The sequence below is a fragment of the Ammospiza nelsoni genome, chromosome 17, assembly GCF_027579445.1.
Source record: "Ammospiza nelsoni isolate bAmmNel1 chromosome 17, bAmmNel1.pri, whole genome shotgun sequence".
Taxonomy (NCBI): domain Eukaryota; kingdom Metazoa; phylum Chordata; class Aves; order Passeriformes; family Passerellidae; genus Ammospiza; species Ammospiza nelsoni.
The window spans coordinates 10,693,625-10,765,713 of NC_080649.1; the positions used below are offsets into that span (position 1 = coordinate 10,693,625).

The following is a 72,089-nucleotide window of genomic DNA, read 5'->3' on the forward strand; positions in this document are numbered from 1 at the left end:
TCTCCAACTGCGAGCGACTCTACTCAGTGACAAAGCTCAAAGGACAAATAAAAGTGGGCATCAAAACCCAGCTCTGAAAAAAGTACAGCTGTGTTCAAGGAGGGAGAGCAGTCCTCTTTATGGCTGCTGAAAGCTGCAGAAATTCACAAAACCCTTCTGAACTAGGAGCTCCTTGAAAGCAGTGTGTTCAACCTGCCAACAGGGGCTCTTCCCAAAATGAAATACAGAAAAGAGCTGAGTCCAAAGCTGTTCCAGCCACAGGAGGGATGAGGCACAGCCCCACCAAGGCCCTGCACACCTGGGAGGGAATCCAGGAGCTGAGGAATGACCCAGGGATGTGTGAGAGAGAACACACTGAGCTGGTTTGAGATCTTCATTCAACAGGTGCATTAATTTCCTCACTTGTTTCTTCTCTTCTTTATTCCCTCCCCATTCTCTGAATTGAACCCAGAGGTGCCTGCCCTGGGCTGCCCATGCTCCTCCTGTCCCTGCTGGAGCTGAGAGCTCCCAGGGCAGCAGAGGGGCTCAGGGGGATTTGCTGTCCCAGGGACACGAGTGAAGGACACAGACAAAGATTCAGGAACTGTTAAAAACAATTTTTCCTTCCAGCAGAGAGAAGGAAAAATAAAAAAGGGGGTGGGAAATGCCATGCAGAATAGAGAAGATCTGAAGAGAACATCACATAATGTAAGCAGATTTTTGTGTGGGAGAAATGAGCATTGACAAAATTCACGTCTGAAGGGAATTTAATTGAAAGATTAAGTGTAAGTCAAGACTCAGAGACCCAAAAGCAAAAGATATCATGCTTTAAAAGTAGGAAGTCATGCCCTTGCTTAGAAGAGACTGTGTTGAACCACGTGCCTTCTACTGGCACAGCCTGATTAAACTGAGGCCTCATTAACTATGAATTTTTAAAGTTTGTTTTTTATAAGAAGACAAAGCACATGTCAAAGCAAGTACAAGATGGTTATAGCCAATCTCTTTTCCAGCACACAGAGATATGCTCCACTGATCACTGACACAAAAAAAAAAAAAAAAAAAAAAAATTAGACTGCACTGGGTTTTAGAGGTGAGAAATGGAAAAGATCTATTAGATCAGCTTGCCCAGCTCCCAGCTAAAGTACACGGCTTTTGCCAAGGATTGTTTACCCAAGTTTCTAGAAAAATTTCCCTTGGACTAAAGGAAGTGTTGTATAATGTTCTTGGTAATATCAATATTTTCCCTGTGCTGAAATAGCTGGATGCATTTCTGTGTGTTTAAAATGTTATTTCCCTGGTAGATAGGGGTACAAGGTTCCCCCAGCCCAAAGCTCACATAGTCCCTCTAAGAACTCAGCTGGCACTGATAGTCCCCCATCCTGTTCTCCTGGAGGAGAGGGTTGGAGGGACATTTGGAGCTTGGCAGCTCAGAGAACCTGAGCAAAGCAAATGGAACAGACTCTGGCTGGGGATGGGACCTGCAGCAGAGCTGCTCCCACCCCAGGACAGCCCCTGCCCCTCTGGGCACAGGCAGGGATCTGCTCCAGGCTCCCAGGAGCTCCAGTGGGCTGAAAACAGCCCCAGAGCCAAAGCAGGAGGAAATCAGGTGATGAAACCTCCACAGCACATCCATGGGCATTGGCAGGAGCTTTGCTGAGCACAGCAAGGCACTGCTCAGAGAGAAAAACCCTTCAATATTAATACTATGATTAAATCTTATGGAGTTTTCTCTAAAGAAGCATTGTGTTTCAGAGTCAGTAAAAGTATTGTAAATGATTGCTGGGAAATGCAGGGCACAGGGTGAACCAGGGTTTGATGCCTGAGGGAGCTTCCAGCAGCTCTGGGTGCAGCTCCGCCCAGCCCCAGCCAGGTTCCAGGGAATAGCAAAACTGAAATTCTGTTTGTTTCAGATTTCTTTTTGAATAAGGACAAGGAATGAGATGGGAGTTGTGAGGGTAAAGAGCTGAACTGTCAGCACATGACTTCTGTGATTAGATCAATGAAATGCCAGAGGATCCAGGTCTGGACATAACAAAAATATAGAAATTACAATCATGCTTCATGCTGTGAGGGCAATTAGAAAAGTAACAACATAGGTTTACAAATATTTTCTTTATCTATAATGAGAGAAAAAATGGTAACAAAACAATGTTGTCTCCCTTTGAAAAGACTGAATTGCAATGAAAATGCATTTCAGGATTTTTTTTTCAGCTTTGATGAAGTAAAGCTAGTGGTAAATTGCTACTAGTACAAGTCTTACCTTCCTTTTGATCACAGGAGACTTGTTTTTTAACAGTGAAAATCTAATATATTTGAGTGAACTAACTTAGCAGGGAATTATTGCACTGCTGATTGCATATTTTTATAAATAGGAGTTATTAGTTGTTTTCTGTCTGCTTTAACACTGCCAAATTAATTTAACAGTAGATAAATAATGATAGTAGATAAATAATGACTGTAGATAAATAATGATACATAGTTACAATACAAATGTTACTGTGCGATGACACAAATACCTGTAATCCTAGAAAGGATATTTATGTGGCTGAAATAAGTCATTTTAAGGGTGACTAACACTCCTCCTGGCCATAGATTTCCCCACCAGTCACAATATTCTTACTAATGGTTACAATTTTAAAGAACTCTCAGCAAAACATCCACAAAACCCCACAGAATTTTAACACCAAACATTTCACAGAATGTTCCCACCAAAACTCAGATCTGAGAATTTCTGCAATTGTGTGATACAGTGAATCCTTTTGGCTTATCACACCAATCATATATTCATAACCCATAAGAATAAGCCCATAAAAATGGGTTTGTGTTGCTATTTTTCCTTACAAAGGAGCTCCTCCAGGTCCATGTGCAGCAGCTGGTCCCAAGGGATGCAGCCAGCAGGCAGAGCCAGGCTGGAACATTCTGGCAGGGGAGCAGCTGCTGCCTCACTTTCCCTGCAGGATCAGCAGGCTCCAGCCTGGGAGTCCCAGGCTGCTCTGGCCATGGCTGATGCCCTCTCTCTGTTCCTTCACTGCCAGGTGTCTCCTTGCCCTGCCTGGGGCTCTACTGAACAAAAATCTGCATTTCCACAGCATCACAACAACTGGGTTGCAAAATAACCTTTTGAGATCATCAAGTCCAACCTATGACCTCACACCTCCTCATCATCACCTAAACCCTGGCACCAGTGTCCTGTCCAGGCTTTGATTAAACACATCCAGGGACAGTGACTCCACCCTTCCCTGGGCACACAGTTCCAGTGCCCAATCACCTTTTCAGTGAAGAATATTTTACTTATGTCTAACCTAATTTGTTGTGCTGCTCCAGATATGCCGCATCCTCCTGCTGGTCCCTGGGGTCAGAGGAGGGGACAAACACTTGGGGCTGTCACCAGAGCTGCAGAGAAAGGAGATTTTTGTGTCCCTGGTGCTCTGCAAAGGTGCACAAGAGGGGCTCAGACCTCACCTGGGCACGGAGTGTGCCTCCCACACCATGGCACAAATGGTGCCAGCTCCTGAGCAACACCACAGCTGCTGCTTACACTAAAGAGCTTCTCCATTCAGGATGCACCTGATTGCTGTCCCCTGGCACTGCTGCACACAGTGAGGCTCACCCTGCCATTCCCTGGGGTGCGAGGGCCCAGCAGAGAAGCTGCCAAGGTTGTTCATTATTATAGCCTTTGCTTCTTTGGCTTGGCCAGGGGGAACAGGCAAAATAAGGAATGGGAATGATGGTCTTGCCCAAAAAATGAAGATTTTAATAGCAAACTAACAAACATAGAAAGTGCACAGTTAAGGGACAAGATCTGAAGACCCAGGGGCATGGCAAACACCACAAGGTAAAGGGGTCTTCTGAGGGCAAGGGTCCAACCACAAACACAAACTTGGAGCATGACCTTACATGTGACACGTGCTGAACAAACTGAGAGCAAGAGTCAGAAACCTGACCACATATAGGATAGTTCTATGAACTTATTGACTCCCATGACCTGGCCAGGTGTCCCTTTTCCAGTGTCCTGTTTGCCACAGCCTCAGGTTGATGCTGTCTGTATATGCTACTGAGCCAAACCACCATTTATCCCAGCAGGATAGGACTCCACACTTCAGCTGCCACTCCCCTCACTGAACAGGGCCCTTAAATGCAGTGTCCCAGGATTCATAAAAGCCTTGGACCAGTGCTAGCGAAGGGTTATTGCTATCATCCTATTGCAGGGGTTCCACACTGTTGTCTCCTTATCACAACAGTTCCATACCTTCTTGGTGTTTCTCATGGTCATCCCCTCACAGCACTGACCCTTTCCTCTTCCCAAAGCAGCCACTGACTCCAGTTCCCTTCCCACCCAGCCACCCCACTCTTTTATAGCATCTGCTACTCATTGCTTACACCTGTGGCCTGGTAAAGTCAGGCCTGCTCCTGATCTTTGATAATTTGCCCAGCTGCAACTCCTTAGGGAGTTTAAGATTACTCAAGAAAGATTCCTTACTACACTATCTATCTTTATTTTCTTATATTCTATCCCCCTCCAGGTTCTCTCTGCACTGGCTCTCCTGGCCCTGAAGGGAAGGCAGTTTGGATGTTGGTTTGGCAGAGGCTGAAGGTACAGCACAGCTGCAGCCACAACTTGGTGCTGGAGCCAATGCTGGTCATGGCAGGGCCATCAGTGCTCTACAAATATGGCTCTGGGAAAGTTTTCTTCTTAATCATCTCAGTATCTACTAAAATGAGAATTTTCATGGCAATTAAGACTAATTAAAATAAATAATGAATGATAATAAGAAGCCAGCATGATCTATTTCAATGCAATGAAGTAGAAGGTTTTACTTATTACTCATTATGGCCTAGTTAAATATATTCATTTATCTGGAAATGTAAAAGCCCATATTCCAGGAGGATTGCTACCTCACAATTTTTATCTCCTTTCTTCCTCTCTTGAAAAGATAAATGCTGTTGTACTCAATCTCTTTGAAAAACGGCTGAAGAAAAAGCCAGGAATAATTAGATCTGATGGGGCTGGCTGTAAACATTTTCAGAGAAAAATAGAATCCCCTTCAGAAATCATCAAAGTAATTATTACACTACAGGAGCTCTAAGCTTGAGAATGAAGTAAGAGAAGAGTATTTGTTTTGGAGGTTATTCTATTTTGGTCAGAAATTGCTGCATAGCCTGTTTCTTATTTTCCTTTATTAATGTTCTTTGCAGCATGGTATTAATCTCCACTAAACAGTTCCTTCTCAGTTTGCTCTTTGCTGTTCAAAACAAACTGCACCTGTTTTTTCTCACAGGTCATTGTCAGATATTGTGTTGTCTTGATTACAGATGGGTTTTTGAGTGCAGGGTCTCTACCAGAGCCACAGTGACTCCCAGGGCTGCTGCTGGGGCTGAGGATGCTGCAGGGCTTGGGGTGAATGTGGGGCTGGGGCTGCAGGATGCCATCAGCAACATCTGCAGGCAGCTGTGCAGCCCCAGCACCCAGCAGTGCCTCAGTTCCTGGCTGTGGCTGCAGCTCCACACACAGGGACAGCCAGAGGAGCCATGGAATGAGCTTTTCTCCCAAGATCAAGAGATTTCAAGGTTGCTCAATTCAAAATACATTTTTTTAATGTTATGAACTCTCTTACAAAATGTGTTTACAAGGTAGTGCCAAATATTCAGCACATTTCTGATATCAAGGACTCCAGGGCAGGTTTTTCAAACAAATGACAAGTTCAGCTACCATATTCAGGAGGAGCTGCCTTCAAAACAAATTTCTCAGGACCTTAGAATACAGCCATTTAAAAGTATCTTTAAAGATCAAATGCACTTCTTCTCTCCCCTAATGGTCACATTTAGATAATATTTTGTGGGTTTTGTGATTTCATTCCCACTTGAGCTGAACAAACATGCCCAGACAGACCTGTCTGTCTGAGTCCTTGCTCTGGTATCAAAGGGTCTGTCTGCCTGAGCTTATTGCAACAAATAAAAATCAATGCATTTTAAATGGAAAATCATTTCCACCTGAATTGCTGTAGATACAGATGTGGAAACAACATTAGTCACAGCTTGGTGGATGACAGGCATTTTTGCCTTGCTGCTGCTTTGTGACTAACACTTCATGAGCAAATATCTGCTTTCATGCAAATAGAGAGCCTCAATCTCCCCAAGTACATGGAAACCATCATTGCAGAATGGAAATGACTCACATTAATGTACTGCACTTCATAACAGCCCTGTGAGATACAAAATTGTCAGATGATAAGGATGTGAGGCGCAGAGATTAAATGATTTAACTAACTCCTCTAGACTGCTTTTTGACAGAGCCAGAAAATGAGCTCCAAATTTTTCAGTCCCCATCCAATATTTTAATCTCAACATTAGTAGCAGCAATATTAGAGTAACCTCTCTCCCCAGCACAGTGATAGAGGATGCAATGGGCCATGAGGGATTGCTGCAGACACCAAATCCCCTCTCCTGGAAGGGCTTTGCTTCTTTTCCTTCAATCTGTGCACACCAAGACCAGGCACATAAATACAGAGCAGCAGTGTCAGCCCTCCAGCTCCTGGGCCAAGCGTTAAACAATTTTTAATATGTAGATGAGGCTTTGGCTTTCCTTTGAATCTGGCAGATAGACTTTCAAGAGCACAATGTCCAACAGGATTAGATGGGGCTGGCTCTGCCCTTCACCAGAGGAACTTTCCAGCTGCTCTCCCCTCCCTGCTCCCAGGAGCTCTCTGAGCCTGTCCCAGCCTCACCTTTCCCAGCTGTGCAGCAAATTTTGCGTGACACCGCTGTGTGCCTCAGACCATTTGCCTGCAATTCCCGGGGTCTGTGCCGCATTTCTGGCTGCTTCACTGATTTTTCTGAGCCTTTCCTCCCTCCCTGTTACTTGTGGGGAGGCAGAAAAGCCCCATTACCCTGGAGTTCCCTGTGGTGAGGGGCCTGGCAGCCCCTGCACAGCACAAGTTGTCACAGAGAACCCCTGACGTGTTTGTTTTCAAGCCAGTCATTTGGAAAAATAGATTAAGGCTTTTTTCAGCTGAAATAGTTCTAATTTATGTCTAGATTGGAGTAACAAGTAAACAGAAATGAACCTGCCAGGTACAACCTCTTCAAAAGAGATTCAGAAGCTGGGTTTTAATTGTTTTAGTTCTTAAGCAGCAACCTTGGCTACATAAAACTATAAATCACTGGATTTTAATGACTTATATAATAGTTTTCCACAATGCATAGAGAAAAAGGCAACAGCTAAAACAACTTCAACTGTGGAGCAGCTATTTCTTTATCCCATTTATTTCCACTCTTCAGCAAAATGAATAAAATGTTCCAGACTAGCTTGCTGATATCATATTCAAGCTAACTGAGCTTTTCCACCTTGAACTTTGTATCAGACCAAGAAATATTTGTAGAAACCTTTGGAAAAGAATGTCCTTGTTTCAGTGCATCTACTGAAACTAGCAATGTTCGACTCCAAGAGCCATGGCTCAATCTCACAGCAATTTGAACAATGTTCAAGCAGTATCAGTATTTATCAGCCAGTACAAAACCTGTTTTCTTCTAAATTATTTTAATCAGTGTCAAGATCTCGGTATTTTGCAGCATTGTTGGCTGCAACATCTTCAGAACTGCACTGGTTTGAAGGGCTTTTTTTTTCCTTTTTTCCTCCACTAAATAAGCTGATTTGCTAAACCAGCCCGTTTAAAAGGAGGGTATTGATTCAAAGTTTTTGATGGAAAGGTTTCTGGGGACAGACTAAGAAAAAGAAAAAAAAAAAGAGACTGAATAAAATGTCTGACCCTCTTGAGTTGCAAAATGGGTGCTTTAACTGAATTCTGCTCCAAAAATATGTTTGAAAGTGTGAGTGGAAAGTGGTATGGAAGTAGAAAAAGTAGAATCTACAAAAGATGTCACAAATTGAAATTGCCATTCTTCAGCCATCTCTGCTTCTGGAGGCTGCTATATGTGAACTAAAGAATGACATTATGAATCACAAAGTGCTTAGAATAAAAATATCAAAGAATTCAGATCAAATAAGTGGTAAGTGCCCTCCAGTAAGATTAAATGAAATTCTCTTTTGACAATTACAGTTCAATAGTACAGTAGACATTTTATGTGATTCTATAATAATTTGTGATTTTGCAGTAGATAGTTATCAAATAAATTTTTCTTCTCTAGATAAATTTACTTCAAAGAGATTGTTGCCAAAACACCTTTTTATTTCCTTTATAAAGAACCCCAAAAGATCCATTCATTAGACTTAATCAAATTGTTCAATGTTGAAAAGGAATCAGGAAACAATTCTATAAAATGTAGGATTAGTTATGACTAATAACCTGAACAGAAATTCAAAGTGATGAGCCACTGGTATGTCTCCCAACATGTATGAAACCTCCTGTCTGAAGTGTCACAGCACTTTCAGAATGATGCTGGTTTGGGAGCAAAACTTGCCTTTTAAAAGGCATATTTAAAGACATTTATAAAGAGCATATTTTAAATAAGAAACATTCATTAATTACTTATAGTACAATTTTCTATGCCATAGTCTGTATGGAGCAAGATTTTAAATCTAAACAGTTGAGGAACTTTGTGGTATCCCAGCTTTGTGCCTTTATTCTCAGCTAAATCTGTTTGCATTAGTGGGGTTTGGCTTATCTGGTCAAAACAATTGCATTTTATAGAGGCATCTTTTGTACAATTTCTGGAGAAAAGAAATCAACTTGCAGTAGATTAGAAAGTTTAGGTGTTCAGCACTGTCCATAGTCCAAATGCAGAAGCAGTCTGCATACCAAGGTAGGAAAATATTAATAATTTAGGGAACCCACTCCAAAGACCAAGGTGCCTGCTATTTTTACTGTCACAGGTGAGCAGACTTTGAATAAGTTGAATTCATGCTTAGAAATCTGCTTCAATACTTCAAGATCAGATGGCTGAAATAAAAATATTTTAATCAGCAGTAGGTTACAATGAGCTGTCTTTCATTAGAATAGATGAAGAGGTACAAGTAAGTCAGATCTTACACTGAAATGTCAAATGACAGCTGACATCATTCACCACAGAATTGAAAGCTGCTCATAACACAAGAACAGGAATTTAATTTCAATCTATTTCAATGTAAATTGATCTTTAAGGGCCATTACATAAAATAATCTTTAGAAATGTGGTTCTAAACATGCCCAGGAACAGCTATTGGACTCTTTGCAAATGGCATCTTTACTTGATGGAGGGAAGTTTACATAACCTGATACAAGAGCTGTTCACAGCCCTGGTAAAATCAATGCACAGGGGTGTCACTTTCAACCCAAAAGGTTTTTTAATTTTGTGTATTATGCAGGGACAACAGTGGAGGATCTGATTAAGTTACTGCTTTACCATCTGTAAATAAGGATTCATAGCTACATCCTATGCACACACATCTGCATAATCTATTGCAAAGGCATGTGGAAGCCTGACTGAAAGACAGGAACTCTTATCTCAGGAATCTTTGAAAGGAAATTTTGTTCCTTCTCTAGCATATTCTCACAGTTTTCAAATCTCCTGATTTTTTAAATGAACAGGTAGAAATTATGCATGTTTACACCATGAAATATCTTCCCTTGTTATGTCTTTAACTCAGGTTTGGCTGCATCCCAGTAACAGACCAGGCCTCCCTCCCTGCCCAGGTAATTAGCAGCAGCTTAATTTCTCAGGAGAGAAATCTGTTCTTGGTCAGCACTGGGACCCATCAGGGCATGTTCTCACTCCAGACACAGACAAGCATGTAAGCCTGGAAGACATCAGAGGAATGGCTGTCATATATTGTTCTGAAAACTTAGCAGGAAGCCCTTGTTTACCTCCCAAAATTAACAGAGAAGAGCCCCTGGTGGCTCTATCACGCTGCTGGCAAATAGAAAGAGAAAGGAGAAAATAAATCTGCCCTGCATGTGCCTGGCATTGTGCAATTCAGAGCTGAAAGCAGAGGCAGAGGCAGCAATGAACCGTCAGGTCACAAACGAGATCTAAACGAGACCCACTGCTGGCATTTGTGACTTGCAGCATACAGAAAAAGAGGACAGAAATGACACCAGTCCCTAAGACAGCTCCCAATCTGCTGGATCTGGCCAGCAAGCTGATCCTTGGATGGAGGCCACAGCTCCCTGCCAGAACTCTGAGTCCTTGGCACTGCCCCGGCTGGGGCACCCTTGGGATGGGGCTCGCTGCACAGAGGGGCAGGACAGGGCAGGCAGGTCTGTCTGTCAGTCCTGCTGCAACCCTGCAGGGCAGAGAGGTCTGTCTGTCAGTCCTGCTGCAACCCTGCACAGCAGAGAGGTCTGTCTGTCAGTCCTGCTGTAACCCAGCACAGCAGAGAGGTCTGTCTGTCAGTCCTGCTGTAACCCTGCACAGCAGAGAGGTTTGTCTGTCAGTCCTGCTGTAACCCAGCACAGCAGAGAGGTTTGTCTGTCAGTCCTGCTGTAACCCAGCACAGCAGAGAGGTTTGTCTGTCAGTCCTGCTGTAACCCAGCACAGCAGAGAGGTCTGTCTGTCAGTCCTGCTGTAACCCTGCACAGCAGAGAGGTCTGTCTGTCAGTCCTGCTGTAACCCTGCACAGCAGAGAGGTCTGTCTGTCAGTCCTGCTGTAACCCTGCACAGCACAGAGGTTTGTCTGTCAGTCCTGCTGTAACCCTGCACGGCACAGAGGTCTGTCTGTCAGTCCTGCTGTAACCCTGCACGGCACAGAGGTCTGTCTGTCAGTCCTGCTGTAACCCTGCAGGGCAGAGAGGTCTGTTTATAGGTCCTGCTGCAGCCCAGCCCTGCTCACACAGCCCAGGCTGGCAGCCCCAGCCGTGCCCAGGTGCTCTGGGAGCCCTTTGGCAGTGCCCTGGGCAGGGCTGTGGGATGGCAGCAGCCACAGCTCCTTCCCCTGGCTGCCCAGGAGGGGATGGTGCTGCTGCCATGGCCACATGAGCAAACACGCTCAGGCTTCCTCTGGGATGTCCAGGTTTTGCCAAGTTATCTCTGACAATCCCAAACATTGTTTACTGAAAGGCTTCTCTCCTCTGAGCACTCTGATTTCTCATCCTGAATTAGAGTCCAGTTAAGAGTAATTTTACCATCCATGAGTGTTTGCTTCTGCCATTAATGCCTTGTGTGGCAGTTTGTCAGATGCTTTCAAATTAGTAATTTTTAAGTCCCAATCATCTGCTTTGTTCCACTTCTCTGGCATAACTGCAATTCAGGGATCAAATAACAGGAAATCGTGAAAGGCAAGGCTTGTGATGCTTGGAGATGAATATTGTTTTAGGGATGTTGTGCATATCCACAGTCACCCAGACAATAAATGAAAGCCAGTTGCTGGATGTTTGGAGCAGAAATCAGTCATGAAGAACTGAAACACTGAAATAAAGATTTCACCAGTGCTATTTTCATTAATTTGCTTTTTTAAAGAAATTATAAAGGGAACAAAGAACAAAGCAAGAGAGGGAATATTAATTTAGAAGATTTCAGACTGTACTGAAAAAATAACAGAGTGGTGTGAAAGACTGATAAAGGCTGAGCTTGTACAGCTCCAGCACAACAAGCTGTGCAATAGAAGACACTGAAACACAGAGTAAACCAAATAACCATGCAGGAACAACACATCCAGCAGCAAAGTGATCTGCAGAACAGCAACAGAGATTATGCTTAATGAAAACAGGGGAGGATGGAAAGCAGGAGAAGGATGAGAGGCAGAATAACACATTCACCTCTTAGACTGTTTTAGTCAAATCTGAATTGCTAACAGGGAGAGGGGAGTCATTCTCTGCCTCATTCATCACCATTCCTGCCATGCTCATAGCCTGTTTTAACTGCTGTTACAATAATTGAACGAATGAGGCTGTTTCCAAAACACATTTGATGTGTTGGTGCTGGAAGTTGAACAGCAACAACCCAAACGAGCTCACTCAAAAATGGAGCTGCAGAGAGGGAGGGCAAGGGCCCAGCCCAGCCCAGCATAGCCCAACACAACCCAGTCCAACCCAGCATAACTGAACCTGGTCCAGCTCATCCCATTATCCCATCCCATCATCCCATCCCATTATCCCATCCCATCCCCATGCTGACTCCTGCTGGCCACCTCCACCTTCAGCAACAGGATTTCCTTGTTCTCCATCTCTTTTTCCCGGTTCTAAACCCCAGGAAGCATCAGGTGGGCAGATAGGATCTCTGGGGGGCTTCTTTGGCTTATTTAATTTTTTTTTCTTTTGTTTTCTCCTTCTTCCCCCCCTGCCTGCCCTGCTCTCACAAACAAGTCCATGTCACTCAGGTGGCAGCTGCAGCCCCCCAGGCTGGTTCACAAGGGAAAGGGCAGCAACCCTGTTAACCTCTGCTTCTGTCACCTCCTGTGATAAGGGTGCTGCCACAACCCAGCACAGTCTAAAACAAAGAAGCTGAAGTTTTTGGGTTTGTGTGGGAGGTTTCTTGTTTGCTTGTTGTTTTTTTCCTTAATTGAAAACACTGCATGTGAAGCCACCAGAAACTAATGGAAACCTTTGAAATCTCTGCAATATTATAGACAAGAAATGAAGTCCAGGGAATGCTCACAAGTTGTGCTGACATTACTTTGTGCACTGGTTTTCATCTGTTTACTGATGCTCTCTGTTTTGTTGATGCCCTTTCCACAGTGTGATTCTGAACAGAGGAAATCTCCAAGCACCCCAGGGAAAAACTCTGAAGACCGTAGATTTCAAAAAGCTTTTGTAAAATCCCTCTCCCACCTTACCAAATGCTTTTTACGAGTCTATTAGCTTCATTAAAGAGTCAAAAGAAAATCCATCAGCACACAGTTTTCTCTCTAGTGATTCTGAGATATTTATGGACTTGAAAGATGCACATTTAGGACACCCCAGACAGTGATAAGAATGTATAGACTTAAAACTCTCTATATTTTTTCCTTCATGAGTTAGAAAGAATTATCTAGTTTATACCTATTAACTGGTTGATATCAATTAACTAATTGATATTTATTAATTGGTCCTACAAAACACAGTAATTTATGCTCTTTTCCAAATCATATTTAGTTTTAGCCAAGTTTGTAGCAGCTACTATGGCACCTTCTGGGAGAGAAAGGTTTTTGCTGTGTCTCAGCAATGCTGCCTCAAGCTACAAGCACAGAACCAGTGAGGGCTCTCCAAGCAGCCTGTTAACTTTTGGCATTAAATCCTCCCAACTTCTAAAGATTAACTCTTCTCCAAAGGTGACTGTGCCACCAGTGAAGGGCATCTGTGATTAAACCAAGAAACACTGCTTGTCTGTGTGAGCTATGGGTAGGAGAGCAGAGCACATGGGAGATTTATGGATTTTTCTCATTTCCCATGTGCCAGTTGCCAGAAGCAAGAAAGGTTCAAGAGAAAACACCCTGGCCTTTGCCAGGCAAATGTGGGATGGGTTCTGCAAATGCTGAGCAGCTGTTTCTAGACAAGAAAGACAGGAAAGAGCTGTGCTCAGCTCTTTCACTTTTTGGATCAATGGATTGTACAGAGGAGTGATCTGCTTCACAATGTGGCTCTAGAGCAAAATCAAAATAAGTATTTGACCCAGTGTTAACTGGGGAAATTGTTAGCCCCTGTCTCAGAGAAGGCATTGAGGACACCTCCTGTTTATCAGCTCCTCCATGTTTGATCATGTGGATATTTATTTGTTGGTACAATTGTTTCCAGTTTCCACAGGGTTGGGAACATGGGGCTCTGGCTAAGCTGACAGCACTAGTGCATTTTTCCTCCTCTGAGCTCACATAATTGCAGCCTGTGACATTTGCAGTCCCTTGGCAAATAATCTGGCATGCTTCACAACTTCCTCTTTAAGAAGTGCTCAGCTATATTGAAACATAAATATATCATCTTCCATTCACATGAAGTCTGTCATCGAAGCAAATCCTGTAATGGCTGAGGGATTTTACTGGGAGCACAGATCTCTTGACATTTATGCCCTGTATGAGCAACTTCACTTACATGGATATGCAGACACCTTTTAGGCTGCATTAACAGCACAAAGAGGGACTTTGCAGGAGGGAGGAAACACAAGTTAAGTGACAGGAATCATCTTGGCAGCACAGCATCCTGCTATTGCCTAAAGTGGATTTCATGTGGTTAATCCATGGTAAGAATATTCATTTTAATGCTACTTTGAGGATTTGAATGACAGCAAAGGATCTTAATCACTTATTTGTCACTGGGAGACAAATTCCCTGCCTTGCACCTTCCCTGCCCCGAGGGGACACTGCAGCTCAGCCCAGCAGCTCCAGCAGGGCAGCCAGCGCTGCTCTCTGCACACCTGCACGGCCACACTGTCACAGACATCTTCTAGGGAAAATCCTTTCCTTAGGGTTTTTCCTCCTGAGAAGCTGAGAGGCCTCAGGAACAAAATGCAAACAATGGTTATCTGCTGCTGTGGAATGCAACAGGTGCATCTGGGATTGGCCCGTGTTCGTTGTTTCTAATTAATGGCCAATCACAGTCAGCTGATTCGGACAGAGAGTCTGAGCCACAAACCTTTGTTATCATTCCTTTTTATTCTATTCTTAGCTAGCCTTCTAAGGAAATCCTTTCTTCTATTCTTTTAGTATAGTTTTAATGTAATATATATAATAAAATAATAAATCAAGCCTTCTGAAACATGGAGTCAGATCCTCATCCCTCATCCTCAGATCCCTGTGAACATGGTCACACCAACAACCTGGTGCTCAACCACTCACCCCTGCCAACCTGTTTATTTTACCATTTCTGCCACAAATTGCTGCTTGAAGGGCTGCATCAGAGCAAATCCTCAAATGACATTAGCCTTGTGTCTATTTAAAGACTGAAATAGGAACAAACTTGTAATGTCATGCACCAGGGACAAGGGCCAAGGTCATTTTAGAGGGAGCTGCTCCAAGCATAGACATAATTCTAATCTCAATTAACTCTTATAGTGCATATCTTAATGATTAAAGTGCTGAAGTTTTATTGTAATCACTAGTATTGCAAGGAAAAAAATAATATCATTAAACTCTTTGCTGTGATAAGTTGTTACAATCTTACCAGGAGAGATTTTTAATCTACCTGCAGCAGTAATCAGAAAGAAATTCCAATTTTTAAAATGAGCTTTCACCTCACTGGAAATGAATTTCAAAGCAGCTTTGCAAGTTCCACTGTTTTCCCTTGGTCCCTAAGTAGAGAGCAATTATTGATTGAATTAATTTCTGAGGAAGACAGGTCAAGTTTCAGGTTAAACTGCATCTTGTAGGAAATGTAGTCTCATGCAAAAGAAGAGACAGAGAGGGATTAGCAGCTTACAATTCACTTTCCTAGAGGTACGTGCTCTGTGTCAGCACTTGCTCACCATAAATCTCTGTGGCTGGTGTGTAGCAAACTCCATTTAATTCCTTGTTGATTTAGAAAATATGAATAACACTCTCACTTCTCATGGAAGCACAGCTTCCTCAGGAGGCCTTTTCTGATCAAAGCTTCTCCTGTATCACAGAGGCTGCAGGGGAGGAAAGTGCCCTGGGACAGGGGCTGCCCCAAAGCACCCTCAGGCCCTGGAGCCCCTGGGCTTTGTGAAGCCCCTGAGCACAGCCTGAGGTCCTGCTCCACCCCTGTGTCCCACAGCCCCACTGCCCATCATTCCATGGAAACCAGGAGCTTCACAGGCAAAAACTTCAACCCGAACCTGTGTTTTATCATTAAGAGTATGAATGGGATCCTATGACTGCAAAGTGTTTAGGTCATGTTAGGTTTCAGTGCAGCATGTTCACTACTTGATTTCTGAAGGCAGTGGCAGGAATTAATGAGAATCCTCTGAGCATTATTGACACCATTATTGATACCATTGGCAGGTGATCTAATAATCCATGTGACATTCAGAGTTATAGCAAAAAGTGTAAAGACTTCAGTAGGGCTGTCCCTGGGCTGAAATCTGGAGGCCAAATACAAAGGCTGGGCAAATGTTCCTTCTGTAGGTGTAGGTGTGTGAGACCCACAGGTAAAACACTGTAAAAACAGCCTTTGACTTTTTATTACCTTTTTTCTTTCTCAAAGTACATTGCACCTATTCTCTAGGGCTCAGAACACATCCAAACAAGAGTGTCCATTTATACTGCTGAAGGGACAAATTCCAGTGAAAAGGGATCACTGTGCCTTTGGAGAAACTGGTTCTTTTAAACCTTTCTCAGAACTCGGGAAAATTGCATCTCTTGGTTTTCATTTCTGACCCTCAAAACAGTCTGCTCTGAAAAACAGGGATTTGGGAAGACATCCTCATTCCTGGATGTATTCTCTAAGTTTTCTTTCTTGACTAACCATAATCCAGCAATTTTAGAAGACCTTCTTTGCTTATCTTTCTGCTGTGTGTCTCCTCTCAGAAGGATATATAAAAAAAAAGTCTGAAGAAGACAAGCTGCCTCACCCACTGCCATTATCCCTCCAGAAGCCAAGATAATACCAGCATCAAGGAAAAGCACTTGGAATTCAGGTGGCTGAATGTATGTAGGAAATCAGCAGCTGTGGACAAGCAGAGGCTCCCTAAGAGAGAAACAGAGGGGGGTCCTGAGCACAGACACCCCTCCCTTTGGGCCAGGGGAAAGGATTACAACAGGGTTACCCCTCACACCTGCCAAAAACAAAGTGGGAAGGGCTGTGAGATATTTATGTACCTGAAGTCATGGTTCTTGTACTCGCTAGGCCCCAGTGTAGGGAGTTATAGGCAAATATTACCAAAATATCAAGCTGTCTACTGGAAGAGGATGTTGAGTCAGTCTCCAAGCCATATTTGGAGCTATTAAATTATGGAGTAGCACTGATGTTATCTGCTGACATTTCATTCAGCAGAAAAACTTACTTAAGGAAAGGAGTAATGCTGCAAAAGCCATCAAGGTCAGCGTGACTGGAGACCTGCAAGGGACAGTGTGGGTGCAGTGTGGGGTGCCAGCTTCCCGTGGGTCACGTGGAAGGATTTCTATCACAGAGATAGCTCTGAATTTAAATTGAGTCCATCTGACAGGGACAATAGCACCTGGGAAACCCAGCAAGGTGGGAGCTGGGAGGCCCCATCAGCCACACAAACTCCGGCAGCCACCTGCAGAGGGAAGCTGGCAGTGCATTCATCTGTGCAGATCACAGCAGCCCACACTGAGCTGCTTTTTATAACCAGCTCCAATCCAGGTCGCCCACTTCCTCCTAACAACCTGAGCTTTCTGTTTTCTCTCTTTTCTCTTCCCACTTTCCTGCTCCAGACTGAAATGTGCTGTGCTGCCACAGATCCAGTTTGGAATCAAAGCAGAGGCCGTTCCTGCCACGTGCACATCAGAGCTCCACAAAGGCAGGGAGATGAGGGAGCAAAGCTGATATGACAACAAAGAGCAACATCAAATCCAACAAGCCAGTGGGGATGGAAGCGATCAGAGGCAGACACTTTAAAATGCTCTCTGCAGGTGTGAGTTAGACGTGTTGAATGTTTTGACTCCTGAGGGCTGGCACTACAAACATTTTGAATTATAGCCACTTTAAATGCCACAGGAACCTCTCAGCCTGACTCTGAAAACCCATGAATTTAGGATGCACACAGAATGAACCTTCAGAAGCATCTCTGCTCCTTAACTTTTAGAAATTAAATCTCCTAGACAATGAAAGATTATTTTGGATCTATTGTTTTACAGAGGATGTGAAACAACTGGGCAGAGCTTCCCTAGGCCCTCTGAAGTTTAAGGCACCTCAAAGCCCAGAGTTAATATTCCAGTCCAGTTTAATGCTGTGCCATGGAGGGTCACAGCCCCAGCTGTAATCTTTCATGCTCCGCACCGTTTGTGCTGTACCACAGCCCTGAGCTGAGTCCTTGCTCTGACAGGACGGGGTTTTATCAGTGCTCTCAGACCTTTGGTGTGCTGTGTGCTTGTACAGAGCAGGTTCCCTGTACCCCACACCTCACACAGAGCTGCCCTTCATGCAAAGTGCCAGTCTAAGGAGCTCCTGTGCTCTCAGGAGAAATTGCTGTGCTGCCTACACTTGCACTACAAACCTGGTTATTGTAGCTGTTACAACCTGTACAGACAGCCAGGCTCAGTTACCCCCTAAGGAGAAAAATCATCACAAGGAAGGGTTGACTCATGCTGCCTTATAATCTAATTATAATTAATATTTTTTAAAAATAGTTATTTACTATTTTTTACTTCTAACACCATTATTTCCTTTAAATCAGCATCTCTTGTAGTATCACATACCACGGATCTCAAATGTGAAGTTGAATGTTATCTTCAGCTATAGAAACAGCAGCCTAAAAAAAACCAAGTTCCTAAATAGATCAGGAATTGTGTACGTGCTAATGGCAAAGACATCCAAGCACGTTAGACACAGCATGCTTGCAGTGATACAAGAGCTCCATTTACAGAAGTATAATTTCCTTTGATAACTTTTGCAGAATTATTTCCTACCCTAAAAGTGATAAAAACACATTTGAGACCTCCAAAATATTTATGTTGTTACCCATAAGGGAACAGATGAGCTGAATGGAAGTTTGCATGCTTTCAATTCCTAGTTGTAGCACTATTGTATTATTAAAGAGTTCTTTGAGAACTTCTTTGTGCTTTTAAAAGAAAGAATATGAAGAACCTTACTTACGATATGCAAGTTTTTATTTCAAGCATTCCAATTTTTATTCAATGAAGTTGAAAGGTAAATACTGAGTAGTGTTCCATGGTTTTCTCAATTTAATACAAGGTGAAAAACCTGACTCATTGAGGAAATGGAAAGCTCCTTACAATTAATATCCTTGACCCCTCTGTGCTGACTGTCTTGTAATAAACCTGCCACTGACCCCAAAGTGAGCAGTTCTCAGTCTCTGTGCAGAATTCTACAAGCCAATTTTCCACTTACAATACTCTGCTGCTAATTTAATTCTTATCTAAGCTCACATAGTAGGATTATATGGATTATAACTGTGAGAAAAATGTAATTTCAAACCTGTGGAAAGGGTGAGGGATAGCAGGAACAGAAGTACTCCAGGGAACTAATGTTTGGTGTTACTTCAAGAGAAGGCCTGGCACAAGAACATTTTCTTTATTCGAATGGTTTCTCCTATCCTCTATCAAAAGACTGATTTGGTTCAAATTCAAGCATTTCTCACCATCACTAGAGGTGCTGAGAGGTTACAGCTCTTAGACAAACCTTGCTGCAGCTTCCACTGCACTGCCAGGCTGGGCAGGAGTGGATAAAGACACAGATTCCTCTGGTTTCCCAAACCACAGAGAGGCATGACCACCTCTGCACACCCTGCTGCCAGCCAGCCACCCTGTGCTGTATTGTGGCAAGGTGCTAGAAGGGTTTTTGTTCCATATTTACCCAGTTATTATTCTGAACTGCCCCTAACTGCCCAGGAAGGTTTGCACTGTCCCAGCTCACTCGTGCCCCAGCAGCCCATGCCAGTGCCACATCACACATCTTGCAACATGCCACCCTATGTGCCCATGTTTTCCTAGGAAAGAGTATATTCCGGAGCATGTTTGACAACTTTGAACTTTACCTAAACAAAATTTTTAATTCACGTTTGTAGCTTGTTCTCATCAGCCTTTCCTTGTCCTCCCTGCCAGAGCTGCCTCTCCATTCCATGGATGAGCTGCCAGAGTATTTCTGCATTTTCAGACTCATCACCCCTCCCCTGGTAATTATCACACCAATATCAAACTCAGACTCCACTTTTCTACATTTCCAGCTGGCTCCTATCCAGCTCCTTGCCACCTGTCTCTGACCTCCTACAAGCCCTGCTCCCTCTCCTCCAGTGCTGTCCCTGCTGAGGCTGACAGTGACTCCTTGTAGATCTCCCCCACCACAGCACCAGTCTGACCCTGGCTATCTCCTCTTGTCACCTGATAATTCTGACCTCATGAAAAAACTGAATCTGCATGTTCCACATGTTTAATTGCTGGCTAATGGTCCATAAAATTTATTATAAATATTTTAAATCTATTATTTTTCATTATACATGTACACACACCATTGTACTCAGTTAATTCTAGAAAGGAGGACGTAGGAAGAGATGATCTGAATGAAGGAGAACACAAGATAAAGTGACATAGGATTTGTAGTGGCAATGGGAGAGGCAATGGCATCTTACTGGATGGGCAGATGAAGCTGGAAAAGGAACAGCCATTGCGAGCACACAAAGCCTCAATACACATTGAGCTTAACTTGATGAGGTTAATCTGCCAAATCCCCTGAAAGGAAAGGTCAGGAAGAGGGAGGATGGGAAATCTGAGTAAAGAGAGAACTGCAAATATGTTCCTGTGTTGTTTCTGCATGTGGACTATTTATGGAGCTACACGAAACATTGCTGAATGTAAATGCATCCTCCAACAGGATCTATTAAAAGAATTTTATTTTGAATTCTGGTTCTTAGTAAAATGGTTGGGGCATTGTGTTTCCAAGCAGACATTCAGCCTTTGGACAGGCAGGTTCTCAGAGGTGCTGGTCCTTCCCAAGCCTCCCTGGAGAGCTGTTGGGGCCGCCAGCAGCGCCCTGCACCCCAAGGAGGAGCTGTGGGATTTCACAGAGCCCCCTGAAAGCAGCCAGCCAGCTTCATGACACACCTAGTGCACTCACTGCATGGTAAGCTCTGATTCTGAAATCCTCAAACACTTACAGACCAGTAAATCATGATATTTTTCATCCAAGGGTGTGTAATCAACCTGCTGAGTGGGTCTGGCCCAAAACCAGCTGGGGTCAGCAGGACAGGCCTTCTGGCCACAGCTCAGTTGAATAACATCTACTTTAATCAAATCAGGAGCGCAAAACACCACCACCTGCTTTGCTTTGTACACCTGGAGTTTCTTTTCCCCCTGAGATCAGAAGGGTGAAAGTCTTTCATCTCAAAGGCAGGGCTAGGATCAGGACAGATGTGCAGGTGCTGCTCTGCCTGGCCATGACCCAACACATTGCAAATACATTTTAGCTATACACATGTAATTAAATAAGCATTGCAGGCATTTTCCTCCTGCAAAGGCATATTAGTGAATTGGAAAGAGGCATTAAAACGGAAATCACAAATATGTTTAACCTTTACCTTTCTGTTGATGTGTATTTTAACCATTGTTTAGTTTCTTATAAAAAGCTGTGACTTTGATGAGAGCAATGGATGCAGTTTCAGATTTTCTCTTTTTAAATTATACCACCTTGACTATACTTCAATGCTCATAATCCTACATTTCTCTCTGATATTAACACCATAATATACAAGCTGACACTGTTAGAAGTAGGAAAAGTTTGCTTGACAGAAGAAGACATGAAAAAATGCTTGGATTAACAAGCACTGTTTACTCCATCTGTTAATATTTACATTATTTGTAAATTATAATTGTGGAAGGAGGCTCACATAACCCAGGAAACACAAGAAGAAAAGCCATATTTAAAGTTTGTGAGCAAATCTGAAGCCAGTGTCTATTGCCAGAGCCCCACTGTCCCCGTGAGCCTCAGCCATGCCTGCTCTCAGCTCCCCCTCTCTGCTGTTTTCCTCCAGGAGCATTCACTGCTCTGCGAAGAAACATCTGTATTTGGGTCTTATCTGGGTTGCAGCTATGCCTGGAGGGCACTGTGCCAGGGAAGAAGTCTCCTGGTCTGAGCTCTCAAGAGGATAAACGCGATGGAGGAGGATGGCAACCAAAATGGAATCAGTAAGTGGAAGAAGCCTTTCCTGCTTTATGCTTCCTAGCAGGCCCATTCAGCACTTTCCTATTCCAGCTGCTTCTCAAGCCCATAATAAATGAAGTTTTAGTGAACTGAAAGCCTTTTATTTTGAGATGTGCTTCTCTCTTTTACACTGTGTTGTCTGGGCTTTTGGCTAAGTCCAATTTAGGTATAGCAGATAAAATATTCATCTTTTACAGCAGCGTTTCTTCCCCTTCTGACCCTTCTCTTTTCCTACAGCTGCCTGTGCCTGCCATATAAATGCTCTTATCTCTATCCTAGTGATCCAAGACTGTCCCTTCTCATAACTGGGCAGAAGATTCTTAGCTGTAATTAATTTTACTCAATATCATGCAAAAACATACACGCTATTTCACTGTTCCTCCAGAATATTTCTCACAGAGATGAGCATTCCTCCAGACTACATAAACCACCACAGCTCCAATTCCACCTCTTCTGAGGCTGAGAAAGTGCTGCTGCAGCAGCAGAGAACCAGAATTCCTGGAACTAGAAATGGAATCTACTGCCAAAGACAAGAGAGAGCCCACAACAAGCACAAAGCTCTGCGAGTGTCCCAGAAGGTGGTGAAGGGCAAAGTGCTGACATGGTGGGAGGGGCAGGACCTGTGGTGGATACAAGAAGTCCCATGGCACGCTCCTGACCACCTACAGCACTGTGCAGGATGCACAGGTGTGACCTTACACCTGCTCTGTGCTCCTGTTTCACACTGTGCTTCATGTTGAGCTAGTGCTCAGCCAGGGGATTGTGTCAGACCCCCATCAGCAGCACATGAGGGTGATCTCCAACCCTCATCTGGGTTTTTTCTTGTTACCCCAGGACAAAAGGCTGGAAAGGAGATTTCAGTGGTTTCCATGAGCTGTGCTGGACATCACTGCCTCACAGTTTGCAAAGATCACCTCCACATTCTGGGATGTTTTGGAAGCTCTGGCAGACATGGCCCAATGCTGGGGCAGATAACCTTCACATCACTCTGCAGCATGTGATTTATAACTTATCAGTATCCCTAGACAGGAAGCACAGGACAGCAAACTCTGAGATAAGCTTCTCCAGCCCATCTACTCCTCTCCTTCAATCATTGCCTGGATTTATCTCCGTGAGTTAAAGGATGGATAACTTGGTGACCTTTGCAATCTTGTCTCCTTGGCTGAGGTTGCCAATCATAAGGCATGCACCAACCAGAGCTCTAAGTCACACAAATCCAAAGAAATCAATTTCTAATTATAAATCCGAAATTTGATTGTGCCTCGATTGCAGCCGAAAGTGGCACAGAAATGCACTTCTGAAAATGTGACAGAGTACATATTCCTGGTGAGATTCTGTTCTGTGCAACAAAGGGACACCATCCTCTGTGCCATCCCATCTCACAGGGCACTGAAATACCTTTCCACTTCATGGCATCTGTCCAGTGATTTGACCATTAATGTCCAGCATAGACATGATGACAGCATTCCATGAAAGCTTCTCCATGAAATTAACATTTCTACTCATCTAGGCTCTCCTTTTATTGTCAAAGCTTTGAGAGTGACTTTGCAACCGTGTTTACAATAACACTAATAGGCCTATAATCTGAAAAGCCTGAGGTCAATTTCTCAAACCTGATAAATTGCACAATAAATGCTTATATGAAAGAACTATTTCTTTCTAATTTTAAAGCTTTCCTTAGTACTTAGTCTAAATGTATTATATACCACTTTTACTACTTTTTTATTTAAAAACAAACAAACCCCCAAAGCATAAAAGTCAGATGGTTTTGCTTCATTTGACTTGTGAGATGTAAACAAGAGCCAATTTTGCTATGGCCTTATTTAAATACTATTGCTTTGCTATTACACTCCACAATTTTCTCTTCAAATTACCACGAGCACCCCATTCTCAAAATAGTTATGCAGAATCTAATATTTACCACTACATTTACTGCAGTTGTTAATATCAAGTGGAAATTGAATATGAGGAAGTGGAATGTGCCATTTTGCTATTGATTAATATGATGAAGGCTAGAAATCCATTACTTTAACGTTCAGGATATCAAAGCAGATAAACACTGGCAATAAAATATTTGAGACTTACATGGAAAAAGATAAAAAACCTCAGTAAACAGAGAGAAAATCACATTTGAGTGAGATGTAGACCAGTGGTTTATCTTTAGTCAATACACTTAAATCAGTGCTGCATCTTCTGAGAGCCACAAACGGGAAATGTGTCCAAGCAAAGCACAGTGACTCATTGAAAAGGAGAATTGTTATAGATTATCCCATGTTTCTAAAGCTACCTGCTAAGTTTTGCTACTTCTACTATTCATCCTTCTAACAATTCAACAAGTTGTGAAAGCAGCTTAGAGGGAAGGCACTTGGAATTCAGAATACAGCACATTCCTTGGCTACAAGCAGCAGCCTCTCTTGGTTACTTCAATCCCATTAGCGAGAAAATTATCTTTTGGGAGGCCTTGTTTGGGCTGTGGGCAGGGCTGGGGTGTAGTAATCACATATCCACTGAACAGAGACAGACATAGCTCTCCCAGGATTTTCCTGGGAAGCTGGAGAAACTATGAGAAAACTCAGAGAAAAGAATGAGAAACAATTCTTACCTTTACTTGCTGCACCTGTTGTTGTGAACATGTGGAATGTGTTGTGGAGATTTGGTTACCAAAAGGTGATTTCTTCATTGGCCACTGGTGATGGTGTTTGGATTCAACTGACCAATTAGGTCAAAGCTGTATTGGACTGTCTGGAAGGGCAATAGTATAATTTCAATATAGTATAGTATAGTATATATAGTATTAGTATAGTATAGTATATAAAATAAATAAAGTGATTGATCAACCTTCTGGAATCATGGAGTCAATGCTAATTATTACTCAGTGGGGACCCATGCTATGATACCGGGGCAGGGCCGTGTAGGAATGTGTCCCCTGTTGACAGAGTGAAAAAACTATCCTTTGTCCCCTTAAAAAGGAAAGAAACCCAGAAGTTTCTCTCCTCAATTAGGTGAAACAAACATCTCACAGGCCTGGGGTACTTCACCTCAAACTTAAGGATAGCTAATTGGACAAGAGCCAAAAAGTCCTGCATGGGCAATTTACCAGAAAAAGAAACTAATTGCTTTTGTGAGGTGTTTTACCAGGAGCAAGAACCTCTCGCGCCTGGATCGGTTGTTCTCTGTAAGGAGTTTGTTATTTTTGCCTTTTATTAAAACCTTTTTGTTTCCAGCACTGCAACAGAAGCGTTAAAATAAAATCCTGCTGATTTTATGCCTATAAAGGTAGCTGAGCTATCTTGGGTGAGATATAGACCTCCAAGAGCTTATGAGAACTGGCTCCAGGAGGCTCCTATTACTGGGCAGGGCAGGGGTACCAGAGCAGGGCAATGGTGGCAGGGCCGTGGCACCGGGGCAGGACTGTGGTACCAGAGCAGAACAGGTGTACCAGAGGAGAGTGGTACCAGGGCAGGGCAGTGGTACCAGGGCAGGGCTGTATTCTGATATTCCAAGTGCCCGGCCGGATGCGCACTCTGCTCCGCTCCATGCCCATTCTCATCCCGCCGGGAGCTCCGGGGAGAGGCAGTAATGGGGAAAGCTGTCAGCACGGATTACTGCCAGCACCCTCAGCCTGATGCCATCCCCCCTGACATTGCCACGGGCAACCTGCCTCCATTTATAGCCAGCTGCACCATTACGGTGCTGCTGATAATTTGGAAGTAAAAGTTTAAATGATTGAGCGCTCCGCCTGGGAAGAGAAGGCTTTTTGGTGCGTCATTAATAATGCAGGGGTTTAGACACTTTATTGTCTTTAGAGATGTGCTGGTTTGAATAGCACAGGGAGCTTTCCACGCATCCCTTTTAGACTGACGCGTCTGTCTTGGAAAGATGGACAGCCAGTGCTCTTCCCAAACGAGGTATAGCTGTGATTCCTTGCAGAGAAAGGAAAAGATGGATGTCATCCTAAGAGGTTCACGCTGCAGACTGCTGTGCCTTATTAACTGCAGACTGCTGTGCAATTTGGACCTCAAAACATTAGGAGCTGTTTTCAGTGAAGTAATTCAAATTACTTGAAGACTATCACGTTAACAAATGCAAAGTGACTGTTTACAAAATTGGAAAAACACCCATTAACTTGCCTGAAATGGAAAAAAAAAAGGAAAGAAAGAAAGAAAAAAGTTCTTGGACTTTGGACAACTTTTGAGCAACAAAAAGCACATTCTTATTTCTGAAATATTAGGGAAATTACTTAATTTTTCATAAGTTACTCAAAGGTAGTTTTTTGTCTGCAACTCTGGCGCTCCAGCACAATGCATTTGATTGCAAACCAAACAGAATGTGCTTGACTGTAGTTCATAAAAATATTAGAGGGAAAATTCATTCTTTTTCTTGTACTGTAGTCATGGATAATATACCTAGAGGAAAATACACTTCTTTGTATAGCAAAATCATAAAACATGGTATATATAATTGAGATGAATACAAATAGACAGGAAAATTGCTCTCTCCGATAAATGCTACATTTAGCTTAAGTAGAAAATGTGCAGCTCAGTATGAAGTCTCATTAATAACCTTCTAGATTTCTGCTGGTCACAATTGAAAAGTAACTTTCACAGCATTTCAAAAAATTCTTCTACATCCCCCTCTTATTAGCCTGTAGCAATCCCTCAACATGCACATAAAAAAATCATACAATTATAGGAGAAAAGCGCAATTTGGTGAATTATGCGATATTCCTCTATGACTAACTCAAGATTTTTTCAGTTTCTCTTTGCTTCTGGTTTTTTTTTTAGGAAAAAGGTATTTAAAGATAAAAAGAGAATTCCTCAGGAAAAGGGGCAAGTACAAAAGCCAAGGACCTGAACGACAGCCTCGCTGTAGCAATAATTTAGCTGTGCACAGCAAATGCACATTCCAAGTATTAAAACAATAATGAGCAGGTTTTAAAGAGGTGGTTTTATGTCTATTCAATCTAATTATATGCTTCTCTCCTATCATCATATTCAGTAAACCAGCTAATTTCTTTCTATTTTTCACCTCAGGCTATTAAAGCTTTCATATATAATTCAGATCACTAAATCTTAGAGCAAATATTCGCTGATCATTTAATTTAAAAGGAACGGGCTTCTTTTTCCCTCTCACCAGATGAATTGCTGACATTGAATGCTGTGAGCTCTTGATGTGATGAGTATTCTCCAAGTGGGGAGAAGCTAGTACAGGTGATCTAAAGAAATGTAGAGTGCTTATTCTTATTGAAACCTGCTCAATTTCAGAGGTAATTAGTGTGTTTTTACTGCAGTCACAGGCCCTGGCAGCTTAGCCAAGGCACAGGTCCCATGAATTTACTGAATTGTGAGGAAGATCTCATGGTCTGCATGGAAAGAATTGGTGAGAGGAAGGTGGGAGGTGAGGAGCTGGAGCACACCTGCTCCAAAGCCTGGGAAGGAAGGCACTGCAGTTCACCTCTGCTGCCTACAGCTTCGTGTCTTTCACATCTGCAGTATGGATTATAGAAAGACGTGAATTACAATAGTGTGGAGCCTGTAATTGTTCTCATTAGCTCCATTAGTTTACTTCCAGCACCAGACAGAGTTTCAAAGCACAGCTTGTTCCAGGAGGAGCACGTTCATTCACCAATGGCTGACAGAAAAGCTTTGTTTTCCGCCTCGCAGAAAGCTGCTACACAATCTCTGCAATGTAAATATCTATTTTTGTTATCTCTGCTGGCATATGACTTGACATATGCATTTGGTGAAATGTTGTCCTCTTCCCATGCTTCTGGAAGCCACGTCCATCCCATCTGCTCCATTCCCAAATACTTAAATTTGCTTTGTCTTCAACATCAACAACCCAAAATAAATAACACATATCCTTTGTCTGTTGATATGGCTGTCAGCCATTTACTATTTCTTACTCCATCTGTGTCCTCCCAGCTGTTCAATCCCAGCACTTCTTTCCAACCATGGCATTCATCAGCAGCACTTAGAGCATGACACATTAACATGGAGTTTTTCCCATCATGTGCTGGGGCAGAGAGCACTGCCCATGGCTGGCAAGGATCAAGGATTAGGGGTTTACAGGACATGGATGGCACAGGCTGCATGAAAGACTGCTGATATATTTGATTCACAGCAGGTAACATTCACATTTGAAAAGCATCTTCAGTAAAAGGCAGAGGGAACTACAGGTGGGGCAGTTTAACCTCTCTTCCCTGACAAAACTGTGCAGCACATTGTCACAGAAGCCACTGCCATGTGAAGGACAAAACAATGGGGAGGAACAGCATGGATTGACCAAGAGGGACCTGCTCTTGCTCAGCTCAATGTTGTGAAGCTGCCCTAAACCAGTGCCTGTAATTTCCTTTCTCCTTAGCCAGGCTACACACGAGATGTCCCAAAGCTCCCCAGGGAGATGTCCCTTTTCAAACAGGGACAAGCAGACTGGCTGCCCCGCCTGCAGGCAGGCTGAAAACCTCTTGGACTACTGTTCCAAGCAGTAGTGGCTGTTGGTTAATGGTGAATGTTTTCCTCTCCAGGAGCCAAGCTCCTCAGGGATAACATTGCCTGATTATCATCTAAGCCTGAGAAGATGGGTGGGAGTGACCCACCCCAGAGGAGCCTTCTCTCCCAGTGCTCTTAATTTTTACAACCATCAACCTTTTCATACCACACTAGCAGATTTGTCTTGAAGTTTTAAGACCTTTCAAGAAAAAAAATACATTAAAAGGAGCAGATGGTTTGAGTGGGGTTGTAAATAAGTGTATTATCTAAATGCAATGAGTCCATTTGGGATAACAAAAAAAAGCTCAGAACAGTCACATAAAGAGGAAGTTTATTGTGCTAATAAGTTGTCATCTAGAGCAACAAAAAGAAAAAAAAAATCAAAGCATCTGTTTGATTTTAAACTAAAGTCTTTTGGGAATAACACAATGGAATGCCACTAAAAATTATATGGATTTTCAACTTTCAGTGGGAAAATAGAATTCCAAGAGCCCATAAAACAATGAAGGAATTTTAAGATTTTACAGACAATTGCACGAAGGTGAGGGGTGGTGGGATAGTTACACAGTTTCTAGTCCAATGTTTCTCCATCTGTGATCCACAAAACACCAGAAAAGCCTACACAACACAGTTGTAAAAACAAATAAAACCAGGCGTATTTCTCTCCATATGCAAAAATGCTGTGAAATGAAAGGTGGTAAAAGAAATATGTTTAAATATAAAAGTTTATGTTTCATCTGGTTGTAAATGAAAAGTATTGCAGTAATGCTGTTTGAGTTAGTTCATTCTCTTTTTTTTTCCCTCACCAGATGTTTTTTTGTGCTTGTTAAGACAAGTGTAAACCATCAAAGGAGCTGGGTCAATTAACATATTGCTTAAAAAGCAGTTTAAATGTTTTTACTGCTGTATCTTCTACTCAGAAAGATAAGAAATAAATGTGTACCCTAAAGAACTTCCTGAAGGGGAATGGGAATGCAGGCATTTTGAGAATTTTTGATAGAATTTTGAGCTTCTAGGGAAGAGAAATTTCAACTTGAAGAACTGAAATCTGACCATTACTGCTGGTACAGGCTCCATTGGTGCTTGAAAAGGCAGGAGAAATTACATTATAGTACTGAGAACCCTTGTGAAACAGCTTCAGGTGAAGGTTCTGGGTACAAACAACAGCCAGGAAACCCAGGACATCAATTTTAAAAGGAATTGAGCATTCAGAATTCTTAGCAATTCTAAATTTTTGGAAATTTGATATATAGTCTCCCCAGAACCCTAAAAGAGCTTTCATTTGTTATTTCTATACAAATGGGACCAAAAAATAGTGTGCCCAGGAGTAGTAAAACATGTGGAGGATTGAAGAATAATTGAGAAATGAGTGCCCTGCATGAGGGATAGCAAACTGGAAGGATCAGGCCATCACAAATTTTGCAATGGAAAACACATTTTCTTCACTTGTTACCAAGTCTGGAAATTTTGACAGAAAGACTTGAAAGGGACTAAAACCCATCCAAGCCAGTGATTAAAGTGACCTACTTGATATCGTTTACTCAAGGCCAAATTTTGCATGCATTATGCTCCTTAGTTAAATGATACATTTGCATGCATCTATTTTTGATGGCTCTTCTTCTGAAGGACTTGGAGGAAATTAATAACTCCAGACAAACTCACTTCAAGCATTACAAGCTTCAGGGCTGGGAAATGACTGAGAGCAGGAAACTTCTGCTTTTGACAGGAGCCTCCTAGAAGGATGCTATCATCCTTGGCTTTGAAAGAGAAAAGATTTTACAGCAAGAAATATTGGATTCAGGTTGTTTTGCTTTAGTGGCAATATTAAAATAACAGAATTCCAGTACTGAAATTTCTCACTTTTTTTTTTTTTTTGGCAAAATGGGATAATTCAAGATTTTTTTTTTTTTTTGCATTAACTTACTTTCAAAGTTTAAAATTTTGGGTTTGCATTGATACCAGCAGTGTCTTTCCATTTACCCTTTTGAGAAACAGGGTTGGTACATATATGGAAAATAACATTTTAAAACAAGATCACTTGTTTTGCCAATGAATTGCTTTTGAAAGCTGCAGGTTTTGTTCAAATCCTGATTTTGTGGAAGCTCCTAGAGAAAGCCCAGCCAGATTAAAACCATTTTTATCTCATTGCCTGCAGTTATTTACTTTGTGAATGACAGGATTCTGTTAGCATTGGCTGTTCAAAAGCCCATTAGTGAGGATGCCCAGCCTGTCCTGCACACCTTCCAGCTATCACCCCAGAAATCCATGTTTATCCACAGTCTGAGTGGATATTTCTAATGCTACTGGAGATGTGAAGACAAAAAAATCCAGAACTGAATATTTGGGATGGGAGGGAGGAGATTTTCCCATTTCAAAAATCTAGGGCTATAATTATTAATCCTTAGACTATTCTAGAAAACCAGATGAGTCGTTTTATGTTAGGCTATTACGAATAACTAATCTTCATCTTTTCAGGGAAAATCCCTCAGCTTTGGACATCACTGCTTATATAATCTCTTTAAATATATTTTTTCAGAATAAATAGGTTTTACATATCCCTACAGTGTCAATCTAAATATAATTTTGATTGACATAGATACTTCAACAAATTATACTGAGTTGAGCAGAAAACTACAATTACCCAGTTTTATTTGCTAATCACCACCCCATATTTATTGAAGTGGCTAGAAAATTGGATCACTTGATCTCTTGCCTTCATAAAAATTACTTTGAAATGCTGCCTTTGACTTCAGTTATTTTTATTGCATATCACTAGCCTGGCCACTTTGATCGTGGAAGAATGACAAGTTGTAATTATTGGTGTTTTTCTCTAAGGGCAAAACAGTGACCCTGGTAGCAGTAAATGCCTGAGCCTTCCCCTCTGGAGGCTTTTGGGGCTGTGCCTGAGGCAGCTCTGCAAGACAGAGCTCCACAATTTGGGGTCTCTGAGAGAGGTTGGGAAAAGGTTGGGATCTTCCCACACCAGGGAGCTCTACCAGGCTGCAAGGTATCATTTCATAAATCCTTTAATCCTCCAAATCTAAGAAAAAGAAATATCCCCATCAGTTTCACCCATAGATTCATACTCTAGGAATGAAGGAGAACAGAAGTAAAGCTAAAATCTGACAGTACAAGATACTTCACATTCATTTATGATCCACAGATCCAGGGATTCATGTAAAAGTTTTACTGTTTCTCACCATTTAGAAAAAAAAAAAAAAAAAAAATTACAGCAGCATATCAATAGATAATGAACATAGCTGACTTGTTTTCTCCAGAGTGAAGTGACTTAACCTCTGAGTCAGGCTTGGTCTACTTGGCTTACTGATTTCAAGGCACTTTGAGCACCTGGGCTTTGTCATGATGTGTGGAAATAGTAAATGGAAGTGTCCTTTGCTCTGAAGCTTTAAGAAGCAAATGGATAAATAAGTAAAAAACTTCACCAGGAAGACCATGGTAAGAATAAAATTATCAAAACTTAGTCACAGATATCTCCTTGCTCTGGATATTTCCAAAATTTCTGTGAAATATTTCACTTTCCAAAGCTGCAAAGCAACAAGAGCAGAAATGAGAGATTGTGTTCCAGGCACAGAGTGACCTTTTCAAAAGGGAGAGCATATGTCCTCAAATTCAAGTTGTCTAGTCTTGCTGAAATTCCACTTTTAAGTCAGCTCCCAGGATGAATTATGTCTTCTGGTAAAATAGGAAACAGAAGTCTGACAGCTGACTGCAATCTTAAATTTCATGGAAAATAGCAGAGCACACTCATGGCCTGGGGTATCTTCAGCTTACAGCAAAACCCTTTTGGTGCAGGACTAAGACTTGCCCAGAAGAAAAAAAAATATCCCAGGTCCATTTTCTTCTGAAAGAAATGGAGTGGTTTGGAAACATAAGAAAAGTCCTAATGATACTTTCAAAGCACTTTTGGCCACAAACATTACTGAAATGTAAAGCTTGCTAGAGACTTTTCTTAGAGAAAAGCTCTTTCTTTTCATCTTTTTATCCATCCATCCATCCATCCATCCATCCATCCATCCATCCATCCATCCATCCATCCGTTTGCATTCCTAAAATGACATTGTAATACCAATGTGCTGGAGAATCACTAAATAGCCACCGATTTCCTCCCATTTGGGCTCATCATTGAAGAAAACTTCAGGAGTGGGGAAAAGAAAATAGTCTCATTAAGTTACCCTGAAATCCAAATGTGACCTTTATTAAGAAGCTTTTATGTGGGCCAACATTTGTTTCTAAATCACATCCTGGGAGCTTCATCCTCACACTGGAAGCTGTCACCAGGTTACTGGAGTGTTGGGTCACTTGAGAGACACATTCTTGTAGAGCGTCAGTCCTTTCCCTGTCCTGCCTTTCAAATCTTTCTTTCAGCCTTTAGGAATGGAGTTTTCTAGTTGTCCTTATTACTTTTCCATCACGTTAATAATTTCCGTTATTTTTGCAATTTTGCAATAAAGGTAGCATGTCGGAAATTCCAGGATGGGCAGGGGAAAAATGAAAAGATTGCAAAATTAGAGACCTGGCGCTTCAGAAGGTGCACTTTTGAACCTGGGGGTTGTTCCTTAATCCTGAAAGGGAAATTAAAAGAAACAGGGGAGGGGGGTCTAAAAAAGGCTGTGGTTCTTTATTGTGCCATGAGGGATGTACTGAACCCTTTTCTTGTCTCGGGAGATCAAAATGTGGGTACTGCTGAAGGAAAACTAAAGACCAGTGTTTGGTGTGTGCTGCTGTGTGTGTTCAGTCAGTAGAGCCCATTCAATGCTAATATACAAAGTGGGAAAAACTGGGAATGGATAGCAGCTTTCCCATTGCTGGCAATTTTCTCCTAAAATATAGGCTTTAAATATAACTTTATTTAGCCAAAGTATCATTTCCAGTTTTCTCCTTTTCTGTCTTCCTGGGAAAAATATTTACAACTTTGCCACCATTTCCCACTGAGGGAAGTGCCCTCAGAGCCAGGCACCAAATCCCTGCTCCCTTTGCACGATGTCATTACTGGATGCCACTTTTTCCTTCTCTCAAAAATTGCCTTTGTACAGAGACACTGTTGGAAAACTTAAAGGCACCAGAAAGGGAGAGTGAAAGGCACTGGCAAACCTGCTGCCTATCACATTATTAATTTCCTGCCATGCCCTCAGGGATGAGGGCACAGCCCCAGCTCCCCTGAGCATCTCTGTGCTCACCCACAGGATGTGCCCCAGCAGGGCAAACCTGAGGCCACACCGAAGGAGACTCAAGTGACAAATGCAAACGAGGAGCAAACACCTTCGTTGTTTGAAAGAGAGAGATGAGAACACCGAGCACCTAACGAGATTAAGGGTGAGGACAAATAGAACATCAAGGGTAAACCTCACAGTCAAGCAAACAAATAAAATGCTGAAGGGCACTTCCATTCATGAGACAGAGGAAGGAAGAGATCTGATTTCAGGGCACAGAAACACTGTCAGCCCTCGGGAAGAATTCATTCCTACTGGCACTATTAGGAGAAAATACCTGTGCCTACCTCCTGTTCTAATCTTAAAAGATCTAATATACAACCAGTAGCGTTTTCTTTCCTGTAACTTTATTGAAGTGTTACAAACAGTAACAGGCAAATAACAGAAGTGGGCTGCTCATCTTGTGGCTTATAATCACATGGAAGTTATTGACCACATATTTTTGTGTCCTAGAATGACATAAAAGTGGCTGTTTAAATACTCACAGGTCATCAAGCACAGGCACAAAGTCAAACTTGCATGTGACAATTTAATTTTAGGCAGCTCTCTCTGATCATTTTTCTTCAAGACAGAATTAGCTAAAGTGACCTTAACTGGACTGGTGTTAATCCCTTTGTGCAGGAGAACCTACACATAAGGGAAACATAGTTTAATATTTACAGGTGCTCTGAAGAAGACAAAAATGACCTTTCTTAATTAAATGTCATGACATGAAGGGTAATATTGGGATAGAATATGCAGCTAAATAAAGTTAGGGTCCCCATGTCTCTGGTAGATTTAAGTATTCTGGGCTCAATTCTCTGACTTAACACTGGTGAAAAAACAGGATTTGCTGTTTTGAGATAAATGGAATTACCTTGTTTTGTATCAGCAAATCCTGCACAAACCCAAGCTGTCTGATCCTAGACTGGCTGGGATAAGTACATTTAAAGAATTTATAAAGTTCTGTGGGGGGAAAAAAGTATTTTCACAGACTTGTACTCAGTAGGAGGTGCAGCTCAATATTAACTTTCTCTCAGGAATGCTTCATTATCCAAGATTATAAATTCATTTGACATAATGGAAGGACAGGATAAATTATTCAGAAAAGATGTGAATAGTTTATATGCCATCAGTAAATTCTCAAGGACAGGGAGATTTGAAATATTTTGTGGCATAAGGTTAATTACCTATCTGATGTGAATTCATACATAGATATTCTCATTTTGAAATATGATTATGCTTTTAAAATACACACAAAATGTTATGGTCTGCTTATTTCTCTGTCTTAACCAAAACTTTAGTACCAGAAAGAGAATATACATTTCTCTGGTTATTTCTCCTGCTGATAAATTTCAGAGCAAGCTGTGATTTCATTTGTTTCAGCCATGCTAGAGCATTTTTAGTATTTACACTAGATTTTCTCCCTTTAAATTTGTGGGTTTGTTGCAAATGAGGGAAGATACAGCATGAAGGCACAAATCTCTAAATACAAAAGATAAACTTAGAAAATTTAGAGAACATGCTAAAAAGAACCACATTAAAACATCTTTTAAACCTTGCCAATGTAATATGGTGAACTAGCTCATTGTCTTGCTTTAGTTCTATAGTAAGGACATATGTAATAAAATGCAGATGGAAGGACTGCTAATGAATCTCACTCACTAATTCACTTAAGAAATACTTAAGAAAAGGGATAAGGGCTGTTCCAGTTCTGGTGTTAGACCAAAGATGGGTTTGAGTCCTCCTGGAGCAGCTGGAGCTGCCCTTTCTGGCACCTCCTGGAGCTTCTCACCCCAAACCCTGTGCACAGAGAGGAGCACACACAAATCCCGATGCTCAGAGCAAAGAGGAAAAGCAAAAGCCAATCAGTTCTGCCAGCTGAAGGAGGGCTCTCATCTCCACATCCCTGAGGCAGGGATGAACATTCCTGTGGCTTTTCTGGTGATTTAACCTGCCAGGAGGCTTTGGGTGTTATCCAGCAGGAAAGCAGGCACAGTTTGAGCATTAGGGGAGGCCAAGAAGGGCTAAAGATGAGACTCTCCTCTCTATAATTCAGAAATCTGAGCTGAGAACTGCTGAGACCCAGCAGCTAGAGTTCCCCCTAGCCCTGTCCAGCATAAAAATAATAAAAAAACCAAAAAAACCCACAAAAACCAAACAAATAAACAAACAAACAAAAAAAACCAACCCCAACCTATGGGACAAAATATAAAAAGAGAACAAATATCTCTAGTACTTAGAAAAGACACCATCACTGCTATTTTATAAGTAGACACACTTGAGTTTTATGGACTGCATTTATGGATTTAAGTGACTGGCTGTCCTCAGCCTCAGAGCATGCATGGAACAGCTCAAAGAAGCAGGGTCACAGAACTTGGAAATATGCCTTAACACATAGCATGCATTTCTGACACTGCTAAAAACCTGACATAAAACAAATTTAGAAAAACTATTACTGTTATATTACATGATCTCAACTAGCAAAGCTCTCATAGCCATGACATAAATCCTGAGCCAAAAATCACTTTACCCTTTAATAATTACTTTATCTACTATGACTAATGCTGATTATTTTTCTCAGTGCTTATATTTTGTTTCATTTTTACAGAATTTCTGCTCAATGCAATTGAAGACTGTCCCAAATTCGTTCAATACTCTTAATTAATATTTGTGTTTCCAAGATATTCTGGTGTAATTACAGGAACATTAATCTGTCAGCAATAATTTCAGAAAGGTTCACAGACTCTCTGCTCTCAGTGCACTTAATGAGGCCACTTTGTCAGAAGAAGCCAATGGGAGAGATGGGTTCAAATTCAGGCTCTTCTCTGATAAAATGTTCCTGCCAAGCCAGTAGAATAACAAAGGAGAATAAACAGCTTATTGAGTCAATTTTCAGTGGCAGGATGTAGGCCTAGTCCAAATTCCCCCAAATCATTAAAAAATCAATTTTCCCCAGGCTCAGAGGCTCCCAGAGCTGCTGGGGTTGCAATGCCAAGGCCAGGAGCAGACAGCCCAGCAGAGCCAGGCTGCTCCTGGGACAGGGGAAGGGCTCTTGCACTCTCAAGGCTCCATTTTTTATTGTTTCACAGGCAAAAATCTGTGGGGGAGATAATTCCCTTCTCTTGTACAAACTCCTGAAAAGATGGGTTCCATATTTAAATGCCTAATTAATATCCACCCAAACGTGGCTCAGAAGCCGGGTGTTGGGATCAAGGTCTGTCCTTCTGTGGGTAGAGTTTCATCAACACCCACCTGTATTCTGATACCTGAGGCAAGCGATGCCTGGCCCATGGGATTAGCAGGTGTCAGCTTGGTTAGGCTGATGTGAGGATCCCAGTTGTGGGTTTTTCTGGGTCTGGATTGAAGGCACTTGAGAGGGTAGTTCATGTTTGCACTCAAGTGTTTATTATTTCTTATCAGTAAAACAGTCTCACTACTGTGAGTTTGGCAGCTTTTCATTAGAAGGCACAAAATGGCCAACAATCTCTTTCAAGACTAAACTATCCAATTAAGAACTGACACCTGGATTATTTTTCCTTTTAACCCAATAACTGATCCCACAGAGCCCACAATGGGGACTTTTCTGCCCAATTACAAAATGCCACCCAAACCCATGAAGAAGAAAACCTGGACAACACCCTGTGCCCTCCCATCTTGCTTCTATCCACAACCTAAATTTCTCACCAAATGATACACCTGCACTACTCTCTATAATCTATTTCACACTTTTGTGGATTCCAGTCTATCTTGAAGTCTGGGAAACTTTCTCCATGAATGAGGGTCAAAGTCATTGCTCCCCTGGGAGTCAGGCCATCCCAGAGCAGACAGAGAAATATTCCTAGTGCTCTGGGTTTCCACAGGCTGACCCTTAATTGCTTGTTTGAACCCCTGAGTATTGTTAACTGTTTAACCCAGCTTTTTGTGGGAGCAGCTGCCATCCCAGCAGAGTGACAGTGCCCACTGAGGCACACAGCTTGCTTATGCTCTGGCAATTTGAAGCGGGATGAAGGCTAAAATCACCTCTCTTCAGGAAAACACCCTGAACACCTGAAGTGGGGGGCAAGTGGTGGCTGTTTGCCAGCTATTATCAAACCAGCATGGTATTGGCAGGCTCAGGTTCACTGTGCTGTGACCTGGATCCTCCCACCTATGCCCCCAGAACGCTGCTGTCATTGCAGCCTGTCCCTGGCAGGAACCCCTGACACCAAGTGAGCCTGGCTCTTCAGACAGGGGGGAATCCCCATGCCATGGGCTGGTCTGGCACACCAGCACTGCTCTGTTGACTTCAGCTACATGGTTTTCTAAGAACTACACCAATTTGTACCAGTTGAGGCTCTGACCTTTTAAATCTGAGATCAGTTCAGTCTGCATCAGTGAATAGGTTATCTCCTTAATTTGAATCATTGCTGCATATGAAATTACTCAGTGTAATTTGATGCTTGGCTAAAATTAATGAAAAATTCGTCTCGCTAAGGCCTTGCACAAAGTTGAACCTTGCAATATTAATCTTAGCAAATTAGGGCATAAGAAAATGTGCTTTGTTAGCAAATGACAATTTGTGTCACAAAACGTGTGCTGAAAGAATTAAGGCTCGCTGCTTAAATTGGATGCTGAATTAATGAATTGGTGTTAGGGAACTCTCACCTTGGGGCTGTGCATGTAAACTTGTGGGGTGCTGTCTCACTGTGATCAAATGCAAGGAGCAGCACAGAGCCACAGCCTCTGCAGCTCCCACAGGACGTTGGACCCCACTGATGCCTTGGGGTGCCTGCCTAGAACAGAGGCTAGCCAAGGATAAGAGAATAAAAGTGGGTATTTATTAAAGGCCTTCAACAGATGCACCTTGGGCAGTCAGAAACCTCTGAGAGGGGCTACAGCCAGGATGGACGAAGGTCATGAGTTTTTCAGACAGACCTAAGTTTGGTCTATTTACATATCAGGGGTTAATCCTCCAATTACAGCTTCAGGTAATGAAGTAATTTACCTCAAGTTTGCTTCTCCTCACAATTTGTTTAGACCTTTTGGGGCCTGAGGCAGTGGTGTCCTTGAGTTCCAGGCCTAGAGAGGATGGTTTAGAGGTTTTATCTGACCAAAATGTGAAGACAGTAACTAACACTCTGTAAGGAATTTAGAGTTATACCCTAAAGCAGCACAGGATTTGAAAGGTATAAAAGCTAAAATCCTAAGGCATCACCATGTCTGCAGGAGACAGGCTGCCTGTGAGCCCCATGTCTGCTGTGCAAGCACCGTGCAAGGGGAGCTGGAGCTCTGCAGGCTTAGTTACAGGCAGGTGTTGATGAATTCATATTTATTAAACCACAGACAAAATGTTACCTCTTGTATTACTAATACTGAATAATTTGTTCTCTTATTGCCTGTTAATTATGTGCCACTAATAAGTCACTAAATCCCTTTGATCCTAATTTGCTGCAAGCTGTGTGAGCCGAGCAGGTTTCCCCACATGCAGCAATGCAGCCAGACATGGCAGCAGGACCCACACCCCCCTTTCCCCATGGCATCTCCGTGCTGGGTGGCAGCAAAAAGAGACACTGACACATGGGGATGAGGGAAGATCACCTCCAGCAAAGTTATTTCTGTGGGAGGGAATAATTTATAGTATTTGTACAAATTGTGGCACACGTGCTCTGAGCTAGCAGACAGGCCAGGCTGGTACCCACTGCCCCTTTATCATCCTGCACCCCATTAAATATCATCTGGAACACTGCCATGACTGGAATTTTTGGCACTGCAGTGGGGTAACCGTGCTCACTGAGGGAGAAGCAGAGAAATCTCCTTCCCTCCCATTGCTCCCTGGCACAGTTGAACCAGACTGCAAATCCCTTGTCTATCCACCTCCCCAAATACAATATTTTTGATTCACAGATACAGCATGTGCAGATAAAAGCTTCCCCTGGGAGTCTGCCTGTCCCGCAGCCATTTTGCTCTCAGTGTGTTTGCTATAAATGATAAAGTGAGATCTGCATGACCTCATGCATCAAAGCCAGGACCATATTGCTTGTGCTGTAATTCATCAATACCAGATTCTTTCAAGCTTCTTCACATGTTCATTCATATTCTACCAGACAGTCTTGCATTCACATCTGCTGCCAGATGTGAAACAACCTCTGAGCCAAAGGAAGGGTCCATACAACACACTGGGAGATTTCAGCAAAGAGCCCAGCTAGAGATACATTATGACAATTTTGAAAGAAAATTATACCCATAATTTTATTGCAACTGCAGTGCCCTAAAGGTTTGTAAAATCTACTTCTAAGGGAAGAGATACTTTAATAAACCTGAAAAGTTTAGCAGAACATGGTCCCTTGAATGTTTACCAAGGTTCACTGGTTATAATTTAATGCTTGGCTGATATCACTGTTACAAACATGAAAATAAAAACAAAAGTAATTTAAGAGAGAAAACAACCAGCTCTTTTTTCTACCTGTCAGGGTCCAGAAGCATAGCAGAGGCTTTTTCAGGAGCTACTTTTAAAGAAAAGTGAGTGCCCTGCCTAAGGCTTTACCTCAGAGTGACTCACCAGGCAGGGCACTAAAATTTCCAGATGTGAATTAACCCTTTGAGATAAGGACCTTTGAATCCTCTAGTCTAGCTACTCTACAGCCTATGCCTGAAGCATGAGAAAAGCAGTTTAATTGTTGGTTCCATTGTGGGTTTCTATGTGCAAATCCCAGGGAATCTGCTGTGCTGCCTGACCTGCAGTGCTGCTCTCCATTTCTAAACCCTGCACTACAATTATTTAGCCTGGAAAGCTCAGTCCCTGCCTTCATGGAGGCTTGCTCTTCACTTTGAGCAAAGGGTAGAATCACAGAACACAATCTCAATTTAAAATTCGACTACACTGACTTTCAACAAATTTGTGAGATTTCATGGATTATCTGAGCAGGTCTCAGAAATGTGAATTTAAATAGGAATTAGTCATCTCATATTTCTGTAGGAAAACTCAGATCTATGTGAATAATATTTTAACTGTGAGTCATGGAATGCAGGAGAACCAGAAACAAGCCTTATTTGCTATTTATCTAATTGAGTGTTCAGCTTTCACCCAGCAGAACCACAAAAAGCAATCACCTTTGTGTGCACCTGCTGTGTGCAGGCACCTCCAGCCCTGTCCTGAACAAACACTTCTCATTTCTCGCTGTCCAAGTGCGTGAAGCTGGCAATTGCCTCCAGATCATAAAGCCCAGAAGGGCTCTGCAGCTGCTGAGAAACCCATTCCCCACCCCTTGGTAACCATGGCCTGTTTAAATGCAAAGGCAGGGAAGTTTTTGGTCTCTCCCTTTGCCACCACCCCAAGTATTTACAAGCTCTCCTGGCACTGCAGGCAGCAAACTGCTCCTGCCTCTCTCTCCCCTCCCTCCCTCCCTCCCTCGGTGCTCAGTCCCAGGAGGCTGCAGGGATGGCAGCAATTTGATGATGCAGTTCTCCAATAAAAGATTCAGATCCAGCCAAAAGGCCTGTAAACAAATGTCTGCAGAAGCTTTTATCTTCTGAACAAAATTCAGCTCACCCTTTCTTTCTTGGTAAGAAGAAGAGACTGAATTTAGAGAGTTTGTTATGTAAGGCTGATTATTTTCTTCACCACAGAAACACTTCACAGCTGGACCCCACATCTACCTGAGATTGAGCATACACCAGAGGAGCAAGGAGACCCTCTGCATAACCTCAAGATCCGTTTTAAAAAGATGACTTTCTGCTACAGGAATCTTGAAATGTATTTATTCTAGTCTAGATGGAGCTTTAAATCTGTATGAAACAAGTTTAAATCAGGACTCATCAGGAACTGCAATGCTTTATGAATGTGCAAAAGCCAATGAATTAAGGCACAAAATGTTCTTTATTTGTGTCCTAGTAGTGGTTCCTTCAAATAATCCTATTACAAATTTCAAGGAATGTCAACATGCAAAGCATAGACAGGCTATAAATTATTCCTTTCTAAATGTAAATCTTATAGTGCATCAATTAAAATTATTTAAATATTTAATAACAGGTTGCTACCAATAAAGACCCTGATCTTCCCTGTGTACTTCCACAGGATTATTAATCCTTTCTCCTTGAGAGAAAACCAGTAATTTATAGTGTCATTCTATTGGTCTGTTGAAAAATAAGAATGAGCATGGGTTGCTTTTTTTATGCATGAATGATCTTTTAGATGTATAAATTAATAAAAAATGGTGCCAGTGTAATGCTTGCATATTGATAGGATTAATTTTTTATTAATTTCCTCATGTAAGTTTTTGTTTTCTTCTTGCTTTTGTGCTAAGGGTAATTTCTGGAAAATGTCATAATTTTCTTTGCTGAATTGGTTAATGAATGTGCCAGAGCAGCTTGTATTACTTGCATTCAGAGAAAAACTTGCATACCGCAGAACAGATGGGTATTGTGAACTGTTATGATGGCAGTGATTTTAAATAATACATGAAGAATTTTTCTATCTCATTAAGTTTCCAGTTTCTTTAAGAAACATCTTTAAAACAAAAGCAAAATATTCTTAGTGGAAGCTGTTCTTGTTTTGTGTAACTAGATGTCTTTAGCTGTTATGAGGAGAAATGTTGGTACAGAACAAAGGCATCACAGTTTTAACTCTGATTTACAGTTTTAGAGCACATAGTTGTGCAGCAAATGGACTCAGTTCCTGGTGCTTCTTCAAAACCACCAGGGCCAAACACAAATCTAAGGAACCAATACAAAGGAAGGTGCTAAAAATACCTTTCCTTCTTCCACCCAACTTTCTAGAATACTTAAAAAACTCCCACCTCCTCAAAAGCAGCTCCCTTCATCTCTTTTTCTAGTCCTACATTACCAATCTTTTCCCCCTATGGTTTCATTTTCAAATGCATACCCCATTTTTCAACAGAAACCCTGTCTGCTTGCATGTTTTCTGAATTCTATTAAGAGAGAAATTGATAAGCACAGAAATTTCTTATAAGTTTCACTCACAGGCTGCACAAACATTATTTAGCACCATTTTGAACAGAGAAAAAGACTAGTGCTGAAGAGGAAATAAAGGCAATTATTAAAATTTTCACTTAGAATGCTTATTTGCTGTTAAAAGGATAATAAGGTAAGATAGTTTCCAAGTCAAATAGCTTTGCTAACATTCAGACCATAAATTTTCGATTTATGCCAATCAAAATAATGAAGAAGATATGCCAGTTGTCAGAATTCATTTTCTCTTTGAATAAGCTGGGCTGCAATGCAATTTAAATGAGATGAGCCAGAAAAGCAGACCAGCACATAAGGACTATGGCCCAGTATACAAAACAAGCACGTTATGAATTTGAGCAATTAGAATAAATTCATTTACCAAGATGTGAACTGGGGGAGGGGAGACTGAAAGCTGGCAGGACACACAAGAGCCATCAGGATGGTCAGGTTGGTGCACCTCTGAAAACACACCATTCCCCTGAAAATACACAATCCTTAAAACAAGGGCAAGCTCTGCCTTTCTTGCCACCTGAGCTTCCTTTGCTGTAAAATGTGATCTGAAGATAAGGGCTCAAACAAAAGATTGCTGTGTCTTGTTTGTGCTGTGAAGAGACAAGATTAAACTTTTGGCATTTTAAGGCATCTTAAAATCTGTGATATCTGCCTACAATTTAAAGACTTCTTTTGTCTTGTAAATCAAAGTGATCCAGTGTCTTGGATGCCTGTGCCCACTTTGAGAACAGCCTGAGCCCAGGCACTGACAAGAGGGTGATCGGGGGAGCCCAGTCCCTGCAGAGCCACTACAGCTCACCTGTGTCAGCCACAGCCAAGGGTTTTACCTTTGCTCCAGCCCTTTGGCTTTAATTCTGCTGTTTGTCTTTTACTTCTGCTGTTGGACTCTCTGACTGTCCCTACATCAACACCACCAAGGTGCTTCCTCCATCAGATGTCTGGGAATGCCTTCTCCTGCCTTTGAGGATCTTCAAATGCCATGCCAGAACTGAATGAAGGCAGCGATATGAAACTGCATATATGGGAAATGATACAGTGATAATTCAAAATAACAACAAAAAAAGAAGATAAAACTTCCTAATTTTAACAGGAGCACAAGATTTAACAACTCAAAGTCCTGATCCTTTTGGAGTTTCTGGAAGCCCTAGCATCACACAGCATTCTATTGGCTGCTAGGAATAAAAACTCTATCCCAAACAAAACCCCAGCAAGCTCTATATATTAAAGGCACATTAAACTTTTTTATAGGCAGCCTAAATCTCCCCATAGCTTTGAACCACCAGCTGGACAATGTGAAACTAGATATTTTCCCTGCCTAAGGATTTGTGAGATGAAAAACTCATAATCACCTCTATGGTTGTTAATTGCTGCTCAACACTGTCTAATTCCCGCAGCAAACACGGATACTTTGTGGCTTAGAGCTGAGTAATCTGATTGGATTTGTTTGCTTGTTTTAAATATGCCTACCATTACAGCCCCAGTTAAACTGCCTGAGTTTCCTGCTTCTGAAATATTTATGAGCTGACTCAGGTGACTTTGGTTTACAAGTATCAGCAATTTTGTCACAAAGTGGTTGGTTCTGCTTAGTCTTCACAGCTCCTGAGCAGATTTTAGTTGTTTCTGCTTATATGTTACTGCTTCTGTAGAGGAATGCACTTTTCTCAGCACTGATAAGAGATAAGTGAGCTGATGTTTTCTCTCGAATTCCTGGGCACTAATTCCCTCTCAAAACAATTACCCAGTACATCTTGCAAAAACTTCATCAGTCAGCTACACAGCTACATTTGAAAGGTGAGAGGCAGGACAAGATGTAGAGGTACTTTGAATCCCCCATCCTTTTTAGGTTTTTTTTTTTAGGGTCAGTTATGACAGTAAATAGGATTAGTCACAGCAGTTAGTGCAGCTGATAGTGTTTGGCTGCACATGAAGGTCTGTGGCATGCGGCCATTGCTTTTGGCAAGATGTGGATTATAGAATTGTGCATTCAACTCTTTCCTTCTCATGTTAGTGTTCTGCCAAGTCTCTCAGGGCTTATTCGTGCTCTTCAATAGCATCTGTACCTCCTACTTCCCATTACAATATCCTAAATGGAAATGCAATGAGATGTCCTCAGCGTTTCCTGCTTCAGTTAAGAGCTTGGTTGAGTTTGATTAAAGCTGTTAAGTAATTTTAATTTGAAGGGTAAAAAACTCAGGCAATGCAGAAATAGTCATAATAGAATTATATGCCTCAAATAACAATTAAAAATGATCAATGGGGAACCACCAAGACACAAAGGCTGCCAGCCACAGAGCCGGCAGAGCAAATTTAGGCACAGCCAGGCAGGAAGGGGCACCTGCAGAGAAGAATGGACTACAGTGATGTGGCTCTGGAAGAGAACAAGAGGCACCCAACAAGGCAAAGAACAGGCCCCCTCTCCTTTTCTGCCTCTGGTGCCACATGCATGAACTTTCTTCTCCAGGCATTCCATCCCAACCTTGGGCAAGCCCCTCTGACTTGAAAGTGAAGGGAACTGACACAGATGGAACAGCTCAGGGACAGACTGACTGCATCTGTGTGGGAAAAGAATGGAGAAGGAGCTGTGGGATGAACCACAAGGTGTTCAGCTCGGCTGAGGACTAGAGGCCACTGGAGGTTTCCTCATGCCAAGGAACATTTCAGCCAGTAGCATAAGAGAATTGAGAAATTCCTTAGAATACTCAAGGTGACCAGAGAGAAGACTTGTGTCTCCACACACTAGGGGAAATCATGGGTAAATTCTCTGTAGGGTGTAGCTGATCAGGTAGGGGTGCTGGTGTAACTCATGAAAGCTTTCCCAGTTTCATTAAGAGCAGCTGACTTCCATCACTCCCTTTAGTGTTAGTTTCATAACAAAAGCCCTTGACACACCTTCTATCCCATTTTATGGTATAGTTCAAATCATTTTAATATCACCTCAATGTACGGCTCTTTCATTGCTCCACAGAACAGACTATCAAACAGTCATTTACAGTTTTCTTCCTCTTTATAAGCACTAAAGTATTCTTTCTTCTCCCACTTTCATTTTTTCCTCTTATTTGAGTGTGGATAAGTCACCAAATATGAATTAATTCTTTCTGCAGGCACTGCCTAACTAATAACTGGGCTGCTCTTGGTAACTCAGACCACCTTGCTCCATTTAATTTCCAAGAGGGTGATCTTACTGTCATTGTGCTGGGTTCAACTGGGAAAGAGTTAATTTTGCTCCCAGTGGCTGTTCCAGGGCTGTGTTTTAGAATTCTGCTGAACAGAAGGTGGGTAATACAGGGATGCTTTTGTTTTTACTGAGCAGGACTCACCCAGAGCCAAAGCCTCTTCTGCTGTTTGTATGGCCATGCTGGTGAGGAGATGGGGGGTGCCTGGGAGGGGACACAGCTGGGACAGGGGACCCCAAATGACCCAAGGGATACTCCAGACCACCTGGCATTGTGCTCAGTATAGGAAGTGGAGGAGAGGAGAAAGTGAGGAATGTTTGGAGTGGTGGATTTTGTCTTCCTTCCCAAGTAACTGTTCCATGTATGGGGCACCGCTCTCCTGAGGTGCTGAACACCAGCCAGCCCATGGGAAGTGGTAATTCCTTGTTTCACTTTGCTTTTGCACATGGCTTTTATGTTCCCTATTAAACTGCCTCTATCCCAACCCAGGAGTTCTCCATCTTTTACCCTTCCCATTCTCTCCCTGGTCCCACTGGTGGGGGAGTGAGAGAGGGGCTGCCTGGGGCTGGGCTGAAACCACGGCATCTGTGAAAAAGGAACCCTGTGCAGCCTTTAAAACTTTTGTTGCAGTCTAGTCCAACCTTCTGTATTTCCTGCTCTCCTCCTCTTTTCCAATGAAAGATGAGCAGGCAACAGCCTTCAGAAGGAACTGCTCTTTCCTTCTTCCCAACAGTGCTCAGTGATTTTACTTCACACAAAGGACTAAAAGCCAACTCAGAAGTATTGCACTTCCTCTCCCTCCCCACCACCTTCCCCAAGAGTAATTTTAGTGGAGCTTTGATTGATGTCAGATGAAATTAACTGGAAACATTTAATGTGTTTAACATGTAAAGGCTTAGGGCTCTGTTCACTCAGAGTTAGAGACTTTCTGTGCTTCATAAACTCAGAGGACACTGAAGCCTAAATTTCAGCTCTGCAGCCAGATGACTTATTAAACAGCACCTTGACTCCTGCCATCATTGCTACTTTTCACTCCATTATTAATAGAAGGAGGACTTGAACTGATGGCAGCAAGAATGGAATCAAGAGTCCTGTGGCAGAGATGCTGTTAATTTTAGTATTGTGTCCATCATTAAGCATCAGATTAAATCAAGCTATATATCCCTCAGCAGCTGTTGAAAATCCTCATTTAACCAAATGAAAAGGAATATTGTGCTTCAAATGGAAGGATGAATGAGGTTCCTGCTAACAAATAGCTTTGAGAAGGGCTCTGAATAGACAGGGAGGTGTCATGAGGCTCAAGAGTGCAGTCTCAGGTTTCTTAAAACTAGAAAAGTCTTTGGTCATTTAAAAAATTGAAAGTTGAATAATTTTTTCTCCCTTCTCATACTTGCGGCATACATGGGAAAGAGACATTCATTTCTAAGTCAACAAGTTATATCAAGTTAGAAAGAAAATTTTTAATATGTACTTCCTGTTGGACCATGTATCAAAGGCAGATTAACCCTCCAAGGGATAAATATGGGCGGCTCTGCGACTCCTGAGGGATGCCTCAGCCAAGCACAGCTGAGCAAAGGGAAGGTCTCTGTGAGTGTGCAGGGCAGTCTTTGAGGGTGCACAGGCTCTTGAGAACACATAGAATCCAAATCCTCCAGAGGATTTACTTGCACCTGCTTTACTGCTGGTATTCAGTATTACTTTATTGACTTGTAAGCAAGTCTATCAGCAGCAAAATTTTTTCCTAAGTGATAAAGGGGCTTTGAAACGTCTGTCCATACAAATAGCAGACATTACCCTTTCTACTCTCTATTCTTTCCATTTCTAAACACATTTGCTTGTGCCACGCATTGCTCTGTGATTATTTACCAACTTATCTTTAGCACACACTCAACATGCCAAGCTCAGAGTGGCTGGGCTTTTAAAGTCATGCTTCAATGAGACAACTGGACTCCATCACTTAGATATGGCTTACAAAGCTTGCCAGTAATTCTTCAAAATCCAGCTGCAGCCATGGCTCCAGCAGCTCATTTGCTGCAGCCCTGGCACTAAAGGAGCAGTTACCACAGAGCAATGGCTCCTCTGTTACTCTAATGCAGATTATTGGCTTCCTGATCAATTCCCCCCCTCATAGGATCATGATAAGAGCTCCACAAGATAGTATTATTACATACTTTAAATAGCAAGCTCACATCCTCCATTCAACCAGAAGATTTTTCATTTTCATAGCTCCTTTTACACCTCATTTTCTTCCAAAATGCAACAAGAGTTGAGTTTCAGTTGCCTTGCACTGGAGTCAAGCAGCAAGCGGCGGCAAGGCTGAAATTAGCCAGACTTTTGCTGCTCATGAAGGATTAAACCACTTGATGAAACTCTGCAGATATATTTATCTCAAAGTGTCAGAGAGGAGGTAAGAATTCAATTTGCTGAAGCAGAGAACCAGCTGAGATGAAGTCAAAGGCCCGACAAGCACTTTAGTCTGCTCCATGTGAAATGAAAGGAGCCCATAAACTACAGGAAGAGCATGTATATAAACAGAGATCTCAAATCATATCAATTTCTCAAAAGTGAAGCCTTCCACTAACTTGCTTTAAATCTTCCAGAAAATTAAGAGCAGCAGGAACCCATGTATTGTACTGACACTTTAAACAATACCATTCATTTTAGTTTCATCCTTCTGCAGTGGTTTCAAGTATGCGTATCAGATATAGTTTCTGCTGAAAAAATATATATATTGTATATACAGGGAGATAGGGATATAAACATATATAGACTTATTAAGAGGGAAAGTATATAGTTCTTTCTCAAACACCTGTAAGATATCTCAGATGCGGATGAATAACCTTGAGAGGTTAATCAATCAGCAACCATTTTCTAGGCTGTGCGTGAAGCCAAGGTAAATGGACACAGTTGTGTTGTCTGAAACAATTTATTTTTCCTGCATCTTCACTGCAAACAACCAGTTAGAAGGTATCAAGAAAGACCCATGTAATGCAAATCCAAGGTCATACCCACTGAGCAATGGGCTGGCAATTCCAGAGGGTCACAGGGTCATGTTGCTGCTATTTGTTTCATAACAGGACAAAGAGCAAAAGTTCCTTTGCTGTCTGTCATGTCCCTCAGATCAACCACACTGTGCAGCCACTGATGCTACTACAGTGCACCAGGAGGAAATCAAACAGCCTGCACAGATCATCATTGATGTCTGTTTGAAGGGACTTACAAAGAAAACATCAGTGCTGCCACATTTCTCCAGTTTTGTGCAGGCAACTGAACAGTTTTTACATTTACAGTTATTGCTGGGCCTGTCGCAGTGATAGGCCGCAAAGCTGCCCATAAGCCAGTCCTCAGGGCCAGGTTCTTCTGTCATGGAGAGGCTTTCAAAGCATATCTGAATGGCTCCATGTGCTAAATACTCAGCTATACAATGTGATCCCCAGGTCATACACTAAAAAAACACTGTTCAACATCTTAATATAAGTTATTTACAGTATTTCTTAGATGCTGAAGAAAACTAGAATGCATTCTGATGCAGGTTAGGCAAAAATAAGGCAGCTATGTGATGTGTTAGTTTGATTCAAAAAGCACAATTTACTAAAAATTGTACAGTCTTTTCCTGAAGCAGCCAGAGACAAACAGGAAATCGTTAGGTATTTAAACACGAGAGGAAGAAATATTGACCTCATAGCTAAACTGCCATAGGAAAGAGCAATCCACTTCCTTCAACATGCAGTATTGTCCTCTTATTGTAAAAAGTTCCATACCTTTTTGGTGATTTCTCATGGGCAGATCCTAACAGCACTGACTCCTCCTTCACAGCACAGCCAACTGCAGCTCTCTCCTCACCCACTCTTTTATAGCACTCATCCTCATTGGACACAGCTGGGGCCTGTTAAGGGCAGGCCTGTTCCTGATCTTTGATAATTAGTACAGCTGCAACTCCTCAGGGTTACCTTCTGCACTACCTTTGTTTTCTTACATTCTATCCCCCCACAATGCAGGGTTATAACATGAGTTCCTGAGAAACAGGAAGACATTAAACAGAAGTGATAGCAAGACTGAGATGTAATGTTAGCTGGAGAATTCCATTTCCCCAAATTAGGTCCAGCACTTCAGAAGCTGTGTGCACACATAGAAGCTCTGAAGCATCACTGGGTCTGTATTCCACTTTTGCAAGCCTCCTATTCCAAAAGAGCGCTAGGAATTTTTCATCAATGCACTAAATCAAATATTGAGGGGTTGAACTCCTAATTCCACAGAAGTCAACATTCCCACTCTCTTGAACTCACTTTTTACTTTTATTTTTTTTTTACTGGGTAGCAGTAAAGCAGGAGTTCAGGCTGAGAAACTAATAGCGAGCACAATTCAGACCACACTGAAAAGACAAACTGCCTAAATGATAGGGTAAAAATGGTAAATCACTCTCCTTATAGACTTCAAACCTGAACCTAACAGCCCATTAAAAACAGAGAGATGGCTGAGGTCACCAACTTAATGGTTTGCTAAAGAAACCAGGGTGAATGTCAGGAGCAGGATGAACACCCATCTCAAAGAGCTTTTCATCAGGATGTGCAGGGAGGGGCTGACTCCATCAGGTCATGGGGCAGGGAAACGTGGAGCAGTGGAACCTCTCAGACTCCATCGGAGAGAAGCAGCACTCTAAATTCAGAGTGCGTCTCCTTCCCAAACCCCAATTAGTTTGACAAGGCAGCATTTGGAGTCTCTGTGGAGCTGAGACCAAGCACAAACCAAGGCAGGGCTTGGTGCATTATGAATTGTGATATATCAAAGGTGAAAACACACCCAGGGCTGGGGCTTGCTGTCTTTTAAGTGTGATTGAACCTGATTTCAGGCAGCAGAGATGGAGCAAGATGGGCAGAGCTGCTCCCCAAAGTGCCCACGCTGGGCACAGTGCCCCAGTGAGAGCAGGGATCTGCTGACCAGAACCAGGGCACAGCCAGGCTGTGACCCACAGGGCTGTCACCCCACCAGGGCACAGCTCCCCTCAGCCAGGCTGTGACCCACAGGGCCGTGACCCACAGGCCTGTCACCTCTACAGGACACAGCTCCCCTCAGCCAGGCTGTGACCCACAGGGCTGTCACCCCTACAGGACACAGCTCCCCTCAGCCAGGCTGTGACCCACAGGGCTGTCACCCCTACAGGACACAGCTCCCCTCAGCCAGGCTGTGACCCACAGGGCTGTCACCCCTACAGGACACAGCTCCCCTCAGCCAGGCTGTGACCCACAGGGCTGTCACCCCTACAGGACACAGCTCCCCTCAGCCAGGCTGTGACCCACAGGGCTGTCACCCCTACAGGACACAGCTCCCCTCAGCCAGGCTGTGACCCACAGGGCTGTCACCCCTACAGGACACAGCTCCTCTCAGCCAGGCTGTGACCCACAGGCTTGTCACCCCTACAGGACACCAGGACATTTCCACTGCCAGCCCGGGAAGCAATGTTCTGTCACAGGCCTGGCTGCAGGGAAGGCAATGCCAGGCCAAGAGCTGCTGCCTCATCCTATTGCCTTGGGAGCTGCAGATATTCATGGCACAGAGGGAAGCCGAGTTCTCCAAAGGGTCCTAGGAAGGCCTGAGGAGGGAATTTGGAAATTCACAGTCCCTCCTGAGGCAGCAAGGAGGCTCCAGGACACAGACATCAGACGAGATGGCAGTGCTGGAGGAGAAGCTCAAAGTAGATTGTGTTCAGAAAAAGAAATTTGTATTTGCTGTCTCCAGTTGCTGGAAGTGGAAAAATATCTATAGTCCTGTCTTTGACCCCATTAATTCTTCTTTTATCACAAGTCCCTGCTTTAAAACTGTAACAGAGACTACAAGGTGTGGAGTTAAATACTTTGGGATTAGAGATACAATCTGAGAAGCAACAGTAAAATAGTTCATCCCACAAGAGATTTCTCTCATCTCTTACAGAGATAAGTACACAGGGAGCTGACAAAATAAATTTGCCTTTGATATCTTCCTGGGTAACCTGAGAGGAAAATTAAATCCAACTTCTTTCCTGAACATGACATTTATTTTGCTTAAGGAAAATCATGTTTATCAATTAGGTGTATCACTTCTGATTAGGACTGAGGGGAAAAAACAAAAAAGTTCTGAAGGCTTAAAGTGAGTATGGATATGGAGCTTGTCCTGGTCTCGAGAGGGACAGTCTTAGATGTTCTTCCTACTAACCAGCACAGTGCTTTGTGATGCCAAGACTTCGAGAAACTCTCCCAGGATCAGGACTTTTTCTTGACCTCTTAAAAGCTGTAATCCTGTTAAAATTATGAATCAGAGCTTTGCAATTTTTAAAAATTATGATTAGATAGCATTTCATGTATATACAGTCTCCTATTGTCTCAATTTCTTTCCAAAATTCTTTTCTTCCCTCAGTGAGAGAAGTTAAAGTCATATGCCCTAATACATTATCCAGGATTATCTCACAAAGCCTTATCAATAAAGATCAACAGCACCTTACAGAATATCAGCAGTTCCCAACTAAGGACACAACCACAGTGACAATTCTGGGGTCAGGTGGGGCTATGGCAAACCCCTCATGCTTCTTCTCTGCAAAAAAGTCTGATCTGCTGCTTTTACTTTGTCTGAGGCACATGAGACTGTAGTACATGACCTAACTTTTTGGTGGTTTGGTTTGCTTTTCTTTAAAGATTTCTTAAATTAAGTGGAACTTTTGTTAAAAAAAAAGAAAGAAAAAAACAACAAACCCAAACCTAAAGTGAATTTGCTGACTTTATGCTAAACTCCTTTTCCCTCCCAGTTTAAAGTGACCTTTGATGGAAACTAAAATGTGCAGGTGTCAAAGTGTATCAGTATTGTACACCAGAGATGTGCACAACTGAGGTTTTTTTGGCACTTTCTCCTTCCAGTTTATTAAAGGTTGTGTCAGAATAAATTTATGTAAGCAAGGATCAGATTTTATTAGCGGAACATCATTAGCTTTTAATGAATAAGAGTAGTTTAGGAAAAGAGCTGGTAACATTTAAGAGCTGAGCTGTTTCTCCTCTCTCCCTCCACCTTTCACTTTAACCCTGCCAGTAAGGTGGAATTCAGCAACGGAGAGATGAAGAAATGGTTTTGTTAAAGCTGTAGCTCAGCGAAGTAGCTGACACTGTTCCAGTGTCTATCACTTTCCAACACAGCAATATGTGCTAAGGCTCTCTTGCTTTAATGGAACTTCATTGGTTATGCAGATTTTTCTCTAAATACAAGCCAATTAAGCAGGGTCCAAGCTTGCAATCACTGATGAGGTTATGGGAACAGCTAGCAAACAAGATGCTCCATAGTGGATGAGGACAGAGACAACAAAGATGGCTCTTGGCCCCAAAGTCTAAATTGTAAAGCCTTGGAATATCCTGGGGATTGTCCATCAGGAATGTAACTGATCCTCACCAGCAGAGAGGAATTTAAACTGACAAGGGAGCTCTCCAAGCTGTCACAAAGGACAGAGATGCTCTTGAGCTCTTCTCCCACAAAATAACTATTCCCTCCTTTTCTGCAGACTTGTGGGGTCTGCCTTCTCCACCACAGCAGGTAATTTTGGTTACTGCTTGTGTTTTATGGTCAGAAAGATTGGAAAAAGAGAAAGTGTTCCACAGTTACATAATCCAGCTACAAAACCCAGTGCTGGATGATACCAGTGCACAGGTTTTGCCCAGCCCTACCAGGATGCAATAGTAATGAAAAGCAAGACCCAATGCTAATTGCCACTAGCACTGAAATGTCTAAAACCCACTGCAAGTACAATATTTAGAGCTCAGACCACTCTCAGAAGTGGGGATCTCTCTGCTCTTCTATTTGGTTGTGAAACATGAATTTTTTTGATTCCCTCCAGTCAGCAAAGAGTCAAACACACCCAAATTTCCCAGCACTTCCCATTCAGTCCCACACAGCAGACTTTGGGGGCAGCAGAGGCACTGACAGAGCCCTTTCTCCTCCACCAGCTTTGCTGGGCACATCTGGAAGCCAGAGGCCAGGGGAAAGGAGGTACCACCCCTCAGGTCAGCCCCAGAAAGAGCAGCCCCACCCCAAAGAAGGGCACAGAGCTGCTCCCCAGCAGCTTTGCTTTCTTTTTCTGGACACAGCACAGCAGAAGGACATTACAATTTGACACGGGCAAATCCAGATTTTGGGTCTTGTTATTGGATTAGCAGAAGTAGGGCAGCTGGTGCTGAGTGCCAAACCCATGCAATTGTATTTTGCTGCTCCACTTTGGAACAGATCTGTGTGCTTTACACTGGACCCTGTGCCTTTAGTGCCTCTGCACACTGCCCAGACGAGGCTGAAATGAGCTCCACCAGGCCCCTGCTTTGTTCATTCTTGGGCCTAAGCATGTTTGTAACCCCAAAACATCTATGGGGTCTATCTATGCACAGGTAGTCCTTTTTACAGGCTCATCAAAATCCCTCTGGAACTCAGGCACAGATCTGACAGTCAAACTGGGGTAAGTGCTAAAGAACCATTAGGTTTCCTGTCCCTAATCACTATGGACTACAGACATAATTGACTTCTTGGTCTGGATCTCTCTGAGGTTTTGGGGAAACACTGAGATTTTCTTATCCTTAAAATAAAGATTTCTAGAGAGCTAAGACACAGATATTGCAGATATTGCCAAAATCTACCAGAAGCACATTAAAGATTTGCATGACCTTAACCAAGAAATGCGCCCCACCTGCCTGAGACCAGGTAATACCATCAAGCCTGCAATTGTATCTTTGCTAGGTAACAGCCATCAGCACTCCTTAATGCACTGAGCCCCTGCTTAAAGCCAAATCAGCAAAGTTCTTATAAGGATTGCAGTTGCTCAGTTTTCCCCAGAGTAGCCCTGCTCATATTAGAAACTAACAACAAAGATTTAGAAAAAAGCACATTTACATATTTTTTCCATTAAAGAGAGATGTTACGCACACAAGGTTGGTATCTGCTTATAAAGCTGAAAGTCCCTTGTGTGCACAAACAAACATCATTTGAGAGAATTTCAGAGTCCTATGCAGTATGTGCCTATCAATTCCTGTTAATTTGAGGAGGCTGATGATGAACTGAACAGCCAGTTTCCTCTTCTCTCATAAATGCCTGCAAAAACAGGAAAACAGACTCAACTTTTCCTCGTATGCCCACAAGATAAAAGATGAGAGGCTCAGTAACTCAAATCCCTGCTTTTTGAGCATGCAGAACACAAGCTAAAGCACACATAAGCACAAACTAAACTGCCTTTTCCCCATTTCACATTTTTACAGTTCATTGGCCTATAAAGTAGCATCCAAACAGCCTGAAACAATTCCATCTCTGCTGTAATTACAGGATCCCACTAAAATCACAAGATTCCAGCACTAAAAGTCTTAACTGCTTCCATAGTTTTCCTCAGTATATTGTATATGCCACCCTGCTTTCTTGCCAAATATGCTCCTGAACACAGAGAGAAAACATCCCCCCACCCCAAACTGGCCATTGCTCCAGTGCTCAACACACAGATTTATTTTAATGGGCAAACAGGATCCAAAGGGTGGTTGAGCCATGGAGCAGCACTGCCCTGAGTTCAGCTGGCAGCAAACAGCTCCAAGATCTCTCCCAGAGAGCCATGGCAAGTTCACTACCTGACACTCACTTCATCCCTGCAGATATTTATCTCCCCAGACTGAGTCCATTTGGTGTATTAGTCACAGATTCCCCAGCCATGCTTCAAGCACAGCATAATATAGCATGAATCACTGTGCTGAATAATCCAGAAGTGTATTTCAAATATAACTTTTACCATGCTCCTTTTTACTGATCTTTCTTTGATGGATCATAATATGATCACTTTAAAAGTACTTCAAATAATAGCTACACTTCAAAGCATTTTTCTCTTTTATCTTATTTAAAACATTACATCAATTGTCATGTATCATGATTCCACACAGTTATTATCATGCTGACATTTAAATATTGCTTCCTTATGGATCTACCTGTTAAGTATCACTCATTGCATTCGCCCTTTAACCAGAAATATTTATTTCCCACAGCAACACACTTCCACTCTAACACAAGTTTCTGCTTTTTATTCTCATAAGTGTGTTCTTCACTTTTATTGTTAAATCCTGTGGACACCAATGGCTGTTTTATATGTCCTACATTTGAAAAAACAACTGCAGGACTCAGCAGCATTGGCAGAAGCACTGATTATCAGCCCTGCTAATTTGAGTGTCATTCTGCAGCCTCTGGTTCTGATGGTGCCAGGCTGTTACAAGGAATTGATAGCCAGGGTCCAGGTGATACAGGCTCCTTTTCCAGTTCTGCCTCTCAAGTGTTGATTGATTTCTGAGAGGCTGCTTGATTTTCCACCATTAGGAAGTAGAAGTGATGATGCCAGGTCAAACTCAAAGCAAAAGAACATTTAGTTCTTCACTTTGAACTCCTCTCATTCCCTACTGTTCTCACATCCTGTCATTATGTTAAGGCATGGGTTTTATTCTGCCTGATCTGAAGCACAAAAACGATGCCATGCCAGGCACACAAGTCTATCCCATGGGCAGTACCAAAGATTTAAATTTCAATAAAAGCATTTTAAAAGTTTCACTTTTTCCTTCTCACTAGCAAGCACAGCTCATTCTTGTCCTTCTCCTGACAGTGACAAGTGTTCTTTTTATGAATGATTTTATGCTTCCATCCAGCCTTCACTCTTGATGGAAGGCTACTCATCTGGAGCTCAGCCAAAAAGCAGAGATGATGGAGAGTAGTTTTCTCAACTTGCCTTAAGTAGTTCTACTCAGAGAGGCTGACTTACTTCATAAAAAATGGGAGTTCAGCCTGGGAAACAGCCTTGAGTTGAAAAACCAACGACAAATTTCAAAAGCCAAAACTTACAAGTTAAAGGAGTTGCAAGGGAAAATCATAGTTGATATAATGCAAGTGAGATCTTTTTGGCAAACAGCTGAGTACATCTGCACAACATACAGCAAATTAATGACCTATAAACACAAACATCAAAGATGGCTTTAATTAAGGGGTTTTTACAATCCCACTTGCTCATGCATTGGTTGTAAACACCAACACCCTTGCTCAAAGCTGCATTTGCTGTCTTGCTTTGGTGCATCATTTCAGCCAGTTTGCAGCTTTGGGAGTTGAGCTAATCTGAGCTGAGTGGTCACACCAGTGACAATTGTTCTCTCAAGCAAAGCAGCTACAGTCCATCCACAAAATTTAACTTAATGAAAGAAGGTTACAACTTGAAGTTTGCATATACCAAACTCACAGTTTAGGTTTTGTTACACAATCTCTCGCAGCACTCAGCTTTAAGTGATGCGAGTGCATTTCTGCTGTGACAGCTTTACTGGCTTTGCATGTTTGATTGGTTTTGGGAGTGGTCCTGCCCCATTCTTTTTCTCATAAAAGTATCTTGTCAATCCACAAAAATATCTACTTTTCTGCAAGTTCCACTACTCTTTATGTGTGAAATAAAGGATGTAAAGACAAGACTTGAGGCTCTATTTTATAGTCAATGTGCTTAACAAAAGTATGCTGCCTTCTTTAGTACCCCAAATTACACGTAGTTATTTTATTTAATTTTCAAGTAAAACTGCTTCATAGAGCAATCAACCTAAACTTCCTATAAAAAACCCTAAATCAACAACAACAAAATATACAAACAAACCAAACAAATAATAAAAGCCTCAAATACAACACAAATACAACAACCCTTCCCTGTTTGGAAATGAAGTTGTTTATTGCCATCAAGGCACTGCACACACATTTCATGCTGACCTGGCTACATGTCAACATCTCTTTGTGCATGGAGAAGGTGATCCCTTTAAGTCACAACCATTTTGTTATTGAAATAGAAAAAAGAAGTTCCCAGCATATTATCTAGAACCTATAATTCCCGTAAGTCCACACAGTACATCACAGCTACTGATCATGAGTGACTTTGTTTTCCAGGCATGCAAGTTTCTCTCACTCCCTTGTCTTCAATCACAGACTGTCTCAGTAAGGAAAGCTCTAAGTGAAAGAGAAAATAGAGGAGAAATTCAGAGGGAATAGAAAGAATAATATATATAATAATAATAATACAGAGTTTCTTTAGGAAATGAAAAGGAGTTTTGCTGTGACTGCTCCCAGAGCCCCTGCAGAAAGGCTGCTCTGACTCAGCTTCCTTGGGTGATTAGGCAGGATGAGGTTTGTCATGAGAATAAAGCCAGGCACCAGGTGTGCTCTGTCCTTTCTGGGAGCCCTCAAAGGCCACAGTGCTCCCCTGCCTGCAGACACCCCTCTGCTCATCAGCCAAGGGGCAGAGCATGGTTATGAGCACAGGATTTTAGCTCTGTTTGTCCCCTTCCTCATTTTGGGGTCAGTTTAGGTTGAGCCTCCAAAAGCTCAGTGGTGTTGTTGAACATGCCCAATTTAAACAGTATTTTTCCCCTCAGGTGAGCAGCTACCATCCAGCTTGGTCCTAACTACCAGGTAATGATTAGCTATGATGAATTAAGAAGCAGTGCCTCTAGAATGTGTTCTATATGTTCTGCAGTAATTAGCGTTATTTTTAGGATAATATTCTTACAAATTGTTGAGTTCCTGGATACCTGTGAGCAAAAACCCTGGCAAAGTTGCATTTGTTCTTTTAGCAAGAAAAGAAAGCATTATTAACTGACAAGCCTTTTTCTCTTTCCATTTACAAAGCCTGGGGTTTTTTCCCTTTTTCTAACATATTAAATTAATTAGTTTTCACACTGTTTCCTGCTTGTTTAGCATAACCAGTAAGTGGAATAGTCCTTTACCTCAGCTATGCACAGGTTTCTTTAAGAAAAAAGGTGATTATTGCTGTGGTCACCCCATGGTACCCCATTGTTAATCCCCTCACTGCATCTTTGATCCACATCCAGTTAAATGTGTGTCCAGGGCACACTGCTGTGCCTATCTCTAACCTTCCCCAGAAAACCAGGGGGTTAACAGCTCTAGATGTCACTGTACTTAGAATTTGGGAGCCAAATAACAGTCCTGAGTCAGACTAGGTGATACAGCAGGGACCAGTGGGGTCTGAGCTGCCCATTATGTTTTGTTTTCAAAGAGGTAACAATCTGTGAGTGCTCTAACAACACTGGCAGCAGCCTCATCAATGTATGATCACAGCATTTTCCCCTCCTTTAAATAATTCTCATGTTATGTGAAAAGCAAAGTAGCGCATCACAGGTTTTAAGTAAAAATAAATCAATTACATATCCAGAACACCAATGTTTTGAGAAAAATCTTGTTCAGGTTTTTTAATAGAACAGGCTGCAACCCAGTGCTCTTTCACATTGTGATTTACTTCAGTCCACTCCATGATTTTTAACAAAAAGCTACAAAGTCCTAAAGACAGAATGGCTTGAAACACCCTGATGAGAGCCTCAAGTGTATTTTAATCTGTTGAAAGCATTTTTCTCCAGAGTAATACATGCTTTCTCTGATGAATGGAAAGAACATCTCAGTATAATTACTGAAAATGTGAGCTTTATGTTCCAGTACAGAATCTTGGGTATTTTGCATTAAATGCCAACAAATGTTTTATTCAAGTCACAACAGCAACACAACTAAAAAAAAAGACACAGTGATAGTCTTGATTCCCTCTTGTCAGATCCATTTTGTGCTGGTGAGATGCCATCAGTTTCCAGATGGCATCACTGTATAGAAGTGATATACAGAATTATTGCTGTAGTAACAAGACAAACAATCAGGTTTAATGAACTTGACATTCTGGGTTGCTTCTAATTATCACAGGTAACAAGCTAAGGCCAGAATGATCAGTTTCAGCTAAGCTTACTTATGCCTACAGCTCTTTTGAGTTTCAGCAGTAGATGGGATCTGCTAAAGTTTTGTTTATCTTCTACACAAGGAACTGCATGTTCCTAGGAGTCACATAAATGTGTGTCCTGAAGGGATAATCCTAAAATCATTCCTTTCCTTCTGCTAAAAGTTAGAGCTATGCATTACAGCAACACTGTTTTTATTAATGAGCTGTATTTCAGGTCTATCTTCTCAGAAATGCTTTCCAGAGCAGCTATGTTTATGTCTTCTGTGCAGCATAACTCAATATCCCTGTTATGTAGATAACTCAGATTTATGCCTCTATTCTATGAGACATTTCACAAGCTAAGGCTTAGTGTTGTCAGGCAGCTTGATGGATGTCAAATCCTGAATTTACCCAAAGACATCCAGATAATGGCATGGCAATGGTTCCAAATCTAAATGCATCATCATTGCAGTAAATAATTCCCTGCTTTCCCACCCTCATTCCCCCTGTGAGAGCAGTCCTATTGCTGGAGAGGCAATGCATCAGAGATCACCTGAACATCACCCACAGCATGGCAGAACCCCTTCAGACAGGCACTTCATTGAGCCCTGCCTAAAGGAATTCTGCATCTATTCCCCAGGCCTCATGATCCTGTGATCATGTAGTAAAAATAAAGCCAGGAAAGAGATTAAAAAAAATTGTTTTGCTTCATTCTGATTTTAAGAGAACGCAACACGAGGAAGTGATGGCTGCATGGCAACCATTTAACACTGACTAACCTGATAAAATTTGATGTGCCAACAACCAGCAACAGCACTACCAGATCCCCAGACAAGAAGCAATCATGCTGGTAAATTTGCAGCCCTACAGCTCCTGAAACATCTGCCAGGTCAAACTAAATAATTTCAAAGGAATTCTGGAAGCCCATGAAAAATAGTTTGCTCAATAACATCCCACCCTTTTTGTGACTGCAAAAAGCCTCTGTGCAGCACAGAAACAGAAGCTGGCGATTTGAAGGCAGGCAAAGGGGCCTTGGGCAGTAATTTAGCAGGGGGTAACGTGTGATGTTATGTTGAAAGTGTTTAATGAATGGAAAGCAGTGGGAAATACTGAGGAAGAGGTGTGCTGCCACAAGGAAAAGGACTCATTTAACTGGCCTTCTGCTTTTCCAAGAGGCTTTGTTCAGACTTGGATCTGTTACTTCAGGAGTAAAAGGGACAGACTCCTACACTGGCCTTCTCCTATTCTGCTTAGACACAAGGTCTTTAAAAGAATTTTGGACACTATTACAAAAACCAAAATCCCACAATTGTATGAGCAAGTGTCAGAGTTCAAATAGAAACTTTACTGAGCTGCTGAGTATGAGGAAGCCACTGAGGAAAGAACTGAATATTTCATCTTTCAATGGAATGTGCAGCTTCTGGATAGAGAGTTTCTGTGAACTGAGCTGACCAGATTTTTGTTATTTAATCCTTATTTTCCTGGAGCAGTTATTTCCCTTTAGAGAACTTTCCAACCATTGCAGTGTGGCCCAGAACTGGAGGTTATAACTCCAGGGAGAGGCTTCACAGAAGGAATCCTGCACTGCTGTGAGACTCAGGACTGGCCAGTGTGAGTGGAGGTGTGGTTCTGGGGATAAACCATGAAAACAGCTGGGCAATTCCTTGTTAAAGCTGCTCTAGTGCAAACATGATGCCTGAATCTAAGTGAGAGAGCAGAAACATTACTATAATACCATGATGGATGGTGTTGCTCCTTCCTGCAGACCTCAGTCCCTAAGCAAGATATCCACAGGTTAAAATCAGTTCCCTTTGTAATAAAATATAAGGCCTGCAAAGAATAACTCAACTAATGAGCAGTTCTCTTGAACTTTGAATGCAAACTATTATTTCCCATGATTTCCTACACTCCTTTAGTTCTGATGAATTATGTATCCATTTAGCCATTCTTGGTTTAGCAGAGGCATCAATAGGAGGTGAAATATGAGGGAGAGATGGTCAATATTAGACAGACATATCAAAAGGGTCACATCTCTGCAGGGCTCCTTCTGGAAAGCTGTTCAAAAAGAGTTCTGAAAGAATAAGTGTGGCAGGAGGAAGATAAAAGCCCAAATTAGCACAAATAGCTCTAAGCAGCATTGAAAAAGTAGGGTACAAGGGGCAGTGTCCAACAGAAATTCAGACCACAGAGGAATCCATGATAAATGATTCATACACTGCAGAGTTGATAATACACAACAGAGCCATTTTAGCAACTGAATGGAGACATTCACAGCTGAAATGAACAGGCTGAGTTTGTGACTCTTTAACAGAACAAGATTTTACATAATTTTGCATGGTTCTTTCTGACTCGAGTTTTGAGAATACAGAATATTTCCCTATTCCTTAGGCAAGCCTGTTAAACAGCATCAAATTCACTCAAGAACCAACATGTTTTCCCAACCCCTCCATTGACTTCTCTAAGTCTGAACTGGGGAGAAGTAAAAGCAGCATTACAGAAAGCTTCAAACCAATACAAAATCCTGATACAGGATCACCCGTCTCACTTCCACTTCACATACTTGTATTTTGCCAAGTGCCACACATTTATTCTACAACCAGAAAATGATAGGAAACTCAGAGAAGGAGGAATCTCTGTGTTAGAATCAAGTTTCTTACAGGTCCTGGGCTTTCCAGAAAGTCCAAACTCCACATTGCCCACAGTGTTACACCACCCATGGGAGCTTTGTTTGCCATGGTGCTTCCACAGGACAATTCCCACTACTGAAGTTATTAGTGCTGCTTTAGAGTGAACGGAATGCAGATAAGCTGTTACCACCAAGAAAGGACAAGCAGTAATTTGGCAATATATTAATCTTGCAGCCATCTGGAATGAAATTAATCCAGAATCTCCCACAGAACTGATAATACCCTGTAGTTCATTTTGCTGCTAGGTTATACAGTAAACTGTTTGCATGAAGAGGCACCTATAATTCATGGCCCAGCATGTTCCTGTGCATGCCATATTTTGTACACAGTATCAGTGTCTATTGTACAGTAAAACGGCCCTGCTTTAGCCACTGTGAAGAAGGAAGCAAAATATATATTTTTAATATATATTTATATATAAATATATATAAATATAATACATATTATATAATATATAAAATATGTATTTCTAGAAATAAATAAATAAACGTGTTTTATTTATTTATTTATATATTTTTTATTTATCCCACTGCCGATATCCAGTAATAGTGGCTTACTGCTGCAGAGCATTCTGGCCATGGCTTTGCTGCATGTGACATGGCACAGAACTGAGTCTTGGGAAATGAGGGACTAATGGTATTAATGAGATCCTGCCAGGCATTTACTGTTTGGAGCAAAGTTGCTTCTTATTTTTTTGGGAACTATAACTGGGACTGGGAAAATCTGGGTTTAGTTTTAGTGTGTCTTATCTTCCCTGCATACTCAGCAGCACAGGAAGGCATTTCAGTCTAACAGACTCCATCCTTAAGAGATCATTCCCAATATCACCACAGTGTAGGGAAGATGAATATTTTAAGGTGGGACTGTGCTCCAATGCTAGAGCTCATGTAACAGGACCAGAGCTGAGGAGACAGTGGGGGTTATTTATGGAGTTAAGCATGGTTAAAAGCATCTTTGCAGGTCACTTTCCTTTACCTCAGCCATTCCTGCTTCCCACTGCCCTGCCAGCGTGCCTGGCCAGGAATGTGCCAGCTGGTCTAGCATGGAGTTGGTAACAGCATGTGTTGTTTGGAACAGCAGGTACTGCCTTGGAAACATGATGGATTTAGCAACACAGCAATGTAGGATTTTTTACAGAAACAGGAGTTTATTGCCAGTCCATTTGCTTTAATGCAAAGTTTGCATGTGTGATATTATAATGCCAGTTTTAACAAGACTTTTTTTTCATCAGGAAAGACTCATCTTTAGGGGGAAATAAAAAGAATAATCAGTACTGGAGGAGGACTTGTAGGGAAACAGGAATTTAAGAACTCTTATATTGACTTCTTATGATTTCATACAAGGAAGGATGCATTGCCCTTCACTCGTGCTGCATAACATTTAGCACAAAGCCAGCCTACATCTTAATAAAGTAGCAGTTTATCCAGAAAGTCCCAGGTTTTTTGTAGAAAGCAGGGAGAGAAGGAATGCAGAGAGAAAAGTCATACTGTCCAAAGCCCTGTTATTCCTGACAGGACTCTGCACTCCAAGACAAGGTACAGTTTTGCATTACAGAAAAGCACAGAGGTTCATGTGGTGCTATGCTGGGGAGATATTTTACATTTGAGGTCTTCAAAGACTTTTAGAGGTCAATTTTGCTCCTTCTAATGCTAATGAAACAGCACTAACTGATGGGCTCCTCACAAGTTTCCTCCTAGGCAGCTTCCTACACTATAACTGGGCTTGCAAGGATTTCCCAGTCCTCACCTCAGGCCTTGTTTTGCCTCATGGCAGAGCAAAACTTGGCACAAAAAGCAGAGACAACAAAGCAATTAATAAAGGTGATAAATTTGTATATACTTATTGTAAACAGTCATGCATTACTACACACCACATCCAAAACAAATTCTGTTTCTTGCCACTATCTAAGAAAACCCAGTATGACTGTGACAGCACAAATAATTCTTTTTTATTTCATTAGGTCCGGAATGCAGAGGAATTGAAAAAAAAAAAGTTTTACTGGAGAGAACAATGGAAAGATTTATAAACAAAAGAAAATTAAAAGGAGGTTTAACTAGATAGAATATCACCATTTTTACAGCTGTGACAATGAACATAGTGCTTTTTGTACAGTAAAGCTGGTGGTATTTCTCATGAAAGGACAGCATATATTTTCAGCTCTATGCTCTTCCAAAATGTGTTTTTTTGTGGGAAGGAAAGTTTGTTCTTCCTTATTTCAAGTGCTGAAGTAGATATTTCTTTAAATCAGTGCTCAAAGATCCTTGGCACTTCCTTAGAAGTGTTACCTCATGACAGATTGTCAAAAAAAGGTATCAATCCTGCTTACATAAATGGATGGTGAAAGGCAAGCTCCGTTAAGAAAACACCTTCGGTATTTTATCAGTTCCTCAGCAGAGGAAGATACCTCCAAAATAGATCCCTCTCCTCCTACACAAAGAGAAGTCATTCCAGTACAGCTAAAAGGTGAATTTGACCTGGTTTACCTAGGGAGATAACTCCAAGATTCCTTAGTCTTGATTAGTTTCTATATATTAAATAATATATAGAATTTAATATATATTAAATAATATTTCTCTGGAGTTTTTTGTTTGTACCTTCTTTTCCGTTATTCCTTTTTTAACCTTAAAACCCAAAAATTATAATAAAATGTGCATCCCATTCAATAGAAAATGTGGCCTTTTCCACAGCCTCCCTCAGCTGAAAACTCTGAGGCCAAGAATTCTCAGGTACTTTTTCATCAGTGTTTTCCCTAAAATGATGCGTGCCTCTTGTTTCTGCTGCACAATAACTATTCCTCCAACAGTAACAGTTTTTGTAGGAGATATTCTAACACCTTTCAGGTATTAGAAGTGAAATTTCCAGAGAAACAAAGTTAGGGAGTTCATGGTCATTCACACAGCAAAGAAAATAATAACTGCACAAGGGATAACACAACATGAACAAAGACATCCAATTGTTGCTAGCAGGTTTTCCACAGAAGTGAGAGGATGAATTTCTCTTTCTAAGTTATGCTAATCCTTTTGCTAGCAGGTTGCAGGTTCTTTGTGTTTCACTTGAATACTCAAAAACTCAGGAAGAAGGTTAAATAAGGTTCCATCAAAAGAAAAAGCTAGTTAAAAAATTAGGAGACTTTAAGCACAAAAATTAAAAAAAAAAAAAAAAAAACAAAACAAAACACTAGAAACAACCCCCAAACAGATGGAAGTCAAATATCTCGCTTTAGGGGTGAGTGTTATTCCTGACACTCCAAACCAAAGATTTTCAATGGTTTGTTTCAAGACAAGAAAAAAATGTGTATATTTAGGATGGCAATATCAGAATGCTCTTAGCATTATTTTGGGAGACATTTATAGACTGTGATAGGTTTCCAGAAAGACAAAGTATTTTAGTAACATGTCTTTATATCTGTCATAAAGAATCTTTCACAAGTGCTGTTAAAAACCCCTGGCTAAGAAACAGTGTTAAAACTCCCTTTTATAAATTTCATTTGTTTGAATGATAAGATTTAATACACACACTTTGGAAAGTAGCATCCAGCAAGCAGTAACCACATCATACAATAATGAAGATGGGTAGAAAAACTCATTAAAATCACATCTCACCATATGAAAATGATGATAACTTATATACAGGCTAATTATTTAATAATGTACAGCTGTTAAATTAACTACTACTAATTACTATTAGAAATTACTGCCACAAGTTCATGGGGTTTTAGAAATGCAAGATATAACTGTGGTGTAAGTGAAAGTAGGAATACATCCCCAGTTTTGTCACTAATCTTAATTTGTGCCATTTTATCCATGAAGACACACATTCTCATTAAACACTACACTATAAATAGTCTGGAGGTTTGCTTTCCTCCAAGATGTCCATCTTTAACTGAAGGAAAACAGTTAAAGACAGTCAGGGTTTTAATTTAGGAGAACTAGAAGCATTCTAGTGCATGCTTAATTTTCCCCAGTCACAAAAATTCTCAGTTTCTGATTAACTTTGATTTAAGTGGGACAGATTTGTGTATTTAAAGATACCTCCATGCCCAAGACTGTCCCAACAGGCTTCTCTTAATCACTTTGGCTTGCATCAGCCTTTGTTTCTCCCTCCTCCAACACCCAGGACCATGAGCAGGCACTGATTTTTGTCAGCTTTGAGCAGAGAAGAAGGCTCAGTCCTCTGAGCAAAGCAGCATCACCACTTGTGTACTAAACCCCCCCTCCTGTGAGCAGACCTGCACCCCAAGTTAGGCACTGCATACCAGCATGGGAACAATCAGGAGTTCATCAGGAATGGTTTCCTGCAGCAGTAAATACAGGACTGTGTTTTTGCTGAAGCACTTGGACAAGTTGGAGGTGTTTCAGGTCTTTCATACCTTAAGGGAATTTATATTTTCTTCTGTAGAGATGTAGAAACCAGGAACCTAAGAGTCTGCAGAAAGGTGAAAGTACACCTTGACTTTCATCTGTAGGGAACAGGAGGGTCCTGAGCTTCGTTTCTGCTGCTTTGGTTTCACATCTACCACAGCTTGGTATAAAATGAGTAAATTATCTTGAAGGCTAACACCTGTGAGACTCTTTCAGTACTGTTTAAAACATATTAAATAGTTTGCTAATAGATGAAGAAATTCTGCAGGAACACTAATATTTTTTAAATGTTGATTAGTTAGAAAAATCCAGCCATGATTAATTTAGTGTTTGATGACTCCCTATCTGCTCTCTCCCCCAAAATCACTTTGCTGTTCTTTTAGCACACTGTGAGATTTCATAAAATGAACTTACTCAAGGCTATTTCATGAAAAGCGTGACATTCATTTTGCATTTATGCTAATGTTTAAATAAATACTCTCTCCAAAGTGTTTTGCAAGGCCCTGGAGTGCTGCACTGAGTGGATAGATGGCTTCCAGTCATCTCCAGAACAGAAAACAGATTAACATGGCAGAGCAGCCAGGGAGGAACATGTGGAGAACTCACTGGAATGACACTCCTGATGTGATAAAGATGCTAACAATAGCTATTAAAGAGGTCAAAAAAAGAGAGATTTAGAGAAAGAAGTTGCAAGAGCTGGAGACTTAGAACTGCTCTCTCACTACTTCTGAGCTTGTGCTACCACAGGTGAGCAAACTTCCATTGAGGGATCTGCTTGTCCAAGGGAGGAGGAAAAAAACACTCTCAGAAGTAATTGTGAATGCACAAATTCATCTGAGGTTGAAATAAATTCTCAAAGGATTTGTTTAATCAAAAACAATGAAAGTACATCAGTGGTTCTCCTTCAGTTCATGGGGAGATGGAAGGGAATAGGGAATAGGGCTGAGGTGGTAATTAATGCAGTATCTCTGTATCTCAAGGGATGGTAGCCCTGCAAAACATTATTTATTTAATAAAAGAAATAAAATATTAATTTTCTCATCCTGGCAAAGCAAATATATTGAGCATTTTCTGTTGCATTTTGAGGTGAGCCAACAGGATTGAAGATTCAATACTATTAAAAATAGATAAATATGAGATTTTCTTGTACATTTTGAAGAGTTGCCCAAGGATTAACAAGTACAGAGCAACTCATTCCCTCCTGTTATTGTATAAGAGAGAAAAGAGGGAGATGTGACATTTGCAGCAGACTGGGAAAGAGGTTCTCTGTACATACTGGAGGAATGGCTTTAGGGATTGATCAAAAGCCACAAAATGTGGGCTCCACTTTGACTCAAGCCTCAAAAAGAGGAAAAATAGGTGGGATGTGATGAAAGGTATAAGAAGAACATCACAATGAAATATTCAGTGCTAGTGAGAAAGATTGTAGTGAACGTCAGATTAGTTTTAAAGAAAGGGAAGTTATTCAAGAAAAATTAAATGTGGTATACAAGGCTTAGCAGAGGGTTTTCTGCTATTGTTTTAGAGTTAGAAAAAATAAAAATTAAAAGATAAAAAAGACTGCAGTTGTCAAAAAGACATGCCAAAATTCAAGTCAGGATTTCAGAAGCATGAAAGTGACAAAAGTGTGGATTTAAGGGGCCTGAAAGATAGAACAGAGATTTACCACTTGAAGGAGAAGGAAAAGAGCCCTAACTATGAACACTAAATCAGAAGCCAAGAGAAGACCGAAGACTGCCATTGTAATCAAAAATAAGGAAGTGAAGAAAAGGGCTAGAGACACTGAGATTGATGAGGAGGCAGCACTTTAAAATGGCTGAAAAGCACCAGAGGTTACAGCAGACAAAAAGTGAGGAGAGAGATTCCAAGCCATGAAGTGAAGCAGAGAGACCAAACCCTCAAAAGTGAGATTCTCCAGGAGTTTTTGCTCACTTGCAGCTCTGCTTTACCACATTACAGCCAGCAGTTAGCACACAGAGCTGGTGAGCAGCTGCAGTGCTGCATTTACTGCATTGCACATCTGTGCCACGGCTGCTTGTCACCCCCAGAGCCACCCTGCAGCCCCAGGGACAGCAGGACTGGGTTTTTGGGATATTCCCTGCTCCAGAGCCGGAGCTGCAGGAGCCACAGGGCTGTGGGCTCAGCCTGCATTTCTCACCCTTTTAAGGCAGAGATTCAGTTTCATTTTCAATCGCTGAAGCCCCAGCAATTTCCAGTGACACTGGGTACCTGCTGGCTGCAGCTCCCAATTAATCTGAGGAGCTGGAGAGCTTGGCTGTGCTGCTGGTGTAAACAAGGCACTTAGGAGCATGTCAGGCTTTGTTCAGCCAGGAATCACATCCTTGTTAGGAGCTGCAGCATCACACCTGCTCCTTTTAGGTTAACTGACATATTGCTGCTATGTAAATCTGCAGTTTGAGTGTAAAACCAAGCCTCTCCTGAGGCTAGCTGACTGTGTGAGGAAGGGAAACTGAAACAAAAACCAAACACACCAAACTGGTGATAGCTCGCGTGGCAAGATAGCCTTGCACCAGGGAATGTAACTGTCTGTGAGGCAGGATCACTCACAAACACCAGGTATATTTTGTATATCTGTATCCCAGCACAGTCAGAGAAGGTGTTTCTCTAAACAGTCTTATTAATTACAGAAGCTGAAATAGAAGAAATTGTCAGTGCCACCTCTGATTCCCCAGAGAAATGAGTTAAATAACATCTGACACCTCATTAGGAATGTAGGACCTTCATTGCAATCCCAGTGCCATTGAGGAATGTCTGTTGTCCCTAACCACACACCTCTTATGCTCTGCGGATGTGCAGTGGCAGCAATTCCCACAGGAATGTGCTGTCCTTCTGAAAAGCCCAGCCATGCACCAAGGACCTACACAAGGCTGATCTGGCTGATTCCTGAGCACACAAACTCCCAATATTGGCTGGGCTGTGACAGCAGTGTCCCTTTCATGCTGTGTGGCCCCACAGCCCCAGACAAATCACACAGTCCCAGCTGAGGAGGATGCAGATCTGCTGCCTCTGGGACCAGGAGGTCTCAGCTCATCTCCCTAATCCCCCTGACAGCCTTGGGGCTGCAACAATGGAGAGGAAGTCCTGAGCCTTTATCAAAATGCTTTAGACCTCTTCAGGCATCAAAATATTCAATACTTAATGGGGGAGTGAACCTGTCAGCTGAGAGACCTTTCCCCCCTGGTTCTGAAGGTATTGGCTGCAAGTCTCTGGGCAACTTCTGTTTTACAACCTTCACTGTAAAAATCTCCTTCCTTATATCTAGTCTAAATGTAGCTTTGTCTGATTTTCTGTGACAGTCCCCATATCATCCAAGAGTGTTTGTGCCCTGCCTGGGTGATTACCTGAGCCTAGGCACAAATCAGATCTAAATTTCCTTTGATATTCAACATCACTCTGCTTCTTTTTACAGATTCTGGGCCCACTATTGAAAAATTTAAGTCACAGTCAGCCAAACAACATTTGCTGGGGTTTAACCTTCTATACTTTGTCAAAGTGCATTATTCTGAACAAGAGAAGGTGGCTGAAAGCATCTCTTTAAGGACTTTCAAACTGAGCATGGACAAAGGCAGTGGCACACAAGCTGCAGTGCCAAAATCCTTCCTGCTCCTTCTCATGCCAAACCCCCAGGAACCAGCAGATCCTATCCAGTCTCTGGGTTATGCAACAGGGTGCAAAAGCTGTTGCCTTCAGAGGTGTCCAAGGATTTCTGGCTTGATCTGGGACACACTGACCATGACTTGTTGCCTCAGGTTTTCCTATCATCTCCTGGTGCACCTCGTTCACCATTATTTTAACACACCTGCCCAGTTGTATTGCTCAGCATGGATAATTGAGCATGGTATTTCCTCTGATGAGAATTCAAGCTGCAAGGCCCTCAACAGCCATCAAAAAATGATGTGTACACAACTGAGTCTGAGGGGAACAAAACCAGCATTTTTTAAAAATTTTGCAAATTGTAAAACCTAAATTCCAAAGTCCTGTATTTTTGCACTTATTTTAAAATCAATAGCTCTAAAAGGCAGGCAGAGAGCAAGATGTTCATCTAACCTCTAATAAATCATTCTCAACTAAACATTATAGATCCTACCTTACCAGAGTGGATATTTAAGAATTAAATAAGTAGTCAAGACAAAACCAAAAGAGTTTTAGGTATGACTATTTTATATATGCAGTTTTACTTTAAGATTAAAGTAGGATAAATCACTTAATCCATCAAAATCAGATAAGAAAGGAGCTTCAGGTTGCATAATTCAGTGAGTTTCAAAAATAGAATTTAATTGCCTGAAATTGTGCTCTGATCCATATGCTTCCATGGACAAATGCAATTACTGCCTCTTGTAAACAAGCTAATTGATATGAGAGAATATAGTTCAGAATATTTTATATGTGAACAACATTTCACAAAAAGCACAGAGACTTGAGCAATGATCAATAGTAATCATCACAGCCCCACTGGAACAGATAAAACTACACTGCTCTGTTTGCATCAGCTGAGCATCTGCTTCCATTTTCCTTAAAATTATAAAATCCTTTCCACTCACCTAGCAAAATAAATTAGCTGTTCAAGCTCTTGAAAAGAATTCTCACTAGCACAAAAGCAAAAAGGCTTTTCATAGATGAGGCAATCAAAAATCTGAGGGCAGCTCCAAGATCTGAACTCTTATCAGTGGCTGCTCTGTCATTGCACAGACACCTCTCAGGGCAGAAACATCAAAATGGCAGCAGTTATATTGCCAATAAAATGACAAATGCCAGTAATTCCTGATTTTTGCCTCAGACTCATAAATTAGGATGGCACAAGACCTTGTGATCAACCAGCCAGACATTTTCATGAAGAAAAAGGTCGCAGGATTGCAGTTAATTTATTTGTCCTTGAACTGCAGGGCAACAGTAACAAAATGCACAATTTTGAAGATCTTTTAATCTACTTACTGTTTACTTTACCTTGTGTCTGTCTACTTCCTAAGCCCAAGAGACACATGCCCCCCTATGTCCCCATCTGATGTCACCTTTCCTGTTGTATCAACCAAATTTGTAATCTTGCTGAAAAAAATCTTTCAACAAGATGTTTTATTGCTCTTAATTATAAAACTAAATAAGTATATTATTTATAAATAATAAATATATTATTTATAAATAATTATAAAACTAAATAAATCAGTCTCCTCCAAGACCAAAAAGAATTTCAAAGTTCCTGTTTCTTGTTAAAAATTAATTTTTAATCACATTTAATATGATACATTTAATTTCTTACACCTTAAAAATGTTGGCTTTCTCCAAACTGTGATTTGCCCAAAAGTGACACCCACACAACGAGTGGGTGGAAAGGTTAAAATTTTCTGTTTACAAACTGTCTTTGAATAGTCAATACACTTTACAAAATGTGTTTGGCACTGGGTGAATACAATGTATACACATCACAAAATGAGAACAACTTGTCATGGTTTTATGGAAATGCTTTCACATAAATTATTTGCCAATTTTCTTTTTCCTTGTAATACTTGGTTCAAATAAGTCATTAGGAAAGTACTGAGTTTTGCATCAGGTTGTATACATTCAGCATATAGAGCTGGCTAAATAAATCACAAATATCTTCAGTATACTGAATATAATTTGTTAAATGCTTTGTTTTAATGCCTAAACTCTTTGAGAAATACTATAGTCCCTTCTGCATTCAGATCTAAATCCTGCTAACTTTAAAAGAAAACAGAAAAGTACAGAAGCATTGAAACAAAATTATATTTCTGGATAATCATGGAATTATCAAGGTTGGAGGAGACCTTCAAGGTCATCCAGTCCAAGCATCATCCCAGTC

At 41.7% G+C, this 72,089-nt stretch overlaps 1 long non-coding RNA gene across 1 annotated transcript; it reads right to left on the reverse strand.

Moving 5' to 3' along the window:
• Window positions 1–16,246: 16,246 nt before the first annotated feature.
• On the reverse strand, window positions 16,247–49,258 carry LOC132081218 (uncharacterized). Its single transcript, XR_009419650.1, has 3 exons — window positions 49,211–49,258; window positions 24,217–24,356; window positions 16,247–16,463 (listed from the first exon to the last, which is right to left on the reverse strand). It is a non-coding gene; the product is annotated as an uncharacterized LOC132081218 (long non-coding RNA).
• Window positions 49,259–72,089: the final 22,831 nt, after the last annotated feature.